This window comes from Schistocerca piceifrons, chromosome 6, assembly GCF_021461385.2.
Source record: "Schistocerca piceifrons isolate TAMUIC-IGC-003096 chromosome 6, iqSchPice1.1, whole genome shotgun sequence".
In the NCBI taxonomy this organism is placed as follows: domain Eukaryota; kingdom Metazoa; phylum Arthropoda; class Insecta; order Orthoptera; family Acrididae; genus Schistocerca; species Schistocerca piceifrons.
This window is the reverse complement of record NC_060143.1, coordinates 500,421,044-500,493,132: the sequence shown is the minus strand read 5'-3', so window position 1 is coordinate 500,493,132 and position 72,089 is coordinate 500,421,044.

The following is a 72,089-nucleotide window of genomic DNA, read 5'->3' as shown; positions in this document are numbered from 1 at the left end:
CCTATAGGTTATAAACAGTGCTGCTGGTTGGTTTTTGCTATTATGTAGTAATATTTTGAACTGTACTTACAGGTTGCGTGGACGATTTTCTACATATTACACTCCTGTTCCATTTTTGGTGTTGTTCCTCTTCTTATCAATGCCAACTTGCGGTTATTTTCCCACATTTCACGGCACTAGGAACTGAACACTTGTTCTGATGCAATGTATTGGTAAGTGTTGCCGTTTGTCAGACGTTATAGTCAAAGATCTATGTTATTGCAGCCTTTCGAGTACAATTATTAAAGTATCTATGATCTGTTTGTGTACGCAGTTGTGTGTGTGTGTGGGGGGGGGGGTGTTTTGGTATGATATAATTTTATTTTATTTATTAATATTTTTGTGGGCTGTGTGTGTGTGTGTGTGTGTGTGTGTGTGTGTGCAGAAGGTGAAAAAGGGGGGGGGGAAAGGTAAAGACGTCTTTCCTGGTTGTGTCAGACGATTTTTATCTGATCATTTCATTTATTAAGTGTGGCAGGGAGCCTGTGCTAATATGTGTATGTTCACTTATCACATGTTTGTTTTCAGCAATGGCTTTATGTATGTGGAAGTTTTCTTGCATTTGTATAAGATGTTGGTCATGGTTGCTTATTCTCATTATTTTCATTTCTTGTTCCATTTTTGTAGGATGGTGATTATGGTGTTTTAAATGTTTTGCAAATATGGAATGGTTTGTTTTGTACTTCTTTGTATACTGTTTTAAAATTCCTGAATGTCATTCCTATGTGTACTGAATCACAACTTTGCCATTCAAGCTTATATATTCCTGATTGTTGGAGTTTGTCCCTCTTGGTGGCTGGTTGGCTTAGATGTGATGGACAGTTTGCTCAGTTTTATATGCTATTTGGAAGCCCTGTCTCTTTAGGATGTTTGCAACTCTGTGTGTTAATTTACGTTTGTAAATCATGGTGTACCATCTGTTTCTTCTGTGTGTGGTGTTGTCATTCTGTGAGCTTGTTGAGTGTGTTTGGAAGTTTGTAGGTTGTGAAAGCTCTTCTATTCTGGAAGTGTTGTGTTTGTTTTGTACTTGTATTTTTATTTTCTGATTGAGCCTGTGTGCTACACTTCTGTTATACCCACTGTTCATAGATATTTGTATGATTGAAATCTTTTCTTTTACATAGTTTCTCTTGTTGAGAGGGATTCTGTTTAATCTCTGTAACATATGCCTTAGTGCTCCAAGTTTCTGGTTGTGGGGATTATTAGATGTGGAATGTATTACTGTGTACTGTGTCTGTGTCTGTTAGTTTTCTAAAGATATTAAAGGTATGTTTGCCGTTTTCCTTTCTTTTATTGTGAAATTTACGTTATGATGTTCTTTGTTTATTTTCCAAGTAGAGTTTATCTAGTTTGTCATTTGGCTCATTTACCAGACAAATAATATCATCTACATATCTGTACCAATATATGATTTTGAAACTTTCATTAGTGGTCACCTTTTCAAATATCTGATTTTCTAGATGACTGATGAAAATGTTTGCTAACGTTCCTGATATTGGGAAACCCATGACCAGTCCACCACTTTGTAGATAATATTTATTCTCTTACTGAAAGTAGTGTCGTTTAGTTGTCAGTTTCAGCATATTTATTTCTTTTATTGCTTCTGTGGTGTGGTTGCTGTGGGATGAGTGATTTTGTTCTATGACTTCTATCGTTTCTGTAATAGGGATGGAGGTATTCATATTTTCTATGATGAATGACATCAGTGATGCTGTGTGTAGTACCTGTATGTTCTGTATGTGTTCTATTAACAAACGTTTGGAGGTGTTAGACTATGTGGTATGTCGGGGCTTTCTTGAAGTTGATAACAACTCTCATTGGCAGTCCATCTTTATGTACTTTTGGTTGACTGCAGAGTGTTGGTGCTTGTGGGTTTTTCTGTGTTATGTAGCATTTTTGTTTGTTTGCGAGTGTGTGTTCATTGTGTTTCATTGTTTCTTTCAGGTTTCCTTGGAATTGTTTCGTTGGATTTGACTTCAGTTTTTGTATGGCTTTGGAGTTTATGTATTCCTTGGTTTTTGTGATGTATTGCTCTTTGTCCATAAATACTGTTACATTTCCCTTGTCTGCTCTTGTTATTAATATGTTGTTGTTTGTTAACTTTTGATTTAACCCTTTCATGGTGGCTGCTTCTCCTTGGTTGTTCTTATTGTGTGTCTGCTGTGTTTGTTTTATTATGCTTTATATTTTTTTCTAGTTCTCTTGTTTATTTCACGATTGTTTTGTTGTTCTTCACGTGTTACGATATGTTCAATTTCTACTGGGAGATTTTCTTTGTATCGGTTGTTTACTTTGCTATTGGTACAGTGTTTGAAACCTTTTTCCAAGAGCATTTTTTTCGTGTAATTCTGTCTCTGTTAGTTTAAATAAACGTGGATGGAATGTGTGTTGGTGTTCTTGTGGTTTCACGTTTAAAATGTAAATGTATTTTAGTGGCTTTTTTACTGTTAGTTTCCTTCTTTTATGTTTAGGCTTGTTTTGTAAATGTTTCGCTGCTGTGTATGTGTTGTGTTCAGTTTTTTCCGTTTGTCCCATGTGAACTATGCTGTTTCCTACGATTTGTGGTAATTCTAGATGAGTCTCATAGAGCACCATGTTTAGGTACTATTTTTTTCGATTATAGCATATTAATTTCATTTAGTAACTCATATCGTTCTGCAATTGATTTCGACTTTTGTGCCACTGCAGAACTTTTGTTAACCTTTACATTAATGTAACGTGGAATTAAATCGTTCTTTTTGCATGTTTTGTAAAATTTTATGTCACACGAAGTCTGAGACATTTTCTTGAACATATTGACAGGGAATGTTTGATATAGCCGTGTTAACATCTTCAACATTAGTAGACCATTCTTCCTCAGTTGCGTGCAATATTTCGGTATATTGAAAATTTTCTTTATGGACAGACTGACTACAACTGAATGCAACACAGTTTCCGTGCCATACGCGTTTCGCGTTTATTTTCTGCAAGGCATCGTCTGTGGCCTCAGATTTAACTAACAGTAAGAATGACACAAAAATACATTTACATTTTAAACATGAAACCACAAGAACACCAACATAGTCCATTCACGTTTAGGTAACCTAACAGAGAAATAAAAACATGAAAAAGAAAAAAATGCCCTTGGAAAAATGGTTGAAACACTGTACCAGTATCAATGTAAACAACCAAAACTCAGAAAATGTCATAGTAGAAACTGAACACAATCATAGACATGAAGAAAAACAAAACAATTGTGAAACAAACATAGGACTGACAAGACAACTAGTAAAAAAGAAATAGAAGGCATAATAAAACAAACACAACAGACACACAATAAGAACAACCAAACAGAAGTAGCCACCATGAAAGGGTTAAAACAAAAGTTAACATACAACAACATATTAATAAAAAGAACAGACAAGGGAAATGTAACAATGTTCATGGACAAAGAGCAATGAGCCATGTTGCAACTAACGTTGGTGCCATTGGTAGGTTGGCGTCGTGAAATAAGGATAGTGGCGCCTTGTTTCCTTCTTGTATTTACTGGGGCCACTACATTTGCTAGTGTTGTCTGTCTGCGAGTGGCAGCAGCAGCTGTTATCGATATCTAGTACGCTGGAACTATCTTTGGAGAGACGTCATACGTTTTCTGGGTCAGAGTCTGTCAAGGAGATTGGTATGGATGGAGCAGCAGTGAGGTCCGGCAACGCAGTGTCATGCTGGGACAGCTGGCGGCACGCAGGCACTGCAGGATCGAGTGTCTGTAGTTAGGAGAGCCACAACCTCATTGTCCACGAGACCCAGGACGTTTGAGTCGAGTGAACATTAACCCAGTAGCGAAACCTCCACTATTTTGCGATCAAGCCGTTTGTTCACGCTTTGCTGATCACAGGTTCGATGAGACGAAGAGCAATGAGTGGAATGTTAGGAGATGGCGAAATTAACTTGCCGTCCTCCGCTTCTAATTTTTAATCATTTAATTCCTTGTATTATTATTGGTGAAGTTCAACCAGCGGTATTTTTCTGCCTAGTGGCCGCTAACGCCCCAATTACCTGCTCTGGAGGTTAGCGTATTTTCGGGGCAGTGTACCTTTACTCGCCTTGCTACTGCCGACTGGTAAGGCGAGTAGTTCGTCAGCCTGCTTGATTGTGGTTCGGATATTTTGTTTCTTTTAGACTATTTTGGTCGTAGTGGTTCCTTCTGCTTCTAGATGTTCTAAACACGGGATTCTAAAGACGCAGTACTGTCCGCCGTTTCCGCCTTGCCTAGGTTAGTCCATCGTTGTACTGGTTATCAGACGTTAGGTGACTTTGCAAGAGTGTTGGTCTGCGTTTAAACTGTCATTAGTTTGAATTGACATCCAGATAAGTGAATACAACTCTTGGCTGCCTGTCTCATCGTTTATGAAGTTAAGCAACTTTTCCAGGCCGATCCTTGGAGCACTGTCTGAGGCCCACTTCTCTCTTGATTTGGTCTGTTTGTGATGAATTTTTTTTTTAAATATTTTAATTTTGAATTATTGCTGTTTGGGCTGTCAGCTGACTAAGAGTCTGAATTCCTTGTTAATAATGCCCTCAGCTGTGAGTGTAACTTCGTGATAAGAAATTTTAATTCGACAAAATATCTTAACACTGAAATGTTGATGATCGTTTTTTAAATATCTATCTAAGAAGTTTAATTGCTTCTCAAAAATTTGCTATTCAGGCCTTCAGCCGTCCAACAGTTTTTTTTTTTTAAGTTGTTGCTATTGGGGCTTTCAGCTGACAAATACTTTGAATTTCCTGCCAATAAGGGCTTCAGCCGTGAATGCAACTGATCTTAAGAATTTTTAATTACTTATATCTCTTAGAGTGAAATTTTAATGATTGTCCTTTTTTTAAATATTTTAGTATCTCTTGGAGAAGTTTAACTGGTTCTTAAGAATTTTCTGTCCAGGCCTGCAGCCATCAAATTGTTTTTTGAGTTACTACTATTGGTACCTTCAGTCAACAAATAGTTTGAATTTCTGGTCATTAAACCCTTCAGCCGTGAGTGCAACTTGCTTAAGAATTTTTTTAATTAGACATTGTGTGTTAACTTTCAAATTTGATAATTTTTCCTTATTGGCAATTTTATTTGCAATTCTTTCCAAATAAAGTGTATGTGATTAAAAAAAAAGAAACGAATCCGAGCAACCAACGGTAAGTGATTACGGCCCTGTCCACACCGAATCCTGCCTTTCCCTAAGTACCAGGTCTCAGTTGTAGTAGAGCGTGGTTACGATTGTAATACTGTTATTACAGTTACTGTTGGTTCGAATTGTAACTCTGTCAGTGTTACACGATATATGTCTTTGCTATTTTGTTGTTTCAGGTGACGAATTCTAATGGCGGTCAGGCAGTGCCCCGGAATCGGCCTGTTGAGGAAGGACCATCTCATTTATGAGCTAGCGATAAGGTGCCAGCCTATTGAGGTAGTGTTCCGGACTTAGCCACCCGTTTGCGTGCCACCGTTCTTCAGCCGGTTAACGTCACGCCGGATGTTGTGGGTGAGACAGAACCCGCCATTGACTTTTTGTTTAAGGCTGTTAGGGGTCTTGAAGGCACCATCTGGTTTTTGGAGGGCACTCAACCTAGGGGCAGTTAGTTAGACAGGGTGAGGGCACAGTGCCACCGTTTTTCAGCCGGTTGACGTCACGCCGGTTGTTGTGGGTGAGACAGAACCAGCCATTGAGTTTTAGTTTAAGGCTGTTAGGGGTCTTGAAGGCACCATCGGGTTTTTGGAAGGCACTCAATCTAGTGGCAGTTAGACAGGGTGAGGGCACAGTTAATATATTTAACCCACTGGATGGCGGTTTTAAGGACATTAAAGTTAGAGGATCTAGTAGGGATCAAACGCTGATTTGGGGTCTTTTATTAATGAACTGCAGTTTAAGATTATGTGTTTAGAGCTTGATGGGAAGAGGACTGGGGAGCAGGACTTGCTGTCTTCAGGGTGGCGAGCGAGCCAGCCCGGGAATAATGCACTTATGTTTCCCAGGAGGTTAGACGTAGTGTTTGCTAAATTGCCTAATCCTCTGGTGCATCTCTTTCGGGACATCACAGAGTTACGTATAGACCAATTAGAGCAAATTGAATGGTTATTATGGTTGGTGGTTTCACTTGAGCAATGGCTTTGGCATTTCGCATTAAGTAGTTTTGTCGCTATTGCATCCGTTAGCTAGAGGCGAATTGAGGACCCTCGTATCCAGTGACATGACAGAGGGGTTTTCCTTGCAGTGGTTGACGGAGCTTGTAATTAACGAAAGATTGACCGTGGGAGTTCACAAACAGCTCGAGTGTCGCCTTATTTGGCAGATGCAGCAATATAAACAGGAGTTACATCCAGAATGAGATTTTCACTCTGCAGCGGAGTGTGCGCTGATATGAAACTTCCTGGCAGATTAAAACTGTGTGCCCGACCGAGACTCGAACTCGGGACCTTTGCCTTTCGCGGGCAAGTGCTCTACCATCTGAGCTACCGAAGCACGACTCACGTCCGGTACTCACAGCTTTACTTCTGCCAGTACCTCGTCTCCTACCTTCCAAACTTTACAGAAGCACACAGTTTTAATCTGCCAGGAAGTTTCATATCAGCGCACACTCCGCTGCAGAGTGAAAATCTCATTCTGGAAACATCCCCCAGGCTGTGGCTAAGCCATGTCTCCGCCATATCCTTTCTTTCAGGAGTGCTAGTTCTGCAAGGTTCGCAGGAGAGCTTCTGTAAAGTTTGGAAGGTAGGAGACGAGGTACTGGCAGAAGTAAAGCTGTGAGTAGCGGACGTGAGTCGTGCTTCGGTAGCTCAGATGGTAGAGCACTTGCCCGCGAAAGGCAAAGGTCCCGAGTTCGAGTCTCGGTCGGGCACACAGTTTTAATCTGCCAGGAAGTTTCAGGAGTTACATCAGTATGTGGACAGGGTCAAGACGGCCTGTTGGCCTTGATGGTCAACCTGTCAGAACGGGAGTCAGTTTCCGTTGCTCTGAGGGGAATGCGAGTGGCGGATAAGTAGCTCTTTGTTTTTTCGTGGTTATCCCTCTACCTGGGAAGAACTTCGTGCCGCCGTTGTAGCGATATCTGCGTTACCACTTTCGGACGATCCATGCGGTCAAGTTACGGTTCAACCCACGGGTGCTATCAAGAAGAACTCCGGATTATCTATATCGGCAGAGTCTGTTAAAAGGGAACCACGGCGTTGCTTCAGGTGCGGTCGGACAGGTCATTTAGTTCGTTCTTGCGTTCAACTGCGCGCTCCCAGAGACAATAAATGACGCTGGGCTGAGCAGCAACCTCGGGATCGAGCCTTTAAACCCTGGTGTGCCGGTGTCGTTGCTCGATCATCACCTCCCGTGCCTTATATTTGTTCTCGAGTAGGAGGCGAATCTATGTGCCCTCTTGGATTCTGGTAGCTCATTTTCGTTACTGAGCTTGGAATATTTTCTTGAATTTGGTCATCTTGTGAGACTTAGGTCTGTCCCTTCTTCGGTGCAGAGGTGTCGGGGTGCCAATGGGCAGATGTTGCCTCTGCTTGGTTGGGTCCGAGGGAGTATCTCGGTTGGGGATTTCTCCTGGTCCTTGTCTTTGGCCTTGGCTAAGAAGTTGCAGGTCGATTTGATTATGGGATGTGACTTTATAAGTAAAACTGTTGGGTTCTGTAAATGTGCTAAGTTTAAGGTACATGGAAATGCCGTCATGCTGGCTGTTGATGCTAAGGTTAATGAGTTTGTTCTCACCCATCTGTCTTCATAGCAGGACTCTGCACTAGCTGATTTCTTGCAGAGGTTCCCTGAGCTTCTCTGTGGTAGACAGGGGGTTACTAATGTTATTGGGTTGGGTTGTTTGGGGAAAGAGACCAAACAGTGAGGTCATCGGTCTCATAGGATTAGGGAAGGATGGGGAAGGAAGTAGGCCGTGCCCTTCCAAAGGAACCATCCCAGCATTTGTCTGGAACCATTTAGGGAAATCACGGAAAACCTAAATCAGGATGGCCGGACGCGGAATTGAACCGTCGTCCTCTCGAATGTGAGTTCAGTGTCGAACCACTGCGCCAACTCCCTCGGTAATGTTCTTGACTACCATATTCGTCTATCTGACCATATTCCCGTCAGGCAGTCCCCATATCGTCTCTCATTGCCTAAGATGACGATACTCACAGGGAAGATCTCTAAAACGCTCGAGCAAGGAGTTATTAGGCCTTGTACATTTGCTTATGCTTCCCTCATATTCCTTATTCCTAAGGATCAGGAGCGGGATTTTCGGCCTGTTGCTGACTACCGGCGCCTGAACTGCAAGCTTGTCCTCGAATCAGTTCCTTTACCTGATCTTGATAACTCTTTTACTTTGTCTGCCGGCGCTAATTGCTTGACTGTGCTCGATCTGAATCAAGCCTGTTATCAGATTTCCTTAGCCAAAGAATATAAACACGTTACAGCATTTTGTACTGATTGGAATCTATTTGAGTTAAACAGGGTTCCCTTTCTTACTCGTTTGTTGGATAATATTCCTGGAGAATTGACATTAGTCTGTGTTTATAATTACTTGGATGACTTGGTGATTCGTTTCAGGAGCATTTGGAATATATCCAGAAAATTTTTGATAGGTTGCAGGGGGCCGGTTTGACTGTTTAACCCACTAAGGTGACATTAGCCAGGCAGAAAGTATCCTTCTTAGGTCAACTAGTATCAGAAGAGAGCATTCGCATTGACCAGGAGCGGACTAAGGCATTGAGAGCTCTCCCACCGCCTGCTAATAAACGCGGGATTGCCAGTTTCATAAGCATGGCGAATTATTTTAGGCTTTTTGTCCCTAATTCTATTCAGTTGGCGGCTCCTTTAAATGAATTGCGTCGAAAAGGGATGCGTTTTGAATGGGGACCTGCCCAGGAGGCCGCGTTTGAGCACTTTAAGATAGCTATAGCCAACACTTCGGTTCTGTGAGTGCCTGATGTTAATAAAATATTTATTGTACAAACCGTCGCATCTAATGCGGGAACTTCGGCCGTCCTCCTACAGCAGTTCGAGGGTCAAAGGCAGCCATTAGCGTCCGCGTCTCGTCGGTTAACCAGTGCCGAACTTAAATATTCTGTTTACGAATGTGAGGCATTGGCCGTCTTGTTAGCGCTGGGGAAGTATCGCTTTTATCTCGAGCATAGAGAACTTCAGATAGAAACCGGCAATCAAGCATTAAGCTGGGTGCTAGCCAGGCCGCGTAAAACTGGCCGTATCGCCAGGTGGGCAGTACGCATTTCAGCGCTTCAATTCGATGTTAAACACATTAAGGGGACTGAGAATGTGCTCGCGGTCGGTCTCAGCCGTATCTTCACAGAACATCCATCTAGTGAGGGCGCCAAAGGAACGGAAGAAGGCAATCTTAGTTGCGTCGTGTTAGGCGGTATTCCTCATTTGTTTAGTGACGTTGCCAACCATCAGGATCAGGACACCACTTGGGGGGCGCCAAAGGAACGGAAGAAGGCAATCTTAGTTGCGTCGTGTTAGGCGGTATTCCTCATTTGTTTAGTGACGTTGCCAACCATCAGGATCAGGACACCACTTGGGAACCGGTTAAGGAACGGCTGTGGGCGGGCAACCTTTGGATGGATACGTCATCAGGAAAGGCATTACGTGTAAAAGGGTGGGACGTGCCAAGGAGTTGAAGATCTGTCTATCAGCCATCCTGGTACGCCCCATTTGCCATTAACTACCCAACTCATTAACTAGCCGGCATTTAGGAGCCTATAAGACCTTGAAAATTAAGAAGTATTGACATGGCCGGCTATTGACCGAGACGTTCTCGGTGTCGGTTGCGTCGAGTGGCCAAGCCTAAGAACACTCTTCAACAAGGCTTCTTGAGTTCTGAGCGCAAATTCTGCCTCATGGACAAACTCTATATCTATTATGTGCGGCCCTTACCTCAAACCAAAAGAGGCCATCGGTACGTATTGGTTATTATTGACGCGTTTTCGAGGTTTACCCGGTTTCTTCCGAGTCGTAACGTGACTGCTGCTGCTACTACCGCGCATTTAACTAACGTATTTAGTTTTTTTGGAAAAGCTAAGCAAATCGTTAGTGATAATGCGCCTGCCTTTCTTTCGGCTCCCTTCAAGGCTTTTTGTTTTCAAAGCAACGCGAAGCACGTGGCTACCACTCTGTATTACCCGCAGGGCACTTTCGCTCAGAGGGTCAATCGTAATCTCAAATCCGCACTGATTATCTTCCATCAGAAGACGCCCATTAAGTGGGATTCTAGTCTCCCTTGGCCTAGTTTTGTCTTAAGTACCGACAGCCATGATGCTTTGAAGGCTACTCCATTTTCGTTGATCTTTGCTTATCCTGTTAATTCCACCCCTTTCGAACTTATGGGGAATTCAAGATCTAATTCCTGCGGATATTACCCCTCAGATCGTGAAAGAAAACTGGAATCGTGCCCACAGCAAACAAGCTGACCGTTAGAACCGTTATCGACGAGTCTTTAAGGGTGAACCAGGAGACCAAGTGTATGTCCTTTATTTTCCCAGGAGGGAGGTGCGTGTTGGAAACCTTGGTAAGTTCACACCCCGTTTCCTGGGTCCCTGTACTATTACGAGTATTTTAGGCCCAGTTAATTTTCTGGTTAAGGACACCCGCACCGGTAAGCCATACGGGGTAAATCATTATCAAATTAAGTTTGGTTGGGCCAGTTGTTCGGTTACCCTCGGGCTGGTGTTTGGGGGAGGGGGGAGGGAGGGGAGGCTGAGCCGGGTTGCGGCTCGAGTTGGTGCAGTTGATAGGTTCTCATCACGTAACAGGGATAGTGGCGTCTCATTTTCTGCTTGTTTTTACTGGCGCCACTACGTTTGCTAGAGTTGTCTGCCCGCGAGTGGCAGCAGCAGCGGTTATCGACAACTAGTACAGTGGTACTTCCTTAGGATGGACGTCAAGTGTTTTCCGGGTTGGAGTCTGTCGAGGAGTTTGGTTGGGACGGAGAAACAGTGAGGTTCGTTTGTTCGCGCGTTGCTGCTCGCAGGGTCGCTGAGACGAAGAGCAATGGGTGGAATGTTAGGAGATGGCGAAATAAACTAGCCGTCCTCCGCTTCTTATAATTAATCATTGAATTCCTTGTGTTATTAGTGGTGAAGTTCAACCAGCGGTATTTTTCCGCCTAGTGGCCGCTATCGCCCCAGTTACCTCCCGTGGAGGTTAGCGTACTTTCGTGGCAGTGCACCTTTCTTCGCCTTGCCGCTGCTGTCTGGTATGGCGTGTAATTCGTCAGCCCACTTGATTGTGGTTCGAATATTTTGTTTCTTTTGGACTACTTTGGTCGTAGTGGTTCCTTCTGCTTCTGGGTGTTCTAAACACCGGATTCTGAAGACGCAGTACTGTCCGCCAGTTCCGCCTTGCCTTGTTTATTACATCGCTTTATTAGTTATCAGACGTTAGGTAGACTTTGCAAGAGTGTTGTTCTGCGTTTAAACAGTCACTAGTCTGAGTTGCCATCCGGTTAAGTGAATACAACTCCTGGCTGCCTGTCTCATCGTTTACGAGGTTGAGCGACTTTCCAATGTCGATCCTTGGAGCACCGTGTGAGGCCCATTTCTCTGTTGATTGGTCATATTGTGATGAATTTCTTTTTAATATATTAATTTTGAATTATTACTATTTGGGCCTTCAGCCGACAAAGAGTTGGAATTTCTTGTTAATAAGGCCTTCAGCCGTGAGTGTAACTTGTCTTAAGGAATTTTAATTTGACAAAATATCTTAACACACAAATGTTGAAGACTGTTCTTTAAATATCTCTGAAAGAAGTTTAATTGCTTCTCAAAAGTTTGCTATCCAGGCCTTCAGCCGTCCACCTGCTTTTTATGAGTTATTACTATTGGGGCCTTCGGCTGACAAATAATTTGAATTTCTTGTCAATAAGGCCTTCGGCCGTGAATGCCACTGGTCTTGAGAATTTTTAAGTAGATATTGTCCCTAAATAGTGAAATTTTGATGACTGTCTTTTTTAAAAATATTTTAGCATCTCTTGGAGAAGTTTAATGGGCTCCTAAGAATTTGCTCTCCAGGCCATCAGCCGTCAAATTGTTTTTTGAGTTACTACTATTGGTACCTTCAGTCAACAAATAGTTTGAATTTCTGGTCATTAAACCCTTCAGCCGTGAGTGCAACTTGCTTAAGAATTTTTTTAATTAGACATTGTGTCTTAACAGTCAAATTTGGTAATTGTTACTTAGTGTCAATTTTATTGGCAATTGTTTCCAAATAAAGTGAACGTGATTAAAAAATAACTGAGCAACCAACGGTAACTGATTACGGCCCCGTCCACACATAATCCTGTTTTTCCCTAAGTACCACGTCTGTTGAAATACATCACAAAAGCAAGGAATACATAAACACAAACGTCATACAAAAACTGAAGTCAGATCCCACAACACGATTCCAGGCAAACCTGAAACAAACACTGAAAAGCATTGAACACACGCTCACAGGCAAACAGAAATACTACATAACGCAGAAAATGCCACAAGCACCAACACTCTTCAGTCAACCAGAGGTACATAAAGATGGAGTGCCAATGAAAGCTGTTATCAACTTGAAGAAAGTCCTGACATACCACATAGTCAAACACCTTCCAAAGTTAGTTACAAAACACTACAAAGTAGAAACCAACTGAACAGAGACGAACATATACAGAGCATACATGTACCATTGTCATTCAATATAGAAAATATGAATACCTCCATCCCTATCACAGAAACAATAAAAGTCATAGAACAAAATCTCTCAACCCACAGATTGGTACAGATATGTGGATGACATTATTTGTTTTGCAGATGAGCCAAATGAAAAAAAAAAGAGATAAACTCCACACAGAAATCAACAAAGAACATCAGAACATAAAATTCCCACTTGAAAAAGAGAAAGGAAATTAAACAAATTTTCTTGACATTACAATTAAAAAAAAAGAAAACGGCAAACATACATTTAACAATTTTAGAAAACCAACAGCCACAGACACAACAATACATTCCACGTCTAACTATCCCCACAACCAGAAACTTGCAGCATTAAGACATAGGTTATATAGATTAAACAGAATCCCACCCGGCAAGAGAAACTATCGAAAAGAAATAAGTACAATCATGCAAATATCTAGGAACAATGGGTATGACACACATGTAGTACACAGGCTCATTCAAAAAATAGAAACACAAGTACAAAACATACACAACATTTCCAGAATACAAGAGATTTCACAACCTGCATACTTAGAAATACACTCAACAAACACACGCAATGACAACACCACACAGAAAAGAACCAAATGGTACGCCATGACTTACGCAAATTAACACACAGAGTTGCAAACATCCTAAAGAGACAGAGCTTCCTAAAAGCATAGAAGACTGGGCAAACCCTTCAATCACATCTAAGTCAACCAGCCACTAAGAGAGACAAATTCCAACAGTCAGGAAAATACAAGGTGTTACAAAAAGGTACGGCCAAACTTTCAGGAAACATTCCTCACACACAAAGAAAGAAAATATGTTATGAGGACATGTGTCCGGAAACGCTTACTTTCCATGTTAGAGCTCATTTTATTACTTCTCTGCAAATCGCATTAATGATGGAATGGAAACACACAGCAACAGAACGTACCAGCGTGATTTCAAACACTTTCTTACAGGAAATGTTCAAAATGTCCTCCGTTAGCGAGGACACATGCATCCACCCTCCGTCGCATGGAATCCCTGATGCACTGATGCAGCCCTTGAGAATGGCGTATTGTATCACAGCCGTCCACAATACGAGCACAAAGAGTCTCTACATTTGCTACCGGAGTTGCGTAGACAAGAGCTTTCAAGTAAAGAGGGTTGAAGTCAGGAGATCGTGGAGGCCATGGAATTGGTCCGCCTCTACCAATCCATCGGCACCGAATCTGTTGTTGAGAAGCGTACGAACACTTCGACTGAAATGTGCAGGAGCTACATCGTGGATGAACCACATGTTGTGTCGTACTTGTAAAGGCACATGTTCTAGCAGCAGAGGTAGAATATCCCGTATGAAATCACGGCGGTGAATCGAGGAAGTACAGTACATACTGACGAAACTAAAATGAGCTCTAACATGGAAATTAAGCGTTTCCGGACACATGTCCACATAACATCTTTTCTTTATTTGTGTATGAGAAATGTTTCCTGAAAGTTTGGCCGTACCTTTTTGTAACACCCTGTATAAGCTTCAATGTCAAAGATGTGATGCAGTATACATAGACATGACATTAAGGAATTTTAAAACACGATACAAAGAACATATCATGTGTTGGAAGTACAAAACAAATCATTCCACATTGCAAAACATTTAAAACACCATAACAACCATCCTACAAAAATGGAACAAGAAATGAAAATAATGAGAATAAGCAACCATGACAAATATCTTATGCAAATGCAAGAAAACTTCCGCATTCAGAAAGCCATTGCTGAAAACAAACATGTGATAAGTAAACATACACGTATTAGCACAGGCTCCCTACTACACTTAATAAAAGAAGTGGTAAGATAAAAATCGTCCCTCTGACACAACCAGGAAGAAAAGTCTTTCCTTCCACCCCCTCCCTTCTCCTTCTGCACACACACACACACACACACACACACACACACACACACACACACACACACACAGCCCACAAAAATATTAATAAATAAAATAAAATTATATCACACCAATACACACACACACACACACACACACACACACACACACACACAAATGCATACACAAACAGATCACAGATACTTCAATAATTACACTTGAAAGTTCGCAGTAACATTCGATCTTTGGCTATAACATCCGACAGTCGGCAACACACAGCAAAACATTGCATCAAAACAAATGTTTAGTTCCTAGTGCTATGAAATGTGGGAAAAAACTGCAAATTATAAGAAGAGCAACAACACCAGAAATGGAACGGGATCGTACTATGCTGAAAATAGTCCACGCAACCTGTAAGCACTGTTCAAAATATTACTAAATAATAGAAAAAACCATCCAGCAGAACCGCTTATAACTCTTAGGTACAGTGAGCAAAATGTAAACTAAATAGCAAAAATATGTATATAATCGTGGCCAATGAAGAGGCCTTGCAGAAAATAACGGCGAAACGCGTATGGCACGAAAATTGTGATTCATTCAGTTGTGGTCAGACGGTCCATAAAGTAAAAATTATCATTATACCCTAAAATTACACGCAACAGAGGAAGACAGGGCTACAAAGTTGAAGAATAAAATGACTTAGTTATGAAATAAATAGAAAGTGCAAGGAAACTAAGACGTGATCGCTGCAGCTTTCCCAGCAGAAATCACAGAAATTATGAATCTCCTGGAGCAATGATTGCCAGCATACCAGAAAATATAGCAGAAATATTCCCCAAGCAACTGGATCATAAACTTTTCCCAAAAAAGCTAACATGCATTCAAAAAGTTCTGTTCTACGGAAGGTATGTAGACGACACGTTTCTGATCATTGATGGGAACATCTAACATGATGTCCAAGACATCCTCCAAACATTCAACAAAATGAACAAGAATTTTAGATTCATTTGTGAACAGAAACTAAATAGCACCATTAGATTCCTCGAGCTAACCCTTTTCAGACAAGGTAACAAATATGTCTTCCAAATTTACAGGATACCAACCACCACAAACATAAGCATATATGCTTCGTCCTGCCACCCCAACAGTCACAAATTAGCAGCTTATTTCTCAATGAGCCATAGAGCTCAAAAAACCCACTGAGTGTTTAGAGCAGGGCCGCACAAGGTGCATGCACCGGTGCACCGCACAGTGCAGAGTGCAGAAGACGGCTGCGCTATGTTGACGACGGTGCAAACCCCCCACTCCTCGGCTTTCCGCAACAGCGCTGCCTCTCACTTCTTAGCTTGTGTCGCTCGCGCCGCCTGTCCCGACCTGTTTCAAAGCTTTTACCCTGTTGTGTTCGTCATTGCCAAATACTAATGTACACTAGGTGGAGAGCTTAGTTTGATGTACCGGTACAAAAGAGATTTATACAATTACTGTAATGGTATCAATTTTAAATACGGTTTCACACAAATGTATCTTCCTATGTGCTCTTTATTTTATTTGTAATTATGCTACTAAGATCTGGAACAAGAGATTGGCTGACAGCAATTCTGAGAGAATTTTTTAAATTACAATTAGAAATACTCGCACGCAATCTAGTTTTTGTACAAGACAAAACAGAAAAATACCTTTCACATACACAAGTGGAATCAAACATAGAAATAATCTTCGCTGCTTCTCTGTGTATCTTGGGAAATTCTTCCTTCGGCAAATTCTGGTAGAATTGGAGCAAACCTTTTCTATAGTAAAACACATGCTTTCGGTGAACATCGCTTTGCAAAGCAGTTAGTTCGAAATGTAAATTTGAAGACGCACTTTCAATATCCAGTGAAAAAGGTTTCACAAAAACATCGAGAATTGGCAGCATGTAGGTAATTTCCTGAAATAATAACAAAGCCAACGTTAGTAAATGAAAGTAATGTAAGCCGTTGTTTCGAAGTACTAAAATGCGATAGATTTTAATAAACATGTGTACTATTGGTTTTAATGTAATGTACACTTGCATATGTAACGCAATCTCCTTTATTTAGCTGTATGTAATATACCGGCACATTACCTGGAATCGGTCGTTAAACGCATTTTCAAGGGATTGTAGCACCTCGACGTATTTTTCAAAGCGCGCTCCTTCCTGCACAGATGCTGTCAAACAAAAACATAGTACCGTTTTGATTAGAGCGGTTATAAAAATCAGGCTGTTTTAATAAAGGTACAATTTATATCTCGCTTACCTAGTTCAGGAAAGTGTTACGTATTTTTCTCTGAAAGGTTGTTTTTGAGGAGCTTCAGTTTATACTGGAAAGCGTTTATTTTGCTGATCATATCGTTGATGAGATTGTTACCTTTTTGGAGTTTTCAGACTTAAATCATTTAGGAGAGCCATAATGTCTGCTAAAAATCCTAAATCAGCTACCCATTCAGGGTCATGAAAAAGTGGCTCCGGACGTCCTTTGCTCTCCAAAAACTGAGCCACAGTGTGGCGTAGTCGAAAAATTCGGGAAATCACTTTCCCTTTGCTCAGCCAGCACACCTCAGCATGGTAGGGAATATCTCGATACTCCTCTTCAAAGGAAATCAAAAATTCTTTGAATTAACGATGAGTTCACGATACGCACCACTTCCTTCATCACATCTTGAAGACCGATAACTTTCGCACAAAGAGCCTCTTGGTGTGCAAAACAATGAACGAAAGGTAAATTCGGCATGTTAAGTCCTACTCCTTCAGCTGCCTTTTCAACAGCTGCTAAAATATCCGCCCCTGTGACAGTGTCCTTCAACGAAATCATATCCAGGAGCTCTTCCGTTACATGTAGGTTGTCGTCCACGCCACGCAAAATATATTGCTAACTGAGCCGTGTCGTTAATATCCGTGGACTCAAGTGCGATGGAGTACGCTAGGAAGTTTTCAATTTTAGCTGCCAGTTGTTCATGCAAATTCTCAGCAATGTCGTTGATTTTCCGATGTATTGTCATTCTGGAAAGTGGTATTCTGCTGTACGCAGGAGCTAATGTGGGATTCATTGTCTCTACTACGTCCAACATAATGTTTTTTATTAATGGCCCGTCCATAAATGGCCTCCCAGCTCTTGCTAAACGTAGAGCAAATTTGTAACTAACTCTGAGGGTCCTTTCGCAACACCCCTCATTTTCTTCAACCTAAAGCACAGAAACAAAGATATGTTAGAAATAATCTGTGCGAAAACGAAAAGCAAGGAATCTAAACAAATGTTATTTCGTTTCGCATGACCTTTAACCAAAATATACATGCTAAAGTACTTGCAACAAACCTCGTTTGCAGATACAGAATTCTCTTCTGCAAGAGTTTGCAACTTCCGTAATTCTTCCTCTCTGGCATCCCCTGTTATATCACTATACTTTTCTGAAAGCAATTTGCTGTACTGCCTTTCAATAGACGATTTTATGACACACGTAATTAGTGTACCGCAGATTAGACATTTGGCTTTATCGTCACAACGCACAAAAAATTAGGAGAGTTTCCATTCCGGTTTAAATTGACTTTCGGCAATTTTCCCTTTTTTTGGAGCAGATGGTTCCGCTATTCTGGTAATTGTCTTGCGCTTACGTATTCCAATGTTGACTAAGCCGTCTGGCAGCGCACAGCGTCGGCCTCACCTAGCAAGCCGAGTTGAGGCGAAGTATGCCGAGTTGAACCGATGCACTGTGCAGGCACTCGCTGCACCTCGCTTTGCACGCAGGCGGTTTTCCGTGTTTGTGCAGCCCTGGTTTAGAGCCTTCAGAATGAAATAAAAACCATAAAACGAATAGCTGTAGCCATCGGGTATATAACCAGTTCCTTTTAACTGAAGACATTGAAATATCTCGTAAAATACACATCGGATCAAAAAAAAGTTAGAATTCCAAATTGTTATTCTCGGAAGGGACATCCAATGATGCCACACTCGAACCTCTATCCCACCCTGTGGTGGGTGGGTGGAGGCGTGCAACTTTGAAATGTGCAGTGGTAACCCCCCCCCCCCCCCCCCCAAGAAATGTCGCAGTTTAGTTTGGTGAGTCTGCAGACGGTGGTGTTGGTGGTGTACGGGACGTCCAGTATAACTGGGCACGCTTTCCCACCCGAGTTTTGTGATAAATAAGCCAGTCCGTCCTTAAACTGACTCAGTGACCACCGCCTTGGAGTTCTTGCTACGTATTACGTGGAGATGCTCTCGTAGTTTTATGTCCCATCGTAGAGCCATAGCAGCCTGGTAGTGTCTACGTTTTACGTAATGAAGCGGGAAGAAGTTCTTTTGTGCAAATAATTTTTACACGGGATGCCATTACGGTGCGTTTATTTGAGAAACACGGTAAAATGAACTTGCTGAGGCTGATAATAAGCTAACTATTAACGGTACGAGAGTATGGTCTACCGCATGACTAGATCGAAAGGCATCTTCTCGGCATTGGCCGACTATGGTGTCCTGTGTGTAACATGAGCGTACAATCGGGGTACTTCGCACGAGATCGTACATCTTAAGCTATACCAATGTTATTCGATTATTTTTTGATATCGACGTTTCCTGGCATTGTAAAATTATTGACATAGTGTTTATGACCCGTAGACTCCACGTAATGTCTAAGTCGCAAAATGCATCTTTTGTTAGCAAATATTTAAAAATAAGAATTACTTGATTCGCTCCAAAATAAATGTACTTTCCCTACGTATCTCGCTGCTGACGTCACGAGCGATTTCTGCATGGGCACTTCATCACAACTGGTACTGTAAGCGACAGATGGCCAACCACACAACTGGTCCTGTAGGCGCCAGATGGCCAACCACCTCCGCTAGCCAGCTCGGGAACCTACCGCTCGCTCCTTACTCCGTATGCACTTCAGCGCTGATACATTCACCCCACGTATGTGAATTAGCAGAGCTGGAAACCTGAAATGCACTCGTATTTGCAAATAAGGGGGACCTTACACACTCCTTCATATGGGGAGAATTATCGGCTGTCGGATTAGATAGATATTGTCGGCCCAAATCTCTCGGGGATGGGGTGCCGCGCATGCCAAGGCTCTTCCAAACAAGGGCTTCAACCTATTGTACGCTGGACTTGTTGCATGCTTCATTGAATTCAGCGAGCATCTGCTTCAGACAAAACTTTGTAAATGTATTCAAACACGTGTGTTCTTGTAATGCCCCGGACCGAGCTGTTATTTCTTGTTCCCTCTAGTTTGAGTGTCATGTGGGTATCATTCCGAACAGTCATCTTAAGGACCTGTGTTCTGCTTCAGATAATCCTTCTTATGTCAATCTGTACAGAACACTGGTAAAATTGTAATTGTTTGTTGTGCTCTCGCAATCGCGCAGCATCTGTAGTGAGCTGTGATTGACGTTCTGATAACTTTGGTTTACCTTTACAGTAGTAAGTGGAGTGTTTGGGTGATTCGTTGTGTGAACTCAGCTGCGTCCCACTACCGGTTCGACGAATGTTTATGGTACAAGCAGCGGGAGACCATTCCGATCTCTCGCACAGAAGCCCTTTTCATTCGCCATCTAGGTTGATGTACTCTTCATTATCAAATTTTCACTATCTGTAAAACGAAGTATTTCCTTTTTAAATGTATCAGACTTTTTTGTGTAAATATTCTTAGCGTTCAACTGAAAGAAATTTTTCAGTTTTGTCTGATCAGTTAAGGTTTGTGTGAGATTAAGTTTCGAGTGTTTAAAATTCAATAGAGTTCGTTTACATGAAGGGCTTTAGATTATTCTTAATTCAGTCACTTGACTTTTGGAAACCTTAACATATACGTTTGATTTGTAATACTGTATAGATAGGTTAATAACTGCAATCAGTACTCTTGCTTGGTATTGTACAGGGTGAGTCACCTAACGTTACCGCTGGATACATTTCGTAAACCACATCAAATACTGACTCATCGATTCCACAGACCGAACGTGAGGAGAGCGGCTAGTGTAATTGGTTAATACAAACCATAAAAAAATGCACGGAAGTATGTTTTTTAACACAAACCTACGTTTTTTTAAATGGAACACCGTTAGTTTTGTTAGCACATCTGAACGTATAAACAAATACGTAATCAGTGCCGTTTGTTGCATTGTAAAATGTTATTACATCCGGAGATATTGTAATCTAAAGTTGACGCTTGAGTACCACTCCTCCGCTGCTCGATCGTGTGTATCGGAGAGCACCGAATTACGTAGGGATCCAAAGGGAACGCTGATGGACCTTAGGTACAGAAGAGACTGGAACAGCACATTACGTCCACATGCTAACACCTTTTTATTGGTCTTTTTCACTGACGCACATGTACATTACCATGAGGGGTGAGGTACACGTACACACGTGGTTTCCGTTTTAAATTACGGAGTGGAATAGAGTGTGTCCCGACATGTCAGCCCAATAGATGTTCAATGTGGTGGCCATCATTTGTGGCCATCATTTGCTGCAGACAATTGCAATCTCTGGCGTAATGAATGTCGTACACGCCGCAGTACATCTGGTGTAATGTCGCTGCAGGCTGCCACATTACGTTGTTTCATATCCTGTGGGGTTGTAGGCACATCATGGTACACATTCTCCTTTAACGTACCCCACAGAAAGAAGTGCAGAGGTGTAAGATCAGGAGAACGGGCTGGCCAATTTATGCAACTGAACGTCGGAGGTTTCAAGCGTCAACTTTAGGTTACAATATCTTCGGATGTAATTAACATTTTACAATGCAACAAACGGCACTGACTACGTATTTGTTTATATGTTCAGATGTGCTAACAAAACTAACGTGGTTCCATTTAAAAAAACGTAGGTTCGAGTTAAAAACATACTTCCGTGCATTTTTTTATGATTTGTATTAAACAATTACACTAGCCCCTCTCCTCACGTTCGGTCTGTGAAGTCGGTTCGTCAGTATTTGATGTGGTTTACGAAATATATCCAGCGGTAACGTTAGGTGACTCACCCTGTATATAATTATTGTTAATGAAGATTTGCTTTTTCAAAGGTTTAACATTGTAATAATTTTTTTTATAGGAAGAAAAGCCTCTGGGAAATAAATGTGTTACAGATGTAAAAAAAAAAACAGAAATAACAGTTTGATTAAGGATCCCTTGTTACTTCCAGGCCCATGCCTTTGCTATTCCCCCCTCGCCCTGTCCACCATATTCATTATATTTACTACATTTTGATAGAACAAGAAAAATGTATCGTCGCCAACAATGGGCTCTAGAGGAGCACTGTCCGCTGCCAGCTTTCATAGAGCTTTGTTCTTAGCCACAGTGCATCGCAGTCCTCTAAACATAATTAATTATGATGATTCTATTACGACTGAGCCGAAAATGAAATAATCGGATTGTAACACATGATCACACATCCGGGTCGATAACAGACACGTGATCTAGAGTGTTAATATGATAAGTTTTGGTGGTATGTCGTGGCGCACAGTGACTGTTGTGGAGTAGTGGTTTACATAATAAACAAGTAAAGAAACAGTAGTGTTCATATATATGACGGTTCTCATATTACCAACTTCATTGCCCTTGCCTTACGGAGCATAATTCATTTGACGACGAGAATGGGGGTGAAAATACAGCTAGATCGCCAAGGGATGTAGAGTCCGCAGCGAAGCTTCTGCATGGGACAGTGAAACGGCACTGCACTAATTAGCTAGCACAATAACGGTGCACGCGGCAGAGGTGCTTTAGTCGGTACTTCTGAAACCACTGTTTCAACAACAAAGGACGAGAGACGCCAGTTCAGCGTCCAAAGCTCTCGCTTATTGAGCTGGGCGGCTCCTGTTCGCGTTAATGTATCAGATTTGAAATTAACGATGCAGGTGTTAGCGTGTGCACGAAAACTCAGTTTTCGATGCTGTGTAACGCTTGCATACCCGTTACACGTAACTCATCATTTAAAGTCGTTAAGATAGTACCTGCAGATTTTATTCAATTGCAATCTTTCATTGATAAATTTATACGTTACTTTCATAATTCGCAATTTCCGAGTGACAGAAACCTTCATCCGTTCGATTCATGTGTGTATTCTTATCGTATACTGTAGACTCCGCACTATTTGGCCTGTAACGCGGCAACTATGTATCGCAGCCCCTAGACGACGAATCCAGCCAAAACTTTTAATATTGCAACTCTGAGTCGGAGGATACGTAGTTATTTGAAAGCCTGCAATGTCAGTTCCACACTGTGTCAAGAACTACAGCCCGGAAGATATTTGGGAAATAACAGAGCTTTCACTCAGAAACGTTCGTTTCTTTTCACTTCTTCTCTTGTACTCTTCTGTAGCGTACCTATACACTTTTCATTAAAGAAGACGCTTATAAAAGTACTCGTCATGGACCTCATTTTACAATCCATCTTTTGTGAAAGTGACAAAAAACTAATTCACCGTACATGCGCTGTGCTTGTATTTTCGATGCATACATGTTAATACACACACACACACACACACACACACACACACACACACAACACACAACACACACACATAATGATCAGCAGAAACATTGTTGGATGCCACCTGGTAGTGTTTTGGGCACGTGACGAGGTAAGTATGTTGCGGAGCAGACACGGAGGAGGGACCACCCTAGCGAAGATATGGGTTAGAAATGGGGAAATCCATTGAGATAAGCGACTTTGACAACAAACAGATTATTATTACGCAGAGCCTGTGAGAACTGCGAAGCTAGTCTAATGTCCAGTTCCTACTGCCGTGAGCATCTAACGAATGAGCTAGAAGGGCGATGAAACTATCAGTAGGCACTAAATTTTTGGACATCCACGACATTTCACATATATTGGGGTGCGGAGGTTTGTCTGCTCTGTAAAGTAGGATAGATGGTAATCTGTGACATCTCTGCCGGAAAAGCACAATGCAGGTGCATGCAAAAGTGTCATAGTACTGTTGACCCAACATCATCGTCAATTACGATTGCAGTGGGCATGAGGCCTTCAGGATTCGACTGTCCATCAACGGAAACATGTCGGCTCTTCGGGTGACTCACGTTTTTGCTACGCTGGATCGCTGGTCATCACCACAAACGCCGTCATCGCAGTAAACGGCCGCGGACGCAGACTGGTTGGAGCAGTGTTATGCTATGAGACACATTTTCCTGCACTTGCATGCGACCTGGGATAGTAATCGAAGACACGCTGACAGTTGCAAACCACCTGAATTCCTTCAGGCTTGATGTATTCCCCGACGGTGGTGTTAACTGTCTGTGTATCTGAGCCAAAACCGTGATACAGTGGTTTGGGAAGTATTATAGTGAACTCACGTAGACGTTTCGGCGATCAAATTCGCCTGATATAAAACCTATGGGACCCATAAGGGTCACTGTCGTGAGCCATCACCGCGTACACAAATCTGTGGCTCATTATTTACGTGAATAACATGACACGCGCGTAGACATTTATTGCCATTTACGTCCACAAATCTATCAACAAATCAATGATGTGTTTCGTTCCTAAGACAGACAAACATGATATGAAACAGGTGGTGATAATGTTGTGGTTCAGTATTCGAAGTTACACAAAAAACAGGTAGTTACTCGGATGCAAATTGATTGTCTATCAATACATTTAATAACCAGACGGTCACTGACGTGAAATACGATACCATGATACACTGTCTGTGCATATAAGTGGGTTAACGGCGTTGATTCTTTTTCTATGTCTTGTTTATGAATGAAAGACGTTGATACTCTTTTTTGTCGTAGGGAGGTAAATAAAGGAAAAACATAGGACGGATAACGTCCTGCCTGTGTCTCGTATACGTCTGTGTGAAATCTTATGAGACTTAACTGCTAAGCTCATCAGTCCCTAAGCTTACACACTACTTAACCTAAATTATTCTAAGGACAAACACACACACCCATGCCCGAGGGAGGACTCGAACCTCCGCCAGGATCAGCCGCACAGTCCATGACTTCAGCGCCTTAGACCGCGCGGCGGTCTCGTATACGGTCAGAAATGAATTAAAACACAAAGAGTACTCCTGGCTGTATTAGATTTTCATACAGGGAACAGCTATTGCATGTGCTAAGCTGATAGTTGTCCGACTCTTGTCTTTGGCTCATTACCAAAATTTGCGCAATATTTCAGTTAATTTCGACTGTACACACTGTGACGTAGTTCTGACAACAGTAATGGTTTGCTAATGATTTTCTGAGTTGTTTGACGTCAGACACAGTCAATACGTTTACACGAATGGCTGTCTGTGAGTGAAGCCAATATGCACTGCCGTCCCTCAGTTTTGTGAACACACACTATTACGCTAAGGTTTATTGAGTGAGTAGTGTACATGTTGTTCGTGGTAACAAAATACGCTACGTGGCGGACCACTTCATTTTATTGCTTCTGTATAACGTTATATCTAGTAATTGCATACGTCGAATCACATCACTTTGATTACAAGTACATCAAATATGAGCGTGGCATAGGTATCGCGATTGACATTGGTTGTCAACTATCACGATAGTAGTTACAGATTGTGTTAGAAATGGAACTGAGATAATACAGTCACGTTAAATCATTGTTATTGATACGTACATAAACTGGAGGTACATTTTGAGGCCAGGAGTAATTTCACACGCAAAAGTAAAACGAATCTTAGGTACCAACATCATGTTTTGTCAGTTTAAATCTCAGCAAGAAAGTAATTACATTAATTCTGAAGTATCAGCTGGCACTGATTTTCTCTACCAAATTACATTCAATAAAATTACTTGAAAGGGTGATTTCATACCGAAAGGAGCTGTGTTTTCCGAGGATCACCATTATAAAATATTTACAAATGGCCTGCAATCAAAAAATATAACTTGAATTTTTTCCGACCCGTAAAGGATAACTCAACCAGTGCTGTTTTAAGTAAAAGATCTGTGGGCAGAGAGTGTAGCTAGTGCTGGATTGTGTACAGAACGGAAGTATGACAATATCACTTACATAAAGTGTTCATGAATTTTAGAATGGCAAACATATCCGGAGCCTATGTTGTTACAGATGCAACGGAAGCTATAATTATGTTCGTGGTCTGCAAAGTAAACAAACACTATCTAAAACTTCTTAATGTATTATTATTTAATTAGCTGCAGGCTTACACTGGTGAGCCAAAACATTATGGCCACTGGTCACCGCAAGGTTGAATGCCTCCTGTGATATTACGGACACATGAAGGAAATAATGTAAGCAGAAGAGAGACGATTGGGCAGTCATTACAGCGAAGATAAGGGCCGCAAATGCGAAAATCCACTGATATAAGCGGTTTTGACAAAGGGTTGTGGCGCTCCAGCTGGAAACAAGAATCTCTTGAAACGGCGAAAGTGGTCGTCTGTTGGTGTACTACTGTCGTGAGCTCCTATGGAGAGTGGTTGAAGAATGGTGGAACAGCGTGTAGGCCGTATCGTATTGGACGACCACGTCACATCACATAACGTAGAAGTCAGAGGATCCCCCACTGTGTATCCAGGGTAGGGAGCGATCTGTGGTAGATCTGTCGGCAGAGTACAATGCTGTTGCAGGCACAAGTGTCTTGGAGCACACCGTTCAGAGGCCAATCTTGAACACGGAGCTGCACGTCACACGAACCTTACGTGTTCCTGTGTTGACCCAACGACATAGTCAGATATGTGATTATAGTGGGCACAGCGTCACTCAGTTTTCACCGTGTATCAATAGAAACGTTTCGCCTGTCGAATAAATAGCATTTCTTGTTACAGCAGATCGATGGCTGGGTCCTTACAACTTTCATCCAGGCGAACAGCTGCACGAAACATGCACCGCGTCACAGGTGCAGGCTGATGAGCGCTGAATTACGCTATGAGTCATATTGAGATGGACATCACGACAGCAGCGAATTACGTAAACAGTATTGCGGACCACCTACATTTCTTGATATTTGAAGTCTCCCCCTACGGCGATGGCATCTAGCAGCAGGACAACCGGCCTCGTTGCGAGGTAGTAATCGTTTTACAGTATTTTAAGGGGCATTATAGTGTGTCCTCGGAGCCTTTCGCGACGGCGTACGTGAATAAAACGTTCTCGTTTTCAAGCCGCGTCAATTAGAATAAAATCCTCGAGCTTCCGATGATCATCTCCGCTATAGTCGTCAGAAGTTCACTGACTGCCGGGGCTGCTACGGTTTCTCGCTTATATAGGCATGATGACATCATCAGCAGCCAACCAGATGTGGTGCTCGCGCGCATAAGTCACCCGGGGAGCTAGCGGAGCTGTTGCCGGTGACAGCACGGGTGACGTCACGTGGCTCCACGGGCAGGTTCAACGTTTCAAACTGCCGCTGCCGCGACGCGCATCTGTCTTTGCTTTCTTTCGATGTCCAGCGGCCGCCCCCGTGCCCTGCTGAGTGTGTGCCCTGGTCTTTGTTGGAAACTGTTGTTGTTTAAAAGAATCTCTGTACTATTTTCTTTACGACAGTACAGGACATTCCGTAGTTATCTAGACTCTCAGAAGTATAGTAAGTTTTTACTACACTACTGGCCATTAAAATTGCTGCACCAAGAAGAAATGCAGATGATACACGGGTATTCATTGGACAAATATATTATACTAGAACTGACATGTGATTACATTTTCACACACTTTGGGTGCATAGATCCTGAGAAATCAGTACCCAGAACAACCACCTCTGGCCGTAATAACGCCCTTGATACTCCCGGGCATTGAGTCAAACACAGACTGGATGGCGTGATCAGGTACAGCTGCCCATGCAGCTTCAACACGATACCACAGTTCATCAAGAGTAGTGACTGGCGTATTCTCACGACCCTATTGCTCGGCCACCATTGAACAGACGTTTTCTATTGGTGAGAGATCTGGAGAATGTGCTGGCCAGGGCAGCAGTCGAATATTTTCTGTATCCAGAAAGGCCCGTCCAGGACCTGCAACATGCGGTTGTGCATTATCCTGCTGAAATGTAGGGCTTCGCAGGGATCGAATGAATGGTAGAGCCACGGGTTGTAACACACGTGAAATGTAACGTCCTCTGTTCAAAGTGCCGTCAATGCGAACAAGAGGTGACCGAGACATGTAACCGATGGCACCCGATACCATCACGCCGGGTGATACACCAGTATGGCGCTGACGAATACACGCTTCCAATGTGCGTTCACCGCGATGTCGCCAGACACGTATGCGACCATCATGATGCTGTAAACAGAACCTGGATTTATCCGAAAAAATGACATTTTGCCATTCGTCCACCCAGGTTCGTCGTTGAGTCCACCATCGCAGGCGCTCTTGGCTGTGATGCAGCGTCAAGGGTAACCGCAGCCATGGTCTCCGGGCTGATAGTGCATGCTGCTGCAAACGTCGTCGAACTGTTCGTGCAGATGGTTGTTGTCTTGCAAACGACCCCATCTGTTGACTCAAGGATCGAGACGTGGCTTCACGATCCGTTACAGCCATGGGGATAAGATGCCTGCCATCTCGACTGCTAGTGATATGAGGCTGTTGGGATCCAGCACGGCGTTCCGTATTACTCTCCTGAACCCACCGATTATTCTGCTAACAATCATTGGATCTCTACCAACGCGAGCAGCTATGTCGCGATACAATAAACTGTAATCGTGATAGGCTATAATTCGACCTTTATCAAAGTCGGCAACATGATGGTACGCATTTCTCCTCCTTACACGAGGCATCACAACAACGTTTCACCAGGCAACGCCGGTCAACTGCTGTTTGTGTATGAGAATTCGGTTGGAAACTTTCCTCACGTCAGCGGGTTGTAAGTGTCGCTACCGGCCCCAGCCTTGTGTGAATGCTCTGAAAAGCTAATGATTTCAATAACACAGCATCTTCTTCCTGTCGGTTAAATTTCGCGTCTGTAGCACGTCATCCTTTTGTGGAGCAATTTTAATGCCCAGTACTGTATTTTCGCTATGTTATTTGCATGTGCTTTTCTCCATGTTTCAAATTTACTGTGATTATTATTTGGTAAGTAAACAGCAGGATCTATAACCGAGCCTGGGATTTCAGCAACAGTGTTTTCTATTACTGTGATAAAGTAGTCATTGAAGTCATCAAAACTGGAGGCATTAGAAGAGCAAGAGGCTTCTCCCTATGTTCATTTACTAGAGTCCAGGCTGCTTTGCACGGATTATAGGCTTCTCTTATAAATCTGTCATTCCCCCTCCTTTGAGCTTCTACTTTTTTCTGTAAAATCTTTTTGCCTCTAAGTAATTTTTGTGTAACAATTGTTTACTAGTTGGATGTGTGGCTGCTTTAGCACAGTCATTCCACATTAGGACAATGTTTTTTTAGATTGGCTAGCTCCGGTGTGTACCATGTTTTTGCATTTACTATTTTCTGTTTTCCTTGTGCTTTACATGTGTGGCTTTTCTTTGGTATCAGGGGGAGCATCTCATAGAATTTGGTTTTTAGTGTCTAGAAAAGAACAATTAAGGGATAATTTTGTTTTGCTTCTGTAATTAATTGCTGCCAGTTTATACTGGACAGTGAGGCATTGAAAGTGTCTAGTTTTTCTTTTGGCACTACTCTTCTGTGAAACACATAATCTGACTGTCATGTATTTGTCTGTTGGTTACCCATAGTCTTCGTTTGTAGTTTCATGACTAATGAAGTGTGGTTTGCTATCGTTGCATCCACTACATTTATTTTGTAACTCCAGGTATCTAAATTTGTAATAATGGTGTCGAGGCAGGCATCACCTCTAGTTGGAAGTCTGTTTGCTGCAGAGAGACCCAACTATTTACAAAATTCAAGAATGCTCTCTCTTTCGTACTATTTTCACCAATGTGTACATTAAGATCGCCACACAGTGCAATATTTGGTTTAAGGTGTGTTATGTGACGTAAACAACATTCCAATTTAGTGATAATGTTTTCGAAGTTTCCATTTGGTGAATGGTACACTGAAACAATAATAATATTTATATCTACTAGTTCTCGGACAGCCAGTTCTAAATCCACATCTGAGCAGTAATTTCTCAGGTCCACATCCCTAACGTTGAGATTTTTTTGGCATACACAGACACGCCTCCATGAGTGGTAGTTTCTCGATACCATGAGCTGACCATCTCTAGGTATTCAATGTAGGTGTAATTTTCACCCTCTTCTTTGTCGAGCCAGTATTCACATACACATATCACATCTGGCTTTGCATCTTCTATAAATATAGATAACAGATCATATTTTGTTCGTAGACATTGAACATTTACACTAGCTAAAACTATCGGTAAATTATTTTTATTCCAGTTTTGTTGACCTGCAGTTGCAATAGTATGCTCTATCGTACTGCTGTCTTGAAGGTTCTTCGGAATAAAAAACGCCATAATATTACATTCGTAGGTCATATAGAACTGTTCATTACTTTTTCCTTTAGTTCGAAGTCAACACCAATTTTGAAACTGCTGTTTAGACCTTTTGTAGATAGTTTTTCTACCTAAGAATTATTAAACTCAGGGAATGTTTTACGTAGGAAATTGTTTACATTTTCAGTTGGTGCGATGTTTTTAACATTGCTCAGGTGAAACCAAGCCTTTTTTTCTCCGTACAGTTCTTCTTGTTTTTCGCCTGTGCCTATTATGCATGATTGCCGGTTTCTAACATTGAAATTTCTAGCTGGTGTTGTAGCAGATATTTGAAGAAGGGGTATTTCGAGGTTTTCATTTTGTCTAGAGCTCTGAGGTGTGGTTTTATAGGGCTGTTTGTACTCTGTAGATGGATTTATTTGATTAGTATTCATGGGTGGATTGTTTGGGTCACTGAAGCGTACTTTCTTTCCTTTTTTGCCACGAACTTGTTGCCAGTCAGTCTGGATATCACAAGAATGTTCGTTTACTGGAGATTTCTCTGTTTCCCACAATGTGTTTATTGTTCGCTTTATGTTGCATTATTTCGCTGATGCACCGTGAGTTTCTAGGCTCACTCAGTGTTTCCCCAGTAACTTTATTTTCCGTAGGCAGCGTTTGTTTGTTGTGCATTTTTCAGCTGTTTTCTGCAGTAGAGGCTAATTGAGATTTGTGCTTTTCTGAATTACAAATTACGTCATTTGTCACAGGTTCACCGAGTGTCTCTGCAATTTGTTCCTTTTCTGAGGACATTAACTGCTTGTTTTTTGTTTATTTCCGCTGGATATTCTCGTGTTATAAGCAGATTTTGATTGGTCGTTTCCTAACCTAGAGCCGGCCGGAATGGCCGAGCGGTTCTAGGCGCTTCAGTGTTGAACCACACGACCGCTACGATCGCAGGTTCGAATCCTGCCGCGGGCAAGGGTGTGTGTGATGTCCTTAGGTTAGTTAGGTTTAAGTAGTTCTAAGTTCTAGGGTACTGATGACCATAGATGTTAAGTCCCATAGTGCTCAGAGCGATTTGAACCCAACCTAGAATTTTTAGCATATTGTATTTTATCGAGTTTTACTTTTATTTGGGTATTGTGTTTTGTGAGTTTGTTCACTAGTTTTAATATTGTTCCCTCTCATTCACTTAAATTTACACACTGTGCTTTATTTTTTGCCTCAAGAGTAGGATGCAATGTTTGCGTTTGTTTGGCTGGATTGCAGGATAGGTTCTGTGAAACGAGCGATTTATCTCTATTTGCATACTTATAATGTGGTTTGGAATCGTCACATACCTCTGCAATTTTGGTTTCTAGATGTCCATTTGAGCACTGTGTAGCTTCTACATCCGGTGTAGGCACTACTTCTTTTGTTGTTTCGGTCCGTTGTGTGAGCCGACATGTTTCACAACCGAACATGATTCTATCTTCTGAACTTCGCTGTTACTTAGGCCGACACAATCACTGTGAAATTGCTTTTGACATCACAGTCCACTAGTCACTATTATTTCGGTAGTTTTCAATAACTTTTTGCACTTTCGACACGAATTACTTTCGTCAGTTGCCGCCATCTTGACTAATGCAGTTTACACGCGGTCTGCTAAATTTGTTACCGGAATGTTCGTAGTAAGTGCAAGTGCACGTTGCTGCGGAAACTCCGTTTCCTTTCAGAGAAACATTATTGAAATCATTTAGAGAACCGACATTTGAAGCTGACTGTAGAACAACGGTACTGCCGCCAAGATATATTTCGCGTAAGGTCCACGAAGGTAATGAACCAGATCGCTGGTCGATCATCAGCGATCGGCTTGTTATCACTGACGCGTCCCCGGCAAGAGCATCTTTGCGTTTTCGGCTGGGGCGCGCGGGACGGCGAGAGGCGGTTTGGGGAGGCCGGTGAGACTGGCGGAGTTGTGGCTCGGGCGTAACCAAATGTGTGATGTCTGTTACGCTGGGGCTGTAAACTAATCGTGAAACTCTGCGGCGGTTACTGGTTGCCTGGAAGGCATTTCATATAAACCGTGCCAAGCCTCTCAGTGAGAGGGGAGTCCGGAGTTGGTGTTGGCCGAGATGTTTGTACAGATTGAGGTGCCTGTGTGAGAAGCAGGGCGTGGGCCTGTTGGTTGCTTCGTCCTTCTGGCAGCCACCGCAAGCGGATGTTCGGCCGGAATGTCTACAGTTTGTGAACAAGATCTCGTAGGACGTGCTCCCAGGACTCTTTTGTGGGTGCCGACCCCTTGTCTGTTACTGTTTCCGGGTGTCCTGTAAGATTTCACAGCAAACTGTGTTTTTGTGGCATTCTGTGTTTTTGTCTCAGCCTCCGCCTAGAAAGGGGAAAGATCTTTTGCAATTCCTTAATGCTCTATTTTAAACATATAAAAAATTGTTCTTTCCGAACAAGCGCCTGGTTCTTTGGGACACTGCAGTTCAAACAGGAGTGGCGTAATGTTAATGAGTATTTGTTATTCGTCAGATGAAGTGTATTTAATGTCTTGAAGTTTTCTGGGGCACGCAACTGTGTTATGAACTCATTTTGAAGTGTTCTGTCGGGTGAATAACTGCTCTTCACTTCAGTGTATTCCTTTGAGTAGTATTGTAAGGTTTTTTGGATGTTTGTCAGTGGGGTGTATTGATTCAATTTTGTTTTTCTATTTCTTTTGAATTAAGGTGAATTGTTTAGTCTATCTGGTGCGCTTCACGCACTAAATCAGCTGATATTGAAATTGTTTTTTTTTTATTCCTGTTGAATGTCAGACAGATCCAAATGTAGCTTCATTTATGTTATTTGAAATAAATGTGTTGGATTGACCTTAATGAATTATGTGCAATCGAAGTAAGGCACCAAGTCCTTAATTAGTGCTTAACAGTGGCGTGTGGTTCGGGTTGTGAGCCCTGTGCTCGGACCAGGTAATATACGAGAAATTAAGGCTTATGAGGAGGCATAGCTGCATTTTTTTTTCTCTCGCACTGTCTTGGAATGGAACAGGAAAGGAAATGAGTAGTGGCGGTACAGGGCATCCTCCTCCACGCACCGTACGTTTGCGTGCGGATTACGTATGTAAATGTAACGTAAATCATTTACACACCCGCCGATGGTTTGTACGTGTACGAAGTTACATTGACGTCAAACGTTGTCTTACAGGTGCTTCACATTTGTCAGGCGATCTACTCGGTGTTGAAAATTCCCACAGCAGCAAACTTATTTCCTTGAGTTCAAATCTTTACATGCTCTGCTATAAAAACGGATTTATTACGTCAGAAGTTTCTTACGCATTTACACTCATGGCAGAGTTCGAGCAGTGAATGCATCCACCTGTAAATAGATAAGTAGTTACTTTCTTATTTTATTCCATACTATGCTTTCCTCAGTGAATGTTTGCTGCTCTAAACTAGTAGCAGTGGTGTATAGTCGCCGACAGAGACTCTGATCTGCGTCAAAATTCTGAACGTAACGACCTTGGCAACTAGCAGTAACTTGCTTCCGTCGGATCGTTGCGCCCTGGCGCCAGATGGTACACATTCCGGAGAGGAAGTTTGCTGTCGCCGGTCTCCGAAAACAGCGCCGCCACACAAATCAGCTTAGCATCAATTAGAGCGCCCACACCGGCAGCTGTCGTTGCCGCCCTCACCAGCCCCCACCGTCGATGCTGCCGCCGCAGACAGCCACGCCCACCGCGTGGCACTTGTCTCGCAGCAGACGGCGGCCGAGCTGCCGGCCATATTCTATCACACGCGCCGGGCGTAAACACGTTACGTGGTGTTGAGAACACTGACTAAGTTTCCGCGTTGCGCTAACGAGTTTTGTGCTCTCTGAGAGCCAAGTTTAACAAGTTCCGCCCGCTAGAGCGACCTCAGTTATGCACGAGGAGGGGCAGTCTTAATAGGCTCGCCGCTTAGGGTGCCCTCATTAAAAGTGCCTTATTTGTCGCTACGGAGGGCTTTGATAAAGAAGGTTCGGTCCCGCACGGTAGCTGCATTTTTTTTTCCCCCCGAAGAAACCGCTGTCAGCACAAGAGTCAAGCGCTTCGACATCTTTTCCTCTTTCTAATACGGTCTTTCTTTACGGAGGAAGTTCTGGGGTACTGAACTGTCTTCCTTTTTTCAAGACACAGTGAACTTCACCCTTTCGCGTGTTAATGGCGAGTGGCTAGAGGAGTAGCTTTCTAACTTTTGCGCAACAGCCAACACGGACATCGTGCGGCAGTACCTCGAACGGCATTTTTACCGATATTTTTATTAATTGGTATCCTACACAAGTTAGTATTTTGTGAGCTCCCAATCGAAAGTCCTCAAGGGACTGATAGATAAAAGTTGGCACGATTCGGAACAGCCGGTCGGGGTGGCCGAGCGGTTCTAGGCGCTATAGCCTGGAAACGCGCGACCGCTACGGTCGCAGGTTCGAATCCCGCCTCGGGCATGGATGTGTGTGATGTCCTTATGTTAGTAGGTTTAAGTAGTTTTAAGTCTGGGGGACTGATGACCTCAGATATTAAGTCCCATAGTCCTTAGAGCCATTTTTTTGATTCGGAACACTTCGTGTCGACCGTTCTCTTTGAGACGGCTGGCCCAATATTTTTGAGAAACTTTCTTGTGGTGAAACTGCGGTCTGGCTAAAACTACTTTGAAATGGGACACAAACAGTTTCTAACGCAAAAACGTCTACTTCCAAGGTAACCGGTTTCGGTCAGTTTCTGAATATTCTCAGATCTTCACATCATCATGGTAGACGATGGCGGTGGATGAAGTTACGACACCCACTCCATTTACCGCCCACGTCTACCATCATAGGATGAGGGTCGGATGATGGTCAAAACCTGTCCGATCGCAGTAAACATCGAAACAGATGTTTTTGCAGTCGAGACTCTTGGTGTTTTGGTGCTCCTGTGAGAGGAAAGTTACATGTCTTACACTTTGACCACTGACCGGGAATTTTTATGGCTTTTCATTGTTTTTCTAATACAATTAGCCACTTTAAGTGTGATACTACCCATGCATGAAAGCCTGAAACTTCGTTTTCCGGACTGCACATGGCTATTTTGGACTTGCTGCGTTGGTATGTTGTGCCTTTTCTTACAACCTTTCCTGTTGGACTGTAACAAATAAAAAACTGTTTCATGGTTCAGAAACTGAAGAAACATCAGAAATGAACGCTACGTTTCAACGGACATTTTGCGAAAACAAAATGAGAAATAAGTTACCTGAAGCTTTACACAATTCATCTCACATTAAGTCAGGATCATCATCTGAAACGTAGATTTCGTCGTCCTCAGTGCCACTATCAACGAAATCCTGCTCCACTTCGCTCAAAATTTCGTCATCCGTTAGACAACGTGAAGCCATGTCTTTCGTTTCCTTGTGTGCCGAACCAACAGCTGCCGCCCTCCAGCAGCTTGACTTTGCCAAATAAGCTTTGTTTTTGAAACTACAAGCACCTCAGAACACAGCGAAGACCGACTGGGGCTGTCAGTATACGTGGTTTCCTATTTAAAAGCGGGAGAAAATATACCCCGTCGCATGCTGGGATCGTCAGCCTGCCGAAATCTTCGTGTTCGTCATTTCATTAGTCTTAGAGTCAAAGTGTTAAGAACGGTTATTGCAGTTATATTTAAATGCATTATGCAATATCAAACATTGTCACAAATATTTGTTAAATTTTTTTTCTACTCATTGCTTTGTTTTACAACCATAATTTAATTATATATTCATTGCTACGGAGCTGTAGCATATTTGCAGATGATCGTCTTTATAATGCGCATTCACAAAAACACGTTACTACCGTTTGAACTGCATATCATAGCAGTTGATCGCTACGAGGCAGGCCGGCCGGTGTGGCCGTGCGGTTCTAGGCGCTTCAGTCTGGAACCACGTGACCGCTACAGTCGCAGGTTAGAATCCTGCCTCGGGCATGGATGTGTGTGATGCCCTTTGGTTAGTAAGGTTTAAGTAGTTCTAAGTTTTAGGGGACTAATGACCACAGATGTTAAGTCCCATAGTGCTCAGAGCCTTTTGAACTATTTTTTGCACTGGCTCACGGGTAAATTCCAGCGTCAATCAAGATTAAACACACCTCGAAAGTCCGCGGCTCGTGGTCTTGCGGTAGCGTTCTCGCTTCCCGCGCACGGGCTCCCGGGTTCGATTCCCGGTGGGGGTCAGGGATTTTCTCTGCCTCGAGATGACTGGGCGTTGTGTGTCTTTCATCATCATTTCATCCGCATTCACTCGCAAGTCGCCGTAGTGGCGTTAAAGAATTTGTGGAGCGGCGGCCGAACCGCCCCGCGAGGGGTCTCCCGGCCACCAATGCCATACGCTTATTATTATTACACCTCGAAACATTACTTTCTCTCCACGTATTTTTATTTGCTTCTGAGAAGGGAAAATACACCCTTACGGAGTCTTAATGTTAGTCGACGCTTCTAGATTTGGCTGTTTGTGGTTAGATCCATACTACTATAAAACATGGCTGAGAACCACGGGCCGCGCGAGTACTTGATTGGGGCCAAGTGTGGCCTGCGAACCGCAGTTTGTCAGCCAACTGGTTTTGAGAAAACAAAAGCCTCTGTACTATAAACAGCTGTCACAGCTACTCGTATACATTTAGTTGCAAATAACATGCAGTGAATCATGAAAGCAAAGGAATAACGACCCGAAGGGCATTTGCATAGGAATATGAAACAATATAATATAAAAATTAATATAATTGCAATTACAAATCGAAGTATTGAGTAAGAATTACAATAGTAATAAAATACCGTGAAAGTACTGAAAGAGGAGTCACCATATTTGTTCTCTGTAGTCCTACACCAAGTCTCAGGTTCATATTGTTAGGTATTGGGCCCTTGCCTTTTAATGGAATATATTGGAGATTCATTCATTATGCAGATGTTATTGTGGGCTGCTGTTTTCTTAGGTGCACGTAAACTTTAACAACTAATCGAAGTAAACTTGATAATTAACTGGAACAATATGAAAACTATGTACTACCGTATACTGATAAGACGTACAAATCAGTAATAACTACGTACAGATGGACTATGAGTATTTTAGATTTAGGACAGTTCAGTACTTTAGGGCTGTTCCAGACTAGAATAGATGGAAGGTAAAAGATATGATCAGTATAATAGAAGTTGGCCAGGAGAATAGTGACGAGAGTTTTCTCCTCTGTGCTCAACTTGGATCGATTTGAATAGTACACTTCGCCTTATTTATTGCCTATGGCCGTAATATCGGTTTAGTGTACGTTTTTGTACTGATTTTTTATATAAATCCTGAAATTGAATAGGTATTTGAATACATGTAATCTTATCTGCAAGTTTATGCCGTTACTGTTGCAATTTTACGTAATTTTAATGTAAATTTTGTTCTATCTGTAAATGAACTGCTGTGCCTATTAGGATAAAAATTAACATTTATATAAATGAAGACGAACACAACCGAATGGAGAGGAGCGAGTGGTGTGTTGATGGAAGCACAGTAGCGAAAGAACAATTGCGGTAATTGTGGGACGAAGCAGTAATTTTGAGATAAGTTTCGGGCTGTGATGAGAGCAGAAGGAGAAAGAGGAACGACCATGAGTAGAAGATAAACTAAAGCAGTATTGATAGGTTATCTGACACAGCGAGACTGAGCAGTGGCGTCTTGGTGGAACGTATTGGCAAAATCGTAATCGAATACTAAGCATACGAAACAGTGGCTCTAGAAGAGAAAAGCCTGCTCTACTGAATGAAGAAGTAGTTAATATTTCCAGGGTGAAGATTGTATGTCAAGAAAAGAGGACAACAGGTATCAAGAATCGTGTAATGGAAGATGGCAGATGTTGCTCTGTTTTGAAGAATTGAGCAACTAACTGGATTGTGACGTGAATGTATCAAGGAGAAGGTGAAAGAACCGTGTCGAAGTGAGAATGCAGATAAGTGGACTGCCTTGTTCAGTTAGGTGAAAGACTTATACGGACTGCACAGTGCTGATTAGAGGTAGCAAAATGAGGAACGGTGTTATCAGAATTTGCGAATATTATGTGCGCCTTCTTTAGCAGCAAACAATTAAATTTCCTGTATGCGCGAATAGTATGTTTGAGGGGAAATTTAAATAAAAGTGCCCGTTGATCGATGAAATAAATCGGTTCTGCGAGCGCATTGTTATAAAATACGGTGTGTGTTGTACGTCATCTAAACCACATCTAGCAGCTCCATGTCACTGAGATGATTTTTGTAGTTGTGTGCTGGAGAAAAACATTTTTTTGTATTAATGAAGTCCGGGTGGGGAGAAGGCGCCATACTGTCGTTACATTGGTCCAGCAGCATCTTGACCAGTAAGGAATTAAATAATAAATCTGAACTGTGAATAATGGTTCAAATGGCTCTGAGCACTATGGGACTTAACTTCTGAGGTCATCAGTCCCCTACAACTCAGAACTAATTAAACCTAACTAACCTAAGGAAATCACACACATCCATGCTCGAGGCAGGATTCGAACCTGCGACCGTAGCGCTCGCGCGGTTCCAGTCTGTAGCGCCTAGAACCGCTCGGCCACTCTGGCCGGCAACTGTGAATAAATTCGCATTATCAGCAGAGCAGTTGTGACTTTTTTTCAGTTACTTAGCACACAGTATATGAGCAAATTCTATTAATTACACTCAGGTTATTTCGTAACGTTTGAGACGATTAATCACAGATGATGCATTTGCAACTTCAAGTTAGGTAATTCGTATAGTAGCACCAATGTGCTATGATTCTAATTAAACTGAAATGCAGACACCGTTGAGTATTTAACGCACGCCATATCACTAACTATACCTGTACTTTATTTTCCTGCATTTGTCCACCTCAATAGCTGAGTGGTCACTGTGGCTAACTGGGACCCGGGTTCGAATTCTCGTGTTGCCAGTGACTTTTCGTTGGTGGGAGGGTTGGCATGGTGTGTACTTAGCCTCATGAGGCCATTTGCTGATCTACTCAATCGATTATAAGCGGTTGAAAGATCAAGAAACCCAACAATGACAGGAGAGCGGTTGCTGACGAAATGCCCCTCCGCACCCCATCCGATGTAGCCACTGGCAGAGAATGACACAGTAGTCGTCGAGCCTGATTAGCCCGTCTAGGACCACAACCCGTAACTTTACCATTTTATTACCCTGTATTTATGAACTGCTGTTTGCTATGGATGTGTGAGTGTGCAAGTACATATACTGGTAGCATTAGCAAGGGAAGACGTGAAACAGTGCACTAATAATAAAGATGTTTATCATTGCAGATACTGGTCAGTTGAAAAGACGTAAGGACAGTTCACAGCAGCGTTTTGCACGTGCGTCATTTGTGAATAGCACTTGTCATTCGAATCAGTAAGACATTTAACGACTTAGTGTAGAGAATTGGCAGCTGTGTTTCTGCTTATTTCAGTAAAACAGTAGTAGCAGGAGTGAGAACAGTCATAAAGGAATCAGGCTAATTGAGATATCTGATTAAAGAACCATTTAAAATTATAGTTTATATGTGAGAAACTAAAGTTGCAGTCATTATCTATTACAAGTTTTAATTTACCGAGGTGACACATGGACTTTCAATGCAAAAACCAGTCAAAAATGAGGATTGTAAGTGGCATATTGGAGATACGCTTGTGAAACAGGTTCGCTAGGAATGGTCCATAGAAAAACCACTAAATCAGATGAATTTGTGTCCCCAATACAGCTCACGTAATTTTACGCACGCACGCGAAACGAGTCAGAGTGTTTGATAACCCGGTACACTCAGCCCGCAATATATTTTCGGCAAGTAGCATGTAACTGCAGCATGTGCCTTGATAGAATGAAGAAATAACTCTTGCCCCCAACGTTCTGTGAGCAGTGAAGGAATGACGCAGTGCTGGGTGACTAGTCACCCCCATTCCCCCCGGAATTTCCCGATCCATCAAGACCTTTTGGAGTAACGCCACCCGGGGAGAAATGTACAATGGCTACATTGCGAGAACCACCATCGTTCCCATCTTTCTCCTTTGGACAAACGATAGTTCAGGTATACATGCCGACGTCGCAAGCTGAAGATGAAGAGATAGAGAAAGTATGTGAGGATACTGAAAGGGCAATACAGTACGTAAAGGGAGATGAAAATCTAATAGTCATGGTGGACTGGACTGCAGTTGTAGGGGAAGAACTAAAAGAAAAGGTTACAGGTGCATATAGGCTTGGGACAAGGAATGAGAGAGGAGAAACTCTGAGTTCTGTAATTAATTTCAGCTAGTAATAGCGAATACTTCGTTCAAGCATCACAAGAGGAAGAGGTATACTTGCAAAAGGCGGGGCGATATGCGAAGATTTCGGTTATATTACATCACGGTCAAACAGAGATACTGAAATCAGATACTGCATTGTAAGGTGTACCACGGAGCAGATATAGACCGAGATCACAATATAGTAGTGATGAAGAGTAGGCTTAAGTTTAAGACATTGGTTTGCTCTGAGCACTATGGGACTTAACATCTATGGTCATCAGTCCCCTAGAACTTAGAACTACTTAAACCTAACTAACCTAGGGACATCACACAACACCCAGTCATCACGAGGCAGAGAAAATCTGACCCCGCCGGGAATCGAACCCGGGAACCCGGGCGTGGGAAGCGAGAACGCTACCGCACGACCACAAGCTGCGGACTTTAAGACATTAGTCAGGTAGAATCAATACACAAAGAAGTGGGATATGGAAGTACTAATGAATGAGGAGATACGCTTGAAGTTCTCTATGGCTACAGAACAGCACTAAGGAATAGCTCAGTAGGCAGTACAGTTGAAGACGAATGGACATCTCTACAAAGAATATGGAAAAAAAACATAGGTACAAAGAAGAAATACTTCAATTGATCGATGGGCAGAGGAAGAAGAAAAATATTCAGGGAAACTCAGCAATATGGAAACACAAGTCTCTCATAAACGAAATATATAGGAAGTGCAGGAAGCTAAGACGAAATGGTTGCAGGAAAAATTAGAACAACTCGAAAAAGAAATGACTGTCGGAAGGACAGACTCGGCACACAGGAAAGTCAAAAAAACTTTCGCTGACATTAAAAAAGCAAGGGTGGTAACATCAAGAGTGCAAAGGGAATTCCACTGTTAAGTGGAAAGGAAAGGGCGGATAGGTGGAAAGAACACATAGAAAGATTCTACGAGGCGGAAGTTTTGTCTGATGTGACAGAAGAATCAAGACTCGATTTAGAAGAGATAGGGGATCCAGAACTAGAATCAGAATTTCAAAGAGCTTTGGATGACTTAAGATCAAATAAGGCAGAAAGGATAACATTCTACCAGTTTCTAAAATCATTGTGGGAATTGCCAACGAAATGACTATTCACGTTGGTATTTAGAATGTATGAGTATGGCGACACACCATCTGACCATTGGAAAATATCATCCACACAATTCCGAAGACGGCAACAGCTGACAAGCGCGCCAAGTATCGCACAAGCAGCTTGACAGCTCATGCATCCAAGTTGCTTACAAGAATAATATACAGAAGAATGGAAAAGAAAATTGAGGATGTGCAAGACGACGATCAGTTTGGCTTTAGGGAAGGTAAAGGCACGAGAGAGGCAATTTTGACGTGGCTGTTGATAATTTAAGCAAGACTAAAGAAAATAAAGACAAGTTCGTAGGATTTGTCGATCTGGAAAGAGCGTTCGACAATCGTAAAATGGTGCAAGATGTTCGAAATTCTGATAAAAATGGAGTAACGTATAGGGAGAGATGGGTAATACACAACATGCACAAGAACCAGGGGGAATAACAAGAGTGGACGACCAGGAACGAAGTTCTCGTATTAAAATGTGCATAAAACAAAGATGTAGTATTCCGGCCCTACTGTTAAATCTCTACATCGAAGAAGCAATGATGGAAATAAAAGAAAGGTTCAGGAGTGGAATTAAAATTCGAGGTGAAAAGACATCAGTAACACGATTCGCTGATGACATTGCTATCCTGAGTGAAAGTGAGAAACAATGTAATGAGTACAGAATATGGACAGAGAGCAAATCGAAAAAGGACTAAAGCAATGTGGAGTAGCATAAACGAGAACTGCGAGAAACTTAACATTAGGATTGATGGTCACTAAGTAGATGAAGTTATGGAATTCTGCCACTTAGGCAGTAAAATATCCAATGACGGACGGAGCAAGGACATAAAAAAGCAGACTAGCAATGGCAAAAAGGGCATTCCTAGTCAAGGGAGGTCTACTAGTATCAAACCTAGATCTTAATTTGAGGAAGAAAGTTCTGAGAATGTACGTCTGGAGTACAGAATTGTATGGTAGTGAAACATGGAGTATAGAAAAACAGGAACAGAAGGGAATCGAAGCATTTGAGATGTGGTGCTACAGACGAATGTTGAAAATTAGGTGGACTGTTAAGCTAAGGAACGAGGAGGTTCTGCGCAGATATGTAGAGGAAAGGAATATATGGAAAACACTGATATGACGAAGGAACAGGATGATAGGACATGACGGAATGACTTCCGTGGTACTAGAGGGAGGTATAGAAGGCAAAAACTATAGAAGAAGACAGAGATTGTAATGTTGTTGTTGTGGTCTTCAGTCCTGAGACTGGTTTGGTGCAGCTCTCCATGCTACTCTACCCTGTGCAAGCTTTTTCATCTCCCAGTACCTACTGCAACCTACATCCTTCTGAATCTGCTTAGTGTATTCATCTCTTGGTCTCCCTCTACGATTTTTACCCTCCACGCTGCCCTCCAATACTAAATTGGTGATCCCTTGATGCCTCAGAACATGTCCTACCAACCGATCCCTTCTTCTGGTCAAGTTGTGCCACAAACTTCTCTTCTCCCCAATCCTATTCAATACTTCCTCATTAGTTATGTGATCTACCCATCTAATCTTCAGCATTCTTCTGTAGCACCACATTTCGAAAGCTTCTATTCTCTTGTACAAACTATTTATCGTCCATTTTTCACTTCCATACATGGCTACACTCCATACGAATACTTTCAGAAATGACTTCCTGACACTTAAATCAATACTGGATGTTAACAAATTTCTCTTCTTCAGAAACGCTTTCCTTGCCATTGCCAGCCTACATTTTATATCCTCTCTACTTCGACCATCATCAGTTATTTTGCTCCCCAAATAGCAAAACTCCTTTACTACTTTAAGTGCCTCATTTCCTAATCTAATATCCTCAGCATCACCCGACTTAATTAGACTAAATTCCATTATCCTTGTTTTGCTTTTGTTGATTTTCATCTGATATCCTCCTTTCAAGATACTGTCCATTCCATTCAATTGCTCTTCCAAGTCCTTTGCTGTCTCTGACAGAATTACAATGTCATCGGCGAACCTCAAAGTTTTTATTTCTTCTCCATGAATTTTAATACCTACCCCGAATTTTTCTTTTGTTTCCTTTACTGCTTGCTCAATATACAGATTGAACAACATCGGGGAGAGGCTACAACCCTGTCTTACTCCCTTCCCAACCACTGCTTCCCTTTCATGTCCCTCGACTCTTATAACTGCCATCTGGTTTCTGTACAAATTGTAAATAGCCTTTCGCTCCCTGTATTTTACCCCTGCCACCTTCAGAATTTGAAAGAGAGTATTCCAGTCAACATTGTCAAAAGCTTTCTCTAAGTCTACAAATGCTAGAAACGTAGGTTTGCCTTTCCTTAATCTTTCTTCTAAGATAAGTCGTAAGGTCAGTATTGCCTCACGTGTTCCAGTGTTTCTACGGAATCCAAACTGATCTTCCCCGAGGTTGGCTTCTACTAGTTCTTCCATTCGTCTGTAAAGAATTCGTGTTAGTATTTTGCAGCTGTGACTTATTAAGCTGATAGTTCGGTAATTTTCACATCTGTCAACACCTGCTTTCTTTTGGATTGGAATTATTATATTCTTCTTGAAGTCTGAGGGTATTTCGCCTGTTTCATACATCTTGCTCACCAGATGGTAGAGTTTTGTCAGGACTGGCTCTCCCACGGCCGTCAGTAGTTCCAATGGAATATTGTCTACTCCGGGGGCCTTGTTTCGACTCAGGTCTTTCAGTGATCTGTCAAACTCTTCGCGCAGTATCGTATCTCCCATTTCATCTTCATCTACATCCTCTTCCATTTCCATAATATTGTCCTCAAGTACATCGCCTTTGTATAGACCCTCTATATACTCCTTCCACCTTTCTGCTTTCCTTCTTTGCTTAGAACTGGGTTTCCATCTGAGCTCTTGATATTCATACAAGTGGTTCTCTTATCTCCAAAGGTCTCTTTAATTTTCCTGTAGGCGGTATCTATCTTACCCCTAGTGAGATAGGCCTCTACATCCTTACATTTGTCCTCTAGCTATCCCTGCGTAGCCATTTTACACTTCCTGTCGATCTCATTTTTGAGACGTTTGTATTCCTTTTTGCCTGTTTCACTTACTGCATTTTCATATTTTCTCCTTTCATCAGTTAAATTCAATATTTCTTCTGTTACCCAAGGATTTCTACTAGCCCTCGTCTTTTTACCTACTTGATCCTCTGCTGCCTTCACTACTTCATCCCTCAAAGCTACCCATTCTTCTTCTATTGTATTTATTTCCCCCATTCCTGTCAATTGCTCCCTTATGCTCTCCCTGAATCTCTGTACAACCTCTGGTTCTTTTAGTTTATCCAGGTCCCATCTCCTTAAATTCCCACCTTTTTGCAGTTTCTTCAGTTTTAATCTACAGGTCATAACCAATAAATTGTGGTCAGAGTCCACATCTGCCCCTGGAAATGTCTTACAATTTAAAACCTGGTTCCTAAATCTCTGTCTTACCATTATATAATCTATCTGATACCTTTTAGTATCTCCAGGGTTCTTCCATGTATACAACCTTCTTTCATGATTCTTAAACCAAGTGTTAGTTATGATTATGTTGTGCTCTATGCAAAATTCTACAGGCGGCTTCCTCTTTCATTTCTGTCCCCCAATCCATATTCACCTACTATGTTTCCTTCTCTCCCTTTTCCTACACTCGAATTCCAGTCACCCATGACTATTAAATTTTCGTCTCCCTTCACAATCTGAATAATTTCTTTTATTTCATCATACATCCAGATAATAGTTGCGGACGAAGGTCGCAAGTGCTACCCTTCGGACGTGAAGAGGTTGGCACGGGAGAGGAATTCGTGGCGGGCCGCATCAAACCCGCCAGAAGACTGATTAAAAAATAAAAAAATTGAAAGGCGTCCTTCTGATCTTCATAATGCAGCTGTTTTCAGCTTTTCTTTTGGATGTTAAATTTTCTAGTCTTATCATTTGTGGAGTGAGTTTGCAACCTAAGTGTTCATTTGTTCACCTTAGGTGACACGAATTTTCCCAGTTTGTCCTCAGATCAATCTGAGTTTGACGCTATAAATTTTTAAGGTAACGTTCTTAAGTGAGAATTACCCTGGGAAATTTACTCAAGTTTGGGCGCGATCACGTGTGGCCTCTCTAGGTTTGTTGTTCCTATGCCTTCGCCCTTCCCTCCTTCCATAAATGAAAACTTGTTCTTCATATTTTGTTTACGTATTTATAGAACAGATGTCTGAACTGAAGATATTTAATAGCTCTTGTCCATTCCGTTTGCTACTTCCCATCCTTGTGCTTAAGCACATAAAACATAAGTAAGAACTGGTGGGTCATTAGGATGCACGACTCACGAAGAAGTGCTTTAACATTATCTGTTGGGAATATCGGGCAGCGTGTATGGTTAGCGAGATTTGACAAGTGTAAATTCGTTTTTTACTAGAGCAAAACCGCAACATTTGTGTTCGTTCAATAAGCATACGAACATCGTCATTCCCTAAGCGCTAACTATACTGATCTCCCTGAGATGTTGTAACACTGTAATTCATAAAAATAGTTTTCCCACAAAGAACGCTAATAATAAACTTCCGTTTCTCATGATACCTCAGGACTCACGCCGTCTGCTTGAAGAATTTCTAGTTAAAATCATCCCTACGAACACTATGATTTATGGCTTAAAGGCATCTTAAGATACTTCGTTATGGGCCAAGTCTGGTTTCAGACATAAATAGATACAATTTTCTTGTGTTTGGTTAACGGTGTGCACTACGATTTATTCATCGATTTTATGCTCTACATATCGAATACCCACTGTTCCACATTCTTCAGCTGCTACGAGCTGTGTTGTTATTCGCACTCGCTGTCTGTTCTTCAACCAGTCTATGACACCTTTTTCGCGTCGCACCAGTGTTTACAATCTACGAGTAGTTTGACGCTCTGCGCTTGTTACGGCCTGTATTGCCCAATAATTTTTCAGAGCCTGCATTGTCTTTTCGTGAAACGTTCTCGCGTTGTTACCCAGCTCTGATCCGTAACATCGCCGTCGACGTAAAAGAAAGAAAAAAAAAAGAAAAAAAAGATGAATGCTGGATTACAAGCCTTTGGTTTTCCGACACCTATACTTCGATGTACTCCTTAATTACGTTGCTACTTAAACTTAGTGTCTGAACTACGATACTTGTAGTGTTTCAGACAAGAACAGCCCCGCCGTAGAAATACAATATCTGTGAAGAAGATTCACAAGAAAAAGCCTTTAAGAAAGACAAGTTGAGCGGTCGTTGGTGTCATAAACGACGACGCTTATTTACCTTGGGATGGTCGAAACAATGGAGAAATTACTAGACTCATATGGTGTAAGTAGGCTGTTTATGTTTTCTCTATGTAAGTAGGCTGTTTATGTTTTCTTTATGTAAGTAGGCTGTTTAGCTTTTTTATTGGTAATGTAAGTAGGCTGTTTATGTTTTCTCTATGTAAGTAGGCTGTTTATGTTTTCTTATTGGCAACGTTACGTAGCGCTCAATATGAAAATCACTGGCTGTGCTGTGTGCAGTCTATGGCTAGTTTGCATTGTTGTCTGCCATTGTAGTGTTGGGCAGCGGCAGCTGGCTGTGAACAGCGCGTAACGTTGCGCAGTTGGAGGTGAGCCGCCAGCAGTGGTGGATGTGGGGAGAGAGATGGCGGAGGTTTGCAGTTTGTCATGAACTGATATATATATATTATGATTTGTGATGATATTAATGTAAATACATTGTTTGCTCTCTATTAATATCTTTCATTTGCTAACTACCCCTATCAGTAGTTAGTGCCTTCAGTAGTTTGAATCTTTTATTTAGCTGGCAGTAGTGGCGCTCGCTGTATTGCAGTAGCTTGAGCAGCGAAGATTTTTGTGAGGTAAGTGATTTGTGAAAGGTATAGTTTAATGTTTGTCAGGGCCATTCTTTAGTAGGGAGTTTTGAAAGTCAGATTGCGTTGCGCTAAAAATATTGTGTGTCAGTTTAAGGACAGTCATGTATAATTGTTCTAAGGGGACGTTGCATAAGTCGACCCTTAGCCTAGGATACCTCACTGGAATCTTCTGATTTTTCTTGTAGTTTGTGTATTTAGTGTAGCTTTTGTTTATTGCTAGCGCGTAATTGTAGAGAGAATCTCCTTTGTAGTTGTAGCCTTTCATTGTTGTACAGTAAAACAGTTGTGGCATGCATATAGATTTGCACCAAGTATTTCGCAGCTGTAATTAACAAGATATTATTTTCAGTGTTATGTTAATGTGTTCTCTTATTTTTGCTCTTCAAATTGTGTTTTTCTGTGTTGTCGTGTGAAATACTGTGACAATAATGGCGTGTGAAAAACGTAATACTAGGCTCCAAAGTAAACTGAGAAATGACAGTGAAAATGAGAGCAGTGTGTTAGCGCCACCGAGTTATGAATTAACTGATGTTCAAAGTAGTAATTTGGTAATTGTGCATAGGGAAATGGAGCGGGCGGCAAACAATGGCGTGGACAGTGAAACAATTAGTGAAGAGGGAAGCATTATCGATCGATCGGTCGGCAACAGCTCGCCTCAGGAATCCGAAATGACAGGACACAATTTCGCAAATACTGTAGATTCAGGTTTTGGGTCATCACCGTTTTCTCAAATAAGTCAAGACACATTTTCTGCTTGTCAAAATGTGAATGTTGTCGGTGCAAATGCACTGCCGAAAAGCGTAGAGAAACAGATTCCAGACACTAATACATTATTATTGCAATTAATGCAACAAATGGGACAAAAGCTTGAAAAGTTAGACACAATGGAACAACACCAGAGACAAACACAGCAACAGTTAGACACAGTGGAACAAAATCTCAAAAAGTTAGACACAGTGGAACAAAATCTCAAAAAGTTAGACACTACACTTGAACAAACACGTGAAGATTTAACCACTGAGTTACATAACATCGAATCGAAATGTCAAAAAGTCTGTAATGACGTAAAAACACAAATTTGTGAGCATTTTCAACCTATTTTTTCGCGGCATGAAAATGCATTACAGAATCACGAAGCAGCCATAAAAGAGCTGCAAACCATTGTTCATGAAAATCTTGAGACCTTGTGGGCTAAATTTGACTCAGTTGCATCTACCGATTCGGTTACGCAACTTGCAAAAGCTCAGGAAAACTTAAAGGACAAAGTAGATACTCTGAAACTTGGTTCAGAAAAACACGCTGAGGAAATAAGTACACTATCAGAGAAAGTAGCCGAACTTTCGGATCAATTCACTAACTTATCTACAAAGGTAGATGATGATCTGAATGACACAAGACCCGTAGCCTTCACTGACACAGAAGAGTATGAACAAATAAGAAAATTCAAACAAAATCAGAATCAAATTAATACACAACACCAAAGAGAAATCCGGGAAGTACAAGATCAGCTGACACAGGTAATACAAGAATTACGTATTTCAGAGGACACTCGCGCTCCAACACGGGAAGAGGGACTTAGAAACACGGAAAAGCTGCGAAATAATAACACAGGGCATTTCGGAAGTAATGAAAGAAATTGGGAATGTGCACCGAATTTTGAGATGGAACGGCCGACACGACCTAACAATGACCGATATGCGACTCGCCGTCATGATGATTTTGACTATAAGCTGTTCATTACTACACGTAAATTCAAAACATTTAAGAATTCTGGCAACGACATTCATCCACAAGCATGGCTCCATCAATTCTCTCATTGTTTTCCTCCCAACTGGTCGTTAGAACACAGATTAGAATTTATGTGTGGCTACTTGGAGAATGAACCAGCTGTAAGAATGCGATCGGTCATTCACGATTGCCACAGTGAAGGAGAATTTTACCATGCCTTCCTCTCAGCATATTGGTCTCAAGCCACACAAGACCGCGTAAAACATGGCATCATAATGATGAAACATTTCGAACAATCTGAATTTTCCAGTCTTGTGAAATATTTTGAAGACATGTTGCATAAGAATCAATATCTTTCAAACCCATACAGCCCCTCAGAACTCATCCGCATTTGCTTACTCAAATTGCCTGAACATTTACGACATATTATTTTAGCAGGACGTTGCAAAGATGACATTGAAGCATTTCAGGGTCTGTTACAAGAATTGGAAATTGACACTGACAATCGGGGAACGCGGAAACAGGAGCACAACAATTACAGGTCACATCTGTCACAATTCCACGATGAAAGAAATAATAACTGGACACGACAAGGCTATCCTCACAACACATATCGTGACCAAAACAGACACCACCCGTATGACAACCGTTGGCAGAGTAGTAATAACTACAGGGAAAGATCACCTCTCCGTGATAATGACTATCACAGAGACAATAAGAGAAACAGACAATATGGGAACCAAAATAAATACTATCAAGGGAGACAGAATAACTTTAGACGCAACGGACCAGCGCGCAGTTACGATTCAGGGAGAAATTCTCCACCATGTGACCGACAAGAAAGAAACTATGGAATCTACCGACATGACGACAGACGATATGATCGTAACGACAGACCTGAATTGCATCAGAACTGGCGGGATTCAAACAGAGCAGGGCCCTCTCGTCACGGTGAATTTGTAGAAGTTAGGTCTCCAAATCCCATTAACGACGCGCGCCAACAAAGGAACAGACAATGACTCGCACAGCAGGCAGCCGCGTGCGCCCGCTGGCTCCGAGAAAAATAACATAAGACGCTAACCTTGAGAAATATTCCAGTATTCTTTACCGACGTATACCGCACGATAACTGGGTTGATGTTGAAACTCTGAGTACTATGAAGAGTAAAAGATTGTACCACATTTCAAATGTAAAACCGTTTATTGAAAGATAATCTGCTTTTTAACTTTGTCATTGCCATAAAACTTTTCACTTTACATTACTAGTATGCTTGTCAGACTTAGAAACTGTTACCATGCAACAATGTTTGAAGTTCAATATCCAGCCAAGAACCAAGAGAAATTATTTAAACAGAAATTACGAATGTATTGTTATTGCGAACAGACGACACAGTGTAATTGTGTGTGTACATTCTTGCTTGTTAGTTGTACGATTAGAACATTTACCAGTACTGCTAATGAGATTTTAATGCAACATTTTGGTTTATTTGAAAATACATTCTGAATTTAAAGTGCTTTCTGAGAGATACCAGATGACACAGAGGTTAGTGTATGTGACAGCTACACGATTTTTATCACGACGCTACTAATGAGTGACAATGTACAATGTTGATTTTGCGGTGTTTCTGTTTTATATCTGCACAGTTTTTCTGTATTATTCTGGAAAGTAAAACATGTTTTAGTAGTAACTTTTATGGTATAGCTACAAGGAGACAGCCTTTTCTGTAGCACAACAATACGTTACAGCACAGTACTTTCTTCATCACGGCAATAAGCGTAATAAGTATGATATCTATACGCAAAGCATTTCACTTTTGTTTATCATGAGGTAAGTACATTGGCTTCTGCAGAACTTAGCTTTCGGAGGACGATAACTACGACACTTCCACACAGATTATGTTGCAACAAGACGCACATTTAGCGCTACAGTACACGTATTTGAGTGAATAATTTTGTACTTGAAACATTTATTTTTAAAGATATTTTAATTACAAAGAAAGTTTTCCGTGATACATTTCATTCCATTGCTGTAATTTGTAACACCTGAGGGCATAATTACATTTATCCTCAGGGGGGTACACGCTTACTTTGTGTACCATGTGTTTGGCAAGCACAAGGAGCCCTAGCTAATATGGTATTTGCTTATACAACTTTACACATTGGTACCATATTTCTCTAACACACAAATTACACAGCTATCTGATCATTTAACTGAGAGATAAACATGTTTTTTACTACATCAGTGACAGATGTTTACGCAATTACACCGTGGATAACTTCACACTTATGAAACTGTATTTTGTCTGTACTTTGTAAACTGTTCATATTTTTTCGGAATCATTGTGATACTATGAGAGCTTTGAATGATGTATTTGGTATGAGATCATGATTTTTAAAGTACGTTTGAGGCAGCTGACACTTTTGACATGAGCAGAGAATTTTTTTAGGCTTAGAAATTATTGGAGGAAGTTACGACGATTTTGAGATTTGACTGAAGTGTTATGATGTTATTATTACGACGACGATGTGTATTATGTTGTTGAGGAATGTTTATTATGCTACGTATTTCTCACGATGAAATATTGAAGAAGTGTCGACGAATATGTATATGTATAATGAGGTAAGGAATAATGAGTAGTGTTTAGGGACTCTGATTTATGAAAAGGATGTTGGAAACCAAGAAACGTACTTTAAGAGTTATGAAATGTGTGACTGTATCACAATGCTGACCAATATTTTTTTTTGGACACTGTTATATTTATAGGGTTTTGTTTCTACTGATTTGCAACGCTAATTCTTGACCTGTGAAATATTTTTATATGAGACTACCACGGTAGCAGAATCTCCTGTCGTAAATATTTCCGTACGAAAGTTAAGTGACCACCTGCACGTAATGCGTCGCGGGCACCCAGCTGTGTCAGACGCCTGGAGAAAAAGCCATTATTGCGAGCCCTTTTCAGCGGCACAGGTAGCACAAAAAAAAAAGGGGAGGCCATTATCCTTGGAAATATTCGTACATCTGCAAACCTGATAATGACAAGTGTCTTTCTATGAGAGTTGAGAGCTACTGACTTACGAAATGCCACATGACTATTGAATGATGTTTTTATGCTTTGGTTTGCGTAATTGCTTATTTCACTTGATATCTGGTTTCCAGCTGTGTTGCAGCATTGCTTTTATAAAATGAAATGCATTTGCTAATGTGAACACTTTCTGTCAACAGATCTATTAAATAATTATTTTATGATCCACATTCTTTAAAAAAGGAGCACTTGGAAAGGAAAGAACAATAAGAAGGAACTAGTAACTGCATTCATAATTTTCTTTTCAAGTAATTGGTAACTTTTTGGTAGAATAACTTCTTGTGGTGCACCACTTTAATTACATAGACATTAAGATGTGATTATACATTTCCCTTATCTGCATTGTTATCTTTAGTGTACTATTTTTTCTGCTTGAGCTATGTCATGTTTTGATATAAGTTATTACATTTGCTGCTGCTAGCTTTGCCAATCTGTATTTTTTGTCATTGCTGCTTGTGTTAATTGTTTTGTGCTGCTTCATTGCCTCGTTCCTTAGTTTAGCATCTGAGCTCAGTAGATTTAAGTTAGCTTAAGAGGGGGTAGCCTCTAAGAGAATGAGTTGCGATGAATTGGAAGAAATGCATTGAGAAAACAGGTTTAGGTAGGATTTTCTTGGAAATAAATGATGAGGTAAGATAATGGAAAATAAAAATGAGGTACGAAATGTGCGAACATATAAACACAGAAAGCATGCTTAGTTAGAATTTTTATTGTGGAAACAAAGGATGAAATAAGAGGAAAGATATATGAAGTTTTGGGTTGGACTGCAGTACCAAATGTTACACTGAAAACGAACCCTGTCCTTTCCTATTGGTGTTATCCCACTATGTGTGTGTGTACCCTTGTGTATTTGTTTTCTTCCTGTCTCTGTGTAGTTTCATAGAATTTTTTCTTCTTTTAATATTAAGCTACATTCACTATGGTGAGGAATACTGTTATCCTCGAATATAATTGGCATTAATAATATGTTATTTACTTTGTAAAGATGTTTAGACATTATTTACTCTGTTTTGTGTTAATGCTAATGTGTGAAGTTGATGTTTCAAAAGTTATTGTGATCTTTTATGTATGTACTCATGTCATAATTCCTGTAACACTGACGTATATGTCTATTTCTATTCTATTGTAACGCCTGTTTTACTACAAATGTTATCTGTATTGTTATGTTCTTTAATGATGTATTTTGTACCTTTGTAATTGTATTTTCATGTTGTAAATTTATAATGTGTACAGACACCAGTTCTTCAAATTAAGTTACATTTCACTGCACACGTTTCTGTTGGTCATAGTATATGGACAATATGTGAGAAGTAGGGACTGATAGTGTTTGCATGTGTGTTAATGATTCAGCAAGGGACTGGATAACAGCATTGCTCGTTCTAAGGACAATTAAAAGAAAAACTTTCTGAGTGCACAAGTGGTGGTTTATGGACTTGCTATATTCTCTGCAAGAATCTTCGATGGTGATTGTGCACCTGCACAGTCGCAACGGATGGCTGCTGGCCGTCTATACCAGGACTACAGTGGGTCTGCACCTCAGGTGGCCCACCAATACCATTATCTCTACAAGGACTACAGTGGGTCTGCATCTATGATGACCTACCAACGCCATTATTTCTACAAGGACTGCAGTGGGTCTGCACCTCTGGTGGCCCACCAATATCGTAATCTCTACCAGGACTACAGTGGGTCTGTTCTGTGATGACCTACCTACCAATATTCTTCCAAACTACGACTGACTCTGCTGTGGGTTTGCTCTGTTGTGGCCCATTATCTGTCAGCATGTCAAGAGTCAGCACTGTCTTTCCGTTGGAAGGACAACACTACTTCTTCAAGACTGCATGGAAATCCACTACTTCTGTGTGCATTTTCTTTTACTGCTCAGACTTTGAGAAAAACACTGCTATTCTCCTGTTATGTACGATTAGGACTGTCTTTATGGACTGTGAGAAAATTTGAGCTTTTGACCAACATAATATCAATAAGTGTGTGCATTTGATTTCTTTGTTATTGTAATTATGAAAAATTTTATCAAATCATTATTGGCCACTGCCCAAAAAAAAAATTTGTAAAATTTTTTGTGGGGAGCATGGGGGCTATGTAAGTAGGCTGTTTATGTTTTCTCTATGTAAGTAGGCTGTTTATGTTTTCTTTATGTAAGTAGGCTGTTTAGCTTTTTTATTGGTAATGTAAGTAGGCTGTTTATGTTTTCTCTATGTAAGTAGGCTGTTTATGTTTTCTTATTGGCAACGTTACGTAGCGCTCAATATGAAAATCACTGGCTGTGCTGTGTACAGTCTGTGGCTAGTTTGCATTGTTGTCTGCCATTGTAGTGTTGGGCAGCGGCAGCTGGCTGTGAACAGCGCGTAACGTTGCGCAGTTGGAGGTGAGCCGCCAGCAGTGGTGGATGTGGGGAGAGAGATGGCGGAGGTTTGCAGTTTGTCATGAACTGATATATATATATTATGATTTGTGATGATATTAATGTAAATACATTGTTTGCTCTCTATTAATATCTTTCATTTGCTAACTACCCCTATCAGTAGTTAGTGCCTTCAGTAGTTTGAATCTTTTATTTAGCTGGCAGTAGTGGCGCTCGCTGTGTTGCAGTAGCTTGAGCAGCGAAGATTTTTGTGAGGTAAGTGATTTGTGAAAGGTATAGTTTAATGTTTGTCAGGGCCATTCTTTAGTAGGGAGTTTTGAAAGTCAGATTGCGTTGCGCTAAAAATATTGTGTGTCAGTTTAAGGACAGTCATGTATAATTGTTCTAAGGGGACGTTTCAATGGAAACGTAAAATTAAATGTATTTCTCTCCAGACTATGTATATACCGTTTTTCATATTCCATGTGAGTATGGCATGTCCTCTGCGGGCATTCGAGGGGGTAAGCGTAAAAGAATATAAGCGGCGATTCAGATTAAAACAACCACCCAAATGAGTTCCTACCAAATAATTCCTCGAATATAATCATGAAATGAAACACGAAAAGACTAGCATCGCGGTGCAAATATTAAGTTTCTGGAACAGCGTAATTAGCTAGACTGTCGAAATAAAGAACGTAAGAAACAGTTATGGAAGCAGTAGTTTAAACTACGATTATGGTCCGGCACTGAATTTATTCTCTCTGTCAACGTCATCCACCAGCGCTCGTAAAACTAAAGGAATATGTGTTTCAAAGAATAATAGTGCAAACAAGTGCGCAGCGAGCACTGGGAGTGGCACTCGGCTACAATTCTGACGCGGCACGAAAAATACTTCAGTTGGCTGAGTCCAAGCAACACGTGTGAATAGGACTGGCCAGTTGTCAAATTACTGTACATAACCTGGAAGCAAAACTCTGCTAAACATTCTGAAGCATACAACTAATAATTAACAAATTCTGATTAAAATGATCTTTCTCCTAGGAGGGTTTGATATATATACTCCACATTTATTGTCTCTTGATTTAACTTCTTTTGCTAAAACAAAACAATATAGGCCTTGATGACGATAAATAATAAAAATTAGCACCATAGCATATAATTCAGGTGATAACGCGTGTAAGGCTTGTTTTTGGGTAGACGGTTCGTCTAAAGAATATTATATATACGTCATAAATTGGTTACATTAATTAATTCAGTTTTAATTTACATCCATTACATAACGTGCTCCCAATTGCCTGCACCAGCGTGTTTACACATCCTGCGTTGTCTGCAATAGCACAATCATATGAGACGTAATCAAAGTGATGGTTTATGCTAACGATCACATGTAAAGTGTGAGGACAATTTTAATGACCTGTGCCTCAATAAAACGTATTATTTCAGCACGAACTACGTGTACAACCTCTCAGTAAATGCTAGCGTCATTTTGAGAGCCCACAGGGCAGAGTACTTGACATGTATGTAGTATTCATTCGCAGATATACCCACCAGTAAACTGACTTAATGTTTCTAGCATCAAACAGCTCAGAAATTAACAAACAAAAAGAACGTTTCCGTAAGTCAACATGTCATCTGAAATCGAAAGTTAAGTTCTGTGTAAAATTTGGTAACAAATCAAAGATATTCCAATCTGAATGACCCAACCAGCTGTCGACTATGACAACGCAATCAATCTCTTACGTAAGAAAGTCAGTAAAGAACTGAATGATACCATACTATGGAAGTCTGAAAATTTATATTTTACACATTATTCTCCTGGCTGGAGTAAAATGTGGTGTTGTCCAATGATTCACAGAAATCATCGCTATCACATATACACCCATGTTCCCACTTTTCTATTAGAAGGTTTCAGTAGTATGGTATACTGACAAATGTGTTTTTAGACAAAATAGTAGGAACACCGGGTACTGTGTACACAGTAATAAGGAATATCATAATTTTCGAAATAAAAAATGTGTTTCAGCGATGCCAGAACCAATGTACAACCTGCTCACGTTTGTTAATGTCTACGAGGAATGTGCAGAGGGTTCTGTTGCTGTGGTCTTCAGTCCAAAGACTGGTTTGATGTACCTCTCCATGCTGCTCTATCTTGTGCAACCTTCTGAATCTACTTGCTGTATTCATCTCTTGGTCCCCCTTTACGGTTTTCACCATCTATGCTTCCCTCCAGTACTAAACTAATGATCCCACAATGTCTCAGAATGTTTCCTACCAATCGATCACTTGTTCTAGTCAGGTTGTGCACAAATTTATTTTCTCCCCAATTTTATTCCGCGCCTCCTCATTAAATACGTGATCCACCCATCTAATCTTCATCTTTCCACTATAGCACCACATTTCGAAAGCTTCCATTCTGTTCTTGTCTAAACTGTTTATCGCCCTTGTTTCACTTCCATACAGGGCTACATTCCACACAAATATTTTCAGAAAAGGCTTCCTGACACTTGAATCTATACTCTATTGCCATAGCCAGTCTACATTTCATATCCTCTCTACTTCGATTGCCATTACCAGTCCTCCCTACTTTGTCCATCATCAGTTATTTTGCTGCTCAAATAGAAAAACCCATGTATTACTTTAAGTGTCTCATTTCCTAATCTAATTCCCTCAGCATCGTCTGATTTAATTCGAATACATTCAATTATCCTTCTTTCGATTCTGTGGTTGCTCATCTTATATCCTGCTTTCAAGACACTGCCCCTTCCATTCACCTGCTCGTCCAAGTCATTTGCTGCTTCTGACAATTACAATGCCATGGGCAAACCTCAAAATTTTTATTTCTTCTCCCTGAACAACAATTCCTGCTCCTAATTTTTCTTTTGTTTTCTTTACTGCTTGCTCAATATACAGACTTAAAAACATCGAGGGTACGCTACAATCTTGTCTCACTCCTTCCTTAATCACTGCTTCCCTTTCGCGCCCCTCTTAACGCGCATTATTTGTTGTAAGTGAAACGAGGCGACACAGAAAGAAAGGAAGAAGCAGGACTCATATCTCCCTCCCATAAACTAGATTAAATTCCGTCACAATTCCTCAAAATACTTAAGGAAGGTAATGGACAGTTTATTTCAGTAAAGGCTGATCAAAAATCCTAGTTCCCTTTTCTTCTATCTCCTACACCACATTTCATTTTTATATCAGTTTACTCTGAATATCGTACCAGCAAATTAGTTAATGTACTGCCCGGTGTGCAGTAAACATTACTTCATATTTCTATTGGGCTAAAGTGGCAAGGAGGGGAAAAGTTGTCTTAGCAAATTTTTTGCCCTAAACGGTGCTGCTGTCTGCCGAGAAGTAGTCAAACCATTTACAACATAAACCATAACTGTCGTCAATGAATTTCGCAGACGATGCTTGTTTCGTGATGTTTTAATAAAAACTACTCCGATTTCCAGGCGTCTGATGTAAGGTATGTCATTTATACCATTCTTAATTAGTTTTTACAAGAGCAGCGTTTAAATGACACCATTTGGCTTAAAAATGTAGTTCTTTGTTGTTTCTTTCGGTGTAATCGTTTCGTCTGTGAACCATTAATGCCGACGCGGCGTCCAATTGAGAAAAAGCGACCACCCTAATGTCGGGTAAAGCGACCCACGCGACCACTTTTCCCAAAGTACTGCAATAATGATGACAAAACCAGTTAACAAGCTGCGCTTGTTTTTTCTACAGAAGGCCCGCTCCACTATCACTGCACATGAAAAACGTTGTGGATGGCAGTTTACCTTCGGGGCCTGAAGATAACACCATGTGGTGTCGAAGCTGGTAGCTTGTTTTAGAAAGAATAAGCGACGTTAGATCAAGCCACTGGTTTTATCATCTTTATGCAAGCACTAAATCCGGTTGCAGTCCCGCTTGACGGATTACAAGAGACGTTTTCCAAAAGTTCATTTTTAATCTATTTATCACAAGTAAGTATTACTTACTTCCATTTGTCACATGCAGTACTACAGATGGACAGCCGTATACTGTTGCAAACGAAGTTATCATCCGTCATTTGATTCTTTAGCGACGATTTCGGTTTAATTAACTTCAGTTATTTACACATATATATGTGTTGTTACACATTTTTGCCTAATAGAAAAATCCGATTGAATATGGTCTGCTGCAGCCGCTTGGTATTGTTTTCAGATACTAAAGCAACAAGTTCCGTAGGAAACATATCCAGAAATCGGAACAACAGAGTTGGGACTCTGCTGCAATGGAAAGAAGATTCAAATGGTTCAAATGGCTCTGAGCACTATGGGACTTAACATCTGAGGTCATCAGTCCCCTAGAACTTAGAACTACTGAAACCTAACTAACCTAAGGACATCAGACACATCCATGCTCGAGGCAGGTTTCGACCCTGCGACCGTAGCGGTCGCGCGGTTCCAGACTGTAACGCCTAGAACCGCTCGGCCACTCCGGCCGGCAAAAGTCGATTCAGGAGGTAAATCATGGTAAGTTACCTTTTCGTACAGTAGCTAACCAGCTTCAAGATCTATGTAATTCACTTAAAGGTTCAAGGTGGTACAGGTGGTAGAGGATATAGAAAGATTATGGGGAACTTATGGAGTGCATTCAATAACGAATAAGAATTATTGATGGGTTTTTGAAATGGAAAAGCGTTTTTATAGATTTACATTGAATGATATATGTAGATTAGCATCCAAATTGATAGAAAGATCAAATTACAACATATTTGTGACGATCAGTCATAGACGGCAGGCAAAGGAAGTACCATGATATTAGTCCAATTTATAACAAGGTCACGGAGACTAATTCTTTGACATCCCAAAAACAGCGCAAAAAAAAGAAACAGTTTCATCTTACTCACATCATTTATAATGTGGAACAAGTGGTTGAGAGTTCAATCCCAGGATGACAAATTATTTGTGCTTAAAGGAAGACGCCAAGCCAGTAGCGTTACTTCAGTCCAAAGGGAGCTGCTGTTCACTCGGGTATGTTGTAATGGATATAAGTGCAGATATTTTTATATGTGATGACTTAATATTTATGTATATCAGTGTGATGGTTGTTGTTTCTGTGGATCAAGCAGTCTTCCCTCAAATACATAAATGCATATTAAATTCACTGCCTCATGTTTTCTGCGCAGCTGTAACTGCTCCAGTAAATGTACTCCATCTGTCGCGATAGGCTGACCGCTTTGTATACACGCAGCCACACCTCTACACCTGACCTCCTGCCCAAGAGAACAAGTATTAATGGCTTGTGATTGCCAGACGCACTTGGAGGTACTAACGAACGTAAAATCATAATACTAAACTTAAAAAAATATGTGTGAAATCTTATGGGACTTAACTGCTAAGGTCATCAGTCCCTAAGCTAACACACTACTTAACCTAAATTATCCTAAGGACAAACACACACACCCATGCCCGAGGGAGGACTCGAACCTCCGCCGGGATCAGCCGCACAGTCCATGACTGCAGCGCCTTGGACCGCTCGGCTAATCCCGCGCGGCATCATAGTACTCCTAGAAACTATAATTATTAGTCTGCAACTGAAGTACATACTAATTTAGCATTTTTCAGTACACTTACGCCCATTACATACCGTACATAATGTGATATGTAGATTTAAAAACATGTAAGCGTCATGCTTCTATCAGTAACTACTGTTTGCAGAAAATTCAGTTCCCCTTACAGAGATCTGTTAATCAACCTACCTGCAATATGAGTGTTTGCTTCTGATGGCATGTGAAGCTACTTGCAGCACAAAGTAAACGTCAACTAACTTACGCGTTTGAAAACCCCAATCAAAGCTGTGGAAAGGTAAATTTAAATTTCGTTACAGCAAAATGAAGGCTAACACGCTACAACATTTAATTACAGTACACTTATTTAATAATGCATAATTGTATGATGTAGAAACTGGCATTACATTTTCCAAATTAATGAATTTTTTAGCTATGTTTGATTTTACTTCGTATGGGACCGCTATTTCGCAACTGTAGTATAATTTAAAATTCAAATAATGTAATTAACTTTCTAATATCAAGGTACATTCAATACAACAATGTTTCCTTTATGTATTATTCCTGCTCTTTACTAGAATAGTTGTCTGAGAGAATTTTAAGTATATAGTGTCCTGTCCAGTATCAAAATTAACGATGGATGTCGGAAAAGCGGCAGTTAATGCTCAGTGTAGAAATGAAATTACCTACAATTAGAGCCAATCCAAAAGTGGATAAGAGGACTATAGCGATGAAGTGCACCAGCTATACATGGAAGTACCATGCACGATAGCTCATTGGTGAAAGTGCTCTACCGCTGAGAAACACGGACACATAACTTAAGGAGAATTTTAAGGAACTGCACGTTTGCCATACAGTACCACACATTCGTGAAGGACAACAAGGTATCAGAAAGAAAAAAGACCAGTGGCCTTAAATATTCTGTTACACACTGCTAGGCAAAATAATAGAAAAATAGACATAATGAGGCCTCCGGAGATAACTTCGTACAGGAAGTGACAGAAGATAGGATAAATCAAAAGCAATAACGGGCAATGACAAGAGTGAACCTCGAGTTTTTCTCTTAGTGGGTGATAAATTTATTCTAAATGTCGTTGACGGTTAGGGCGAAGCTCTCATAGTTATAGTTAACACACGAAAGTCTTATATCTTCCGGATAGATCAGTTCTACGCTGTAATTCGAAATATATTTTACATGACGTCAGGGAAGTTGAAAAAATGAGTACCGCGAAGTGTAGCTCGCTAATGCTTCAAATGAAAATTTAGGTAGAATGAAATTTTCACTCTGTAGCGGAGTGTGCGGTGATTTTGAAATTTCTTGGCAAATTAAAACGGTTTGCCGGACCGAGACTCGAACTCAGGACCTTTGTCTATCGCGGGCAAGTACGACAAGTGAGGATGGGTCGTGAGTTGTGCTTGGGTAGCTCAGTTGGTAGAGCACTGGCCAGCGGCAGAGTGGAAATTTCATTCTCGAAACGTCCCCCAGGCTGTGGCTAAGCCATGTCTCCGCAGTATCCTTTCTTCCAGTAGTGCTAGTCCTACAAATGTCGTAGGAGAACTTCTGTGAAGTCTGGAAAGTAGGAGACGAGGCACTGGCGGAAGTAAAATTGTTATGACGGGTTGTGAGTCGTGCTTGGTTAGCTCAGTTCTGAAAATTTACACTTCAGGAGGCGGAACATATGCTAAACTATTTAAGTCTAGAACTCAGGGAATCTTAAAATTCACATTACACTTTAAACAGAACTGTAAGTACCCTCTGAGACCCATCTGGATCTTTGTATTGAGATATTCGCAACTATTTTAGTTAATATTAACGAACTGTAACGCTCATTGCTCTGGTCATTACATATGAAGTTCCATTGAAAATGTGATAATTTTCTCAACATCTCAGCGCACACAACGGCAAGAACGTAACCAAAGATCAAATACACTGTCTCTTGTGGACAATTATGTGCCGAAAACTATGTTTCGTTACTATGAGTTGATCAGGAAAAATGAAGAGTTATTCTTAAGTGCATAAAATTTTATAATCTCCAATAAGCGGGTAACTCAGTATCCTTCAGGAATCAGTATCAATAAAGCATACACATACTTGGAACAAAAAATCTGAGAAATATGTCACATGTGGGTTCCGTCTGATGTACGTCTCACAAATAAAATCCTTTTGGGCTAGAGTGACAACTTTTTTTCTGGAACTTGTGCTATGTTCTACCAACTCTTTTAGGCGCATAACCACATCTGTTTATAAAACAAAGACTGATTTCTTCTTACTTCTCAGTTTGCCTAACGTCATGTCCACCAACATAGTAGTGACATAATAGTTCAATAAACCCAGATCATCGATATTTCTAGTACGTCTTCTAAATGATTTGTACCTGGCCCTACGAATTCATAATAAGCACTTAATATGTTGCAAGATATGTCTCGTATGAAAAGAAATAAGTCCATATAGTCACTTGTCGGAATATGCCTCATCTCTGAGTTATTAAAACATATTTAAAGGTACGCAGCTGATGTTTATTACCTATAATTAAAACTGTTTTTCCTGGATATGCATGTGATATTATCTCTACGAATCTCTCTTCTTACCCAATCACTAAGTCCTCGATGGCCACGTGTTATTACAAGGACTTGTTTGCATTTGAGGCTAGCGTCCCTTAAAATTTCTCATGTTGCTTATAGTGAATTACTTGATAATTTTTGTTCTTTAACGATTGCATGATTTTCGCTTACTGAGAAGGCAGATCTGACTGAATACACAGGGGGTGGGTGGGAAGAAGGGTATAAAAATTTGGAAATACCAAAAACATAAAACAAAGCCATGTCTAATACTGTGTGGTAAAGCCATTTTCATTCAAACCAGCATCCAGTCGTCCCTGCATGGATGAATACAGGTCCTGAAAGGGATCTTACACCTTCGTCCCCCAAATCAGCCGTAAATTAACGAGTCTGTCGTGGCCAGGGGTGATGCGGTAATTTGTCTTCGTGACAATCATAGACGATGGGAACTGATGGAAAAGGGACCCTGTTGTCTTGGAACGCAGCATCACCGCTGTGTAGCATATGTTGTACCATGGTTCGGAGCTCACCAGCCAAAACCCTTGGCAGTAATGATATTCTGCAGAGTGACCATGGGCCCACGGGGAACCACCTGAAACGTCCTCTTAGAAAAATTTATGAATGACTGTCTGGTAAACTTCTTACGTTATTTGATTTTCAGATAGTTGATCAGAACTGAACGTACTCAGACATTTCTCTCTTCACTTATTCCGATCAACACTAAACTGACACACATTATTTTTAGCGCAACGCAATCTGACATTCAATAATCCCTACAAAAGAATGGCCCTGACTAACAATAACCAATACCTTTCATGAATCACGTACCTCACAAAAATCTTCGTTACTCTAACTACAGCAGTACAGCGAGCGCCAATACTGCCAGCTAAATAAAAGATTCTAATTACTGAAGGCACTAACTACTGATAGGCATAGTTAGCAGATGAAAGATTTTTATAGATAACAAACAATGTATTTACCTTAATAGTGTTCGAAAGTTATATATATATCAGTTCATGATATCTAGTATTACATATTTACGCTTTCTGATGGACACACGTCCAGATCGTCCGCTCTCAAAATTCTGCCATCTCTCTTCCCACATCCACCATTGCTGGCGGCTCACCTCTAACTGCGCAACGCTACGCGCTGTTCACATCCAGCTGCCCAGCACTACAATAGCGAATATTCCAACACTGCCAACCAGCCACAGACTGCACACAGCACAGCCAGTGATTTTCATACAGAGCGCTACCTGACGTTACCAACATAAAAAAATTAAACAGCCTACTTACACACTATATGGCTACTAAATTCAAATGGTTCAAATGGCTCTGAGCACTACGGGTCTTAACTTCTGAGGTCATCAGTCCCCTAGAACTTAGAACTGCTTAAACCTAACTAACCTAAGGACATCACACACGTCCATGCCCGAGGCAGAATTCGAACCTGCGACCGTAGCTGTCGCGCGGTGCCAGACTGTAGCGCCTAGAACCGCTCGGCCACGCCGGCCGGCCTATATAGCTACTCAAATCATCAGCGAACCTCACCATGTTTCACTAATGGCAGCAATCGGTCTACATTGCAGGTTTTGGACGGCAGGCGTAAACTCGGCCACAAGATGGAAACCATGTAGACGAAGATACATCGTACCAAATCATTTTCGTCCATTGCTCCATAGCCTTGGTTTTATGGCTTCGACACGACGTTTTCCTGTTATGGCTATTTGCGCCACTGATGTGGTGTTTTGGAAATCCAGCTCGCTCTGCAGTACCAAGCTTACGGCCTCCTTTCGTATTGTTTTGGTACTGATAGGATTCGTGAGTGCGACATTCAGATCTGTGGCTTCTTTTGCAACTGTCGTCCTCTTACTTTTTATCAAAATCTTCTTCAATGGTCCTCAACGACTTGTGACATAGGTGGTGATATTTTATCCAGTTTTCCCTGCACAAATCTTCGATATGGTGCCTATCGAAACAGAAACCACTTCGGCTGCCTTGGTTATGGATGCAACCACATTACGAGCACCACCAACTTTCCCACATTCGAGATCACTGAGCTCCGATACAGTGCACTCACAGTAACAAGGAACACTGTTCTGGCCACGACTGACATTTACAACGTATTGGGAACATTGCACAGGTACTGTTCGTGGTCAAATACCGCAGTGCAACCTTCATCCTTGGATAGCATCTGTATTTTCAAATTTCTCGTGATGTTCCAATATTTTTGCCTCCACCATGTACATCAAAATTAGTGCCACACGAGAGACAGATGCTGTTTGTTGTGGCACTGCTTGATTCTAAATGCTACGTACAGGTAGTCTGTCGTACGGCCGATTTTCCAAAACCTTTGAATCAGTTACAGAAAGTAAGGATATTCGACCAGCACTCTACACTGCACCTAGCGTGTGAATACACTCATAGTGCTGCACGGAGAATACTTAGTATTTCACGAATCCGTAACACCTTCACAGTGCGTTGCGTGTTGCGTCTTACGGACATTGTTCCATAATATGCCAGCCTGTTCCTAGTAACTTTAAATGTGTTGACTTATGAGACAGCTTTTCAGAGGGATAGAATAGTAGACTTTTTCGAACTGGTTCAAAATTAAACTGTTGCTGGAAATGAAGATCCGTATAACCTTCCAGCAAGTGTTACATGTCCTCTCGATAAGGTCATTATACAGAAATTTCTCAGAGACTTCCTATATTAGCTGCAGCAGCAATAACAATAACTGTATGTGCTGTTTGATTTTTTACCAATGTGATAATTGCTTGAGAGGATCACGTGCATTGCGTTGTGTGGCATTCATTGAGGCAGTTTCTTTCTGTTATGGCTCCGAGGAAAGCACTGGTGGGAAGTTTCGGGGCTATAGCGTCATCGTAGCGGACGTTAAATCCGGAGACCCCTGCTGGAGAAACAGGACAGAGACTCCACGTGGCGGGACAAGGAGTTTACTCCTGTCTTAGCTGTCCTGGCCTCGATTTCCCATTCGCTTTATCTCGCTGAAATCCTTTGCCTGTGGCCGATGGTTCACCGGCTTTCCTTGGCTGAACATCCGTATCTCTGATAAGTCGTCAGCCATACGTATTTCTCATTTGTAATGATACAATCCCAGTGCGTTGCGGACAAGCAGAGTACCCTTGACACTGCGTAATTAATGCCATGTCCTGTAGCAAGACAGTGCAGCAACAGCATATTTTTCTGGCTGACCGAATGTGCTATGACGTCTTTGTTCATGGCACCAATGTTTCTCAGTTGACGTATCTGGACACTGTAAGATTTCCCAAACTTGGATGAGATTTTATACATTCCTGATCTACTTGCGTTCTTTACGGAATACAGCATCTAAATAGGGTGCCGATTTTGTGGGACACACCACCAATCACTAAAGACAATTATGCTCCAGTCAATGAGATTCCAGGCCAGAGACGTGCCTAGGGACGCTCCACATGGCTGTGAGATAACAGCGAATGTCGCACGCCACACGACCCGAAACACATGACTCAGGGCTGGGATGATATTTCTTTTTATAGCAGGACTCCTTTCGTTGTCAATCGAGGCACGCTTACAGCACAGCGGTTAGTCGATGATATTCCACGAACCGTATTGTTGCCCTTCATGACAAACCATCCTGCGCTTACATTTCAGCAACATAATGCGTGCTACTACTTGTCTTCGTGCCTGCGCAGCAAGATCGCCGGATCTACATCCCTCCCCAGGCGAGAACATTTGGACCAATATGGGCAAGGCCCTCCAATCATCTCGGGATTTTGACTGCGTAACGCGGCGACTGGACAGAATTTGACACGATTTCCATCAGAAGGTTATCCAGTAACTCTATCAATCAGTGCCAACCGGAATGACTTCACGCACAAGGGCCATAGATGGACCAAAACGATATTTTGCTCAATTTGCGAAGCTCGTTCTCTTGAATATGTCATCCAGTTATTCTGAAATTGTAATAATCTGCAGGACACATCTACAGATTTCAGTACCATTCCTTCGTGGTGCTCTTTTTATTCTTTTTGTCTTGTAGTGTATATTCAAAAATATGTGTGTTTCAGAACTACTGACTGAATGGCGTAAACGACACGGAATGGACGACCAGAGCAATTCGTTGATGCAGCTCGTCGGCTTGTCTACCTAACTGACATCCAGCAGCCTAAAGTGCAGCATCACTACGCATCGAAAAATACACCCTATTTACGGTTACTCTGTCTCTGTTATTGTAAAGGCTTCACTTTGTTCTAAATAGATTTTAGTGTTTTAGCGGTTTGTGTTTACTGAAGTGCTGCCAGAAGAGCCAACACTGTGTTGCTAGAGGAGGCCGGAATGCACGAGTTTAATTACACGCTGACTGGCGCGAGGTCTGGAACAGTTAAGGGAATTAATAGTAGCAAATATAGTATGTAGTTGATACAATACTTAACTTTAATCCACAATTGTAGAACATCTCTCGTTACGGTACATGCTTCACAATATTAATTATCAAATGCTATGGCGCCTTGCTAGGTCGTAGCAAATGACGTAGCTGAAGGCTATGCTAACTATCGTCTCGGCAAATGAGAGCATATTTGTCAGTGTAGCGTCGCTAGCAAAGTCGGCTGTACAACTGGGGCGAGTGCTAGTAAGTCTCTCTAGACCTGCAGTGTGGTGGCGCTCGGTCTGCAATCACTGACTGTCGCGACACGCGGGTCCGACGTATACTACCGGACCGCAGCCGATTTAAAGGCTACCACCTAGCAAGTGTGGTGTCTGGCGTTGACACCACATTTACTTTCGTATTTGATGTCTAATTGAAATATTATTTCGGAAAGTGGCATATTTTATGAAACGTCCTGGCAGATTGAAACTGTGTGCCGGATCGAGACTCGAACTCGGAAGCTTTGCCTTTCGCGAGCAAGAGCTCTACAATCTGAGGAACCCAAGCACGACTCACGTCCCGTTTTCGCAGCTTTTCTTCCGCCAGTACCCTCGTCTCCTACCTTCGCAGGAGAACTTCTGTGAAGTTTGGAAGGCAGGAGACGAGGTACTGGCGGAAGTAAAGCCGCGATAATGGGGCGTGAGTCGTGCTTGGTTGCCTCAGATTGTAGAGCACTTACCCGCGAAAGGCAAAGGTCCCGAGTTCGAGTCTCGATCTGGCACACAGTTTCAATCTGCCAGGACGTTTCATATCATAGCACACTCCACTGCAGAACGAAAATCTCGTTCTGGTGGCATATTTTATGGTTTCTACGGTTCTTCCTAGCGGAAAAAGTAGGAAAGGAAAAGTACACTTCGTTGTGCGTATATATTTCCCTAATTTTTTCATTTTATGTTCGGTTGACAACACATGAACACTTGTTCATCAAAAGCTGCCCGTAGATACGAACTATACGCATGTCAATAGCACTTTCCTAAGTACATAACAAGGTCTAATGAAAATATTTGCATATGTTTCACGTCTTCATTTAAGTTTTTCTGTTCTCTATTGCAGCGTCTGAAGGTGGCCGTTGAATGCCGAAACCGGTTATAATTACATCATAAAAAAGTGACTGTGTCAAAAATAAAAAATAATACCTCACAATAAGTGAATGTCGTTTCTTTCCAAAGGTATTTACACTGTTGGCCAGAAATTTTGCAGCAACAATGGTAAATAGGGTAAGACATGAAAGTAAAGCTAATTACTCTGCAACGTATCACCGGTGACCATGGTGGAATCATACCAAAGTACCCAGAAAATATCCCTAAACAACCTACGAAGTAATGTCTGCAGAGTTCTGCTTCACCTTGTACAGAGGTTGTAATGGGTACTGCTATCGATTGTGGTGTGGCTTAGTCAGTCATACCCCCTGCACATCGCTGGTTCTCTGGAATATTCGGGACTGGGCGCGCCTCTTCCGACAGGACACACTTTCTTAAAGTTTCGTTCAGCAATGTCCAAGCGCTGTTACTCAAACGCGTTTATGCAAGGCGTGGGCAGTCGCTCAGGATGCGGCGGAAATAAAAACATGAACTGTTTGTAGAAGTTGATCAAACATGACTTCTAAGTTTTCCATCGACTTATAGGCAGCTGCGAGTTATTGTTGATTTTATTCGCGGAAGTTGTACTTAGTTACACACGAAATCAATACACGAATCAGTATCAACAATCTTAATAAGTATAGAATTTTCTTAATCTTCTTCACTTTAAGGTTTGGGCAATATGCTTGTTTCGACTTCACTTTTTTCTCTGTCATCAAATGTCTCTTTTGTGTTGGCATACAATAACTGGAATTCTGGCTACTTCCATACGTGTAAGATGTTGCCTCTGCTGGTAGGTGACATTATTACCTAAAGAATGATTATGACTGCAGTGAACTTTTAAGACTTGATTTAGAAAAGTAATACGGCAACAGCATGTTTCAGAGTGAAAGGAGAGTTAAACTGACCTGCTGTTATGATTCAAAATGGTTCAAATGGCTCTGAGCACTATGGGAGTTAACAGCTGAGCACTATGGGAGTTAACTTAGAACTACTTAAACCTAACTAACCTAAGGACATCACACACATCCATGCCCGAGGCAGGATTCGAACCTGCGACCGTAGCGACGCGCGGTTCCAGACTGAAGCGCCTAGAACCGCTCGGCCACTCTGGCCGGCTGCTGTTATGAGCATGATTGGGTCTAATCATTGATGGAAGTGTGATACGTACTAACTCAGTCAACAAAGTAAACAGTACGAACTATAGTCCATTCGAAGCAACTTTTTGACTTAAACTGAGCGGCGCGGAGTAGCCGAGCGGTTTGAGGCGCCATGTCACGCATTGCGTGTCCCCCCCTCCCGCCAGAGGTTCGAGTCCTCCCTCGGGCATGGGGGTTTGTATTATTGTTAGCATAAGTTAGTTGAAGTAGTGTGTAAGTCTACGGACCGATGACCTCAGCAGTTTGGTTCCTTATGAATTCACACACATTTAAACATTTTGATCTTAAACTGAAGAAAGTTGACTTTATTATTACGTAGTAGTCTTAAGTAAACAGTTAAGGTTTCATACGAGATGCGCTCTCTCTCGTAACCCTCCTCTACAAATATCCGATCTCAAAATGAAATTGCTGCAGTTGTGAACGAGCAAAGTAATATTTCGAAAGAAAATGGTCTAATGTTTTGTGAAACGATTTCTGTAAAAGTAGGAAATAAAATTTGACGTGGCTTAGAATGATGCTCTAAATTATTTACAGCAAACTGGGTCTTCATAATCCACCACACGAACCTGCTCTAGTGCTTTTCAGAATTCTAAGATGCTAAGTTAAACATTGAACTTTAAAGTCTCGATCGGTATCTTATTTGCTTTATATGATTTCCAGCATTCAGAACAAATGTGGACAAAAAAGCTACGCCAGGATCGCAATTTTTATATACAGATTACAGGTTTCGGCTGATTAACGAGCCATCTTCAGATCAATCTAAAATGTTGTTGATTGTGTGCCGCTCATTACACATCGTCGTGTTCTTTAGAGCTAAGTCGCTCTAGTTAAATCCTAAAGTGAAAATCTTAGTAGGCTATATCAACTGACAACGTTATTCACTAATCAAATGTTTTAGTGATTAACGTTCTCAGTTTACATAACCAACTGAGATTTTCACTTTAGGATATTTTGACTAGGACGACTTAGCTCCAAAAACACGACGATGTGGAATGAGTGCCACACACCGAAAATAGTTCGCTAACGAACAGAAACCGGTTGTCAGTAAGAAAAAATTCCTTCTGGAGGTAAGATTTGTATCCATACATGTTCCAAATCAACACATGGCATAGCTCTCCCCATTGACGAAGCTGGCTCTGAACACTATGGGACTCAACTTCTAAGGTCATCAGTCCCCTAGAACTTAGAACTACTTAAACCTAACCAACTTAAGGACATCACACACATCCATGCCCGAGGTAGGAATCGAACCTGCGACCGTAGTATTGACGAAGTCAAAGACTGACATTTTCAGCATTATTCAAAGACACGATGAATGTGTCTGTAACGTATGTTATTTTTTACGTTCCATAAATAATTTCACGAGACACTTGAGTGCATGTTTTAATTCTTTCTCAACGTTTTTCATTGACAGTTAAATATCACACCATTTTGTCTTCTTATGCGTACATTAGCTTGGCCTAGTACAGGTGAGCTACTCCTTACTTCATTTACATTGGTAACAGCTACTGCTCGTGTAATATTTCGACTGTAAATCAAGTAACTAATTAATCTTTTCCAAACTACCCTCATTATTTTCAAGCAATTAAATCTTTCTACAAAGGTAGACGACACGCTGTCGGTTCGATACCAGGTTTTTCCGTATTTCACTCTTAGTTTGACTGTTAAAATTCGGACAACATTCCTTTGCACAAAATCTCGATAGTCTATCTCTCGTTCTGCTGAAATACACTGTAAGGCAAAAAAGAGACAAAGGAGACACGCAAATTGGTCACAGAAATACATTCGCACAGGTAGTGACAGAAAATGCCAAATCGTAGACTTAGCCCACAGATGGATGAACGTGTAATGTTGCAGTTGAGTTTCACCGTGCAGCTGTGAAGGATAATAAACAGGAGACATGTCGATATCAGAGCATAAAGTAATTGCGAATCTGATTCCGTGCACTCAGTTGGACAGTATCTATGCCTCACACACAGGCGCGTGAACAATATATCCAGGTCAGCATTTGATAGATGATGGGTAGTTGGGCTCAAAGAACCTGGTTGGAGTAATCGGCGAATCTCTCGACATCTGAGTAGGAGGGATGCCACAGTTCAACGGCGTTGGCAAGAATGGGTAAATCATGGCCGAAGACAGCGTCAAGAAGGAAGCGATCGAGCCAGAGAGGAGAGAGAGAACGTAACGACAGAGCAGTCGTCAGAGAGCCACTCAGTCTTGGATTCATCATTATCATCGATCCAATGTGTAACTGCGCTTTAGTGTTCACAAGGACCATTAATTGGCGGCTCACTGAAAGATGGCTTAGATCACATTGACCCCCGCGTAGACAACCTCTACACTAACAAGCCGGCTTGCAGTGGTGTGGGGCACATTCGGCCTGGAAGCTCATAATCGGAAGAAGAATTGTCTTCAGTGATGAGCCCCATCTCGAACAGAGCCCCAATGACCAGCGATGACGTGTCTGGAGACGTCCGGTACAGCGGTGGCACACTAACTTGATTGACGTCCACCATACGTCCCGACAACCAGGAGTAATGGTTTGGTGTGCCACTTCTTTCCATTGCAGCACCCCTTTCGTTGTCATTCTGGGTACCCTTACAGCACAGCGGCACGACAGCGATACCCTAGGCATCGTTTTGTCGCCCTTTATGGCACGCCGTTTTGCGTTTACGTTTCATCAAGGTAATTCCCAGCCACGCATGGAGTGGGTTTCTGCTGCTTGTCTCCCTGCCATCCAAACCCTACCATAATCTTGGTTGATCCATTGTGGACCATGGAACATCGGCTGGCATGTATTTCTTGATGCAGTAATTTACCAACAGCTGTATGTATTGTAGAAATTTATTTTATGAACTTCTAATGTGCTACCAGTTTCGGCATTACACTGATGCCATCTTCAGGTCCCAAGGCCACCAAGAGCTGTAGCATAACGATTTGATTATGTGGCTCCTTCCGTGTATAGCGAATTTACGAGTATGACGTGTGGGGCCTGAAGA